This window comes from Centropristis striata, chromosome 5, assembly GCF_030273125.1.
Source record: "Centropristis striata isolate RG_2023a ecotype Rhode Island chromosome 5, C.striata_1.0, whole genome shotgun sequence".
NCBI classification, from domain to species: domain Eukaryota; kingdom Metazoa; phylum Chordata; class Actinopteri; order Perciformes; family Serranidae; genus Centropristis; species Centropristis striata.
In genome coordinates this window covers 30,500,297-30,572,385 of record NC_081521.1, presented here as the reverse complement: position 1 = coordinate 30,572,385, position 72,089 = coordinate 30,500,297, and the positions used below count along the sequence as shown (strand labels likewise).

The window sequence follows — 72,089 nt, the reverse complement described above, 5'->3', positions numbered from 1 at the left end:
ACAGGTCAAAACATAATTTAATATTAATACTGAAAGAGACACAGTTTGCAACTAGAAGGAAAAGAAATCCAAAGAAGTCATTACAGGGACAGCATACAACTGTATCCTGACGAAAGGTTTGTAACGTTTATAACGTGAAACATGATCACTGTTTTAAACTCGTCAGTGATGTGAAACAGAGCTACTTGTTTGTTTTGTTGGTTTAGAAAACAAAACTACTTGGTGACTAATTCTGTATGTAACTACTGGCCGCAGATATGTGGATGATGTAGAATGTGGCTTATTTAAATCAGAAGTTAATTTACAAGATAATCTCTGGGTCAAACTCCAGGGTTTTTATGACCCACCCAAAACAGTCTATCTCAGTCTGTATAGGCTACAACTGTCACCTCACTTCCTCCTTTCCTCTCGTCGTAATTTCTACGACTACTAGAGGTGTTAAAAAAAAACGTCAATATGGATTGTAATAAGCCACACCTCTTGGCTCACAATTTTGTGGGTTTTCTACGAATTACAGTGCATTATTTTCCATTGGTATTGCTACAAACAGTGAGTGAACACAGCCTTACATGGAATACCTCTGATTCAAGCACTTTCGGGGCACTTTCAACATACCTAAACCAAATATTGAGAGACTCTTGAAGCCTTTGTCACCACATTTAAATTGTTATTATAAATGCAATACATCCAAAGCATTCAATGAGCACTGACATTTTGTTATATATATATATACATATATATAGCATATCTGTGTCTGTTCAAAGAATAAAATGGATCAAATGGACAAAATTATCAGATTATCCCTCAGGAATATTTACATAAGAAAAGTTAGGTTTAGGGTCTAATGCCAGGAAAAGACCAAATAAAATATGATTGTTTCATTTCAAATATTAAAGGATTGGTCTGAAAATATGAAACACGACTTGTGTTGAAAATAAAGCATTTTTCAAGGAGTACATTCAAACTTTAGTATATCCCTAACCTAGAAAACACTTTTGTTACTTCATATCAACCTTGATAAATGTCTGGACACAGTGAGGTAATAAAATTGTGTCAAAGGCATTTTGTCAAATCACTTTGAATATTCTTATGACAAAGTTGCTTGGACGTTTAAAACACTCAACTGAAAGTTATTACCATTACTTGTAAGTTATTAAGTACAAGCTGTTGCATTAATCAAGTCACATTTGAACATCATGAATGTGTCTGTATGAATTGCTACAGCACATAATACTTCATCGTCACAGGCAATATTAATTTCACTTGATAAATTAGCTAAGAGTGCTTCAGAGTTGATTGCACATTGTCTTGAAACAAAAAGTCGCAAGAGAAAAAGGTTAAAGTTTCCCTGGAAACCAACCACTGAAGGCAGACTGCATGTTCCACTTCTAATGGGACCATGAGTGCCAATGAATTGCATTTTTATTCATGGACGTGTACTTGCACAAGGATTGTAGAGCCTGTTCGGTATGCCTGTCATAGAGCTCCGACATTAAGGGATTAAACCATTACATTATTGAGTTTTCCCCCACAAATCCAGTGGCTAGCCATAATTTGAACGCACCTCAGACAATTTTACTCCCAACCCACTGCCTCTCCAGAAACTCTGTATTGAATCTAAATTTCCTTGTGGCTTCCTGTACCTCAAAAGTGCAAATACACAGAGCTAAAACACTCCCCAGTGATGCCCATTTAGTTGCAGACATCTTTCATTATTATAGTAATGCATTTACTCTTGTATAGAATATATGTTTGGAAATGCTTTGGCATTTATGAGTTTGAAACTGCCCCTGTCAAAGTAAAACATGGATATTGAGCTGGACCTGTGATTTCCATCTATGCAGTAGATGAGAGTGGAAGCTTATTAAGTCTTATGCACCAGTAATGGCAACTTCTCCCAGTGCAGGACATACAGCAGTGGTACTCAATTTAGGGTCCGTGGGCCAAATATGGCCCGTTATAGTGGCCCTCCAACCGTTATATAATTACCTCCGCCAAAGAAGTTATGTTCTTGGTTCAGTTTTTGTTACTGTCTGTCTATTAGCAGGAAAATGTAAAAAGTTCTGAATCATGGGGAATTTACACACTGTTCACACTTCTACCCTCATGCCGGAGGTATAGAAGTGTTAAATGCAGGTCCACCAGACTAAAGAACTCTTTCCTACTGCCATCAGGCTCCTAAACAACGCAAAGGAGATTATAATCATGGACTTCCTCATATAACTGAACCTGACTGTTTTAAGATTTTTTTGGGGGGGCATTTTTTTGCTTTATTGAAAGTGATAGAGTGAAAGGGGGTGATAGAGGGGAAGACATGCGGCAAAGGGAGCTCAGGCCGGATTCGAACCCGGCTCCGCCGCAGCAAGGACTCAGCCTACATGGTAAGCGCTCTACCAGTGTGAGCCACCGGGACGCCCCCACTGAACCTGACTGTTGAATTTACAGTTTGCACATGCAGAATTGCACTGCTTACATTTGCACTGTTTTATTATTATTATTTTTTATTATTGTTGCTTTTTTATTATCACATGCAGCCTTAAATTTTGTTAGTTATCTTATATTTTTTAGCTTTTACATTGGTTGGCATTCTGCTGACAGCAAAGAAATAATTTTATTTTACAGGGAAACATGTTTTCTACTGTGCATATGATAATAAACACTTTGAATCTTGAATCGCTGAAATTTTACCCATTAACATTGCAAGGTAGGACATTTGTGCTGCATTCATGTGGTGTCAGAATAATCATATCCCTATCATATTTCATGGCTCACCTGATCTGTTTCCTTTGCTCTTCGTTGCTAGAAAATACCGAAATCAGCTGTCAACGTGATGTTAAAATTGTCTGAGCAATAAAACCTTCATTGTAGCGTCTATGCTGTTTCCACATAGTCTGTGCACTCCAATACCCATACTACCATATTACCATTCTACTAAGTAGGCCAGAAAAACACATAATATTAAATGAGAGTCATTTTCCATCGAGCTTAGTGTTTCATTAGTCAAACTTTAAAATTACATTGAATTGAGAGACAAAACATTGATATTTTCAATAAAAATGGTTTCATTTGTGATCCATGGGACGTAATGATGCCTGTAATTAGGATTGTAATTTGGAAACTTATAAATTGACTAGCAGGTCGAAAAAATGTTGAAAGTGAACGCATCAGCAAAATGGTCACTGACCAAGTGTTTCATTTAGGTTTCAACATTGTAGGCCTTTGTTGCACAGAAAAAAATATTTCTGCTGTTTTGGCTATATGTTTAGGCCCTGGCTTTTGATTCAAGGAAATTTATTTTAAGAACAAACTTATTCAGAGATAAAGAGCACTGCCCCAAGTCCTGCACATCATACATCCACCATACTCCCTTTTTTTTTTTTTTTTTTTGCAGTAAATCATTTTCACCTCTTAAAAAAATAATATCTCCATGCAACAAATCAAGAAAACAATGATGTTTTTTCATAAAACATATTTTTCTGTACAAAATATATTTTTATAATTTCAGAGTGTTTTTTCATCAGTTCATCATGGGCAGGAACCTTCAAGTTTCTGTACAAAAACATGAGAGCAGAGCATTGGGAGGTTTACACCGCAGTTTTATGTTGCCTGAATGCAAATTTTCATAGTTTGTGTTTTGTTTTTTAATCACAGAGTGTAAATTATTTCTACTGAGAATCCAGGGAGCACATTATGTTTTGGTTATCTTGTAGCACTGCTTTAGATTATGGGAGATAAGAAAACATAATGAAAGAATGAAATCACAACAGACCAAGGAGCAGCAGGGTTGAATCTTGTTTTATGATAACCTTGCTTTTTCACTATCCAAGTCATGCCCTCATCTCTGTCACTGCTGAGACACTTCACCCGGCGTAAGCAGACAAAAGTGATTGTCTCACCTCAAAGTGAAAATCCAAGGTAATTTTAATACTGACAAAATAACAGGATTTCATCCAAACACAAACCTCCCCAAAGACCATACAGTATTTTAAATTCTACTGAATAATAACAGAAAGCTGTCTAGACACATATTGTGTGGGAGAGTGATGATGGGGTTGGTTGTAAACAATGTGCGAATGAACGATGATTAGGGCTGGACATAACCAAGCTGCCCTGTGAAACTCACAGACGTTTCATGGCATTTTATGCAAAACAGAGGATTTCATGCTAGAACCAAACTCTGATTATAATTGTAATAACCACAATAGCCCTGTGAGGCTTTCTCTCAACACACTAGACAGTTGGCAAGATAAACAAGAAGCAAATCTTTGTTATTCTTATCCATCCATGAGGCAAGAAATGTAAAGTGTGGCCCGAGGGAGACGCCAGAGAAGAGAAGGAGAGAGAAGGCCATATTGTTACCTAAATCAATATTAAATCCTTAGAAATTCCTCTGGTGACATGAAAGTGTTTAGAGATGCTGAAGGAATCTTTCTTATTTTGTTTTTATTTATTTATTTTTCTGGCCTTGGGGTGCTTCTACAGGGAAGGTTATAATGGGAAATTAGTTTTGCTTTTGTATGATTTGGGACGTCGTTGGCGTGTGAGTCATGTCACGATCACAGAGAATGACGAGAGAATCAAAATAAGGATGATAATATGAGACAGATGAATTCCACTAAATCCAGCAATCTGTGGAATTGGTGGACCGAGTGTGTTTTTGGCCATTCAGACATGAGATGAAGCGGTGCGATGAAAACTCACTATTTTAGTTGGAGTAGTGTGTTTGCACAGAGGATGCCACAGAAAAGTAGAAACAGACTAAACTTTTGGAGAAACGCAGCCTGACATCACACTGCAGTGGCCAATCACATAACAAATGAGAACAGTAAACATCCCTTCTCCTATTGGGGCCTTTGCTACAAGAAAGTGTAAAAAACTATGAGGATAGCAAATGAAACAGAAGCACTTAACCTAATCTTGCAGGCTTCCTGCAAAAAGCTCCAGCACACAGCACAATCTTTGTCTTTCCTTCTACAGCTGCTGTAAAATAAATGAAGCTGCCTTTAAGTCAAGTTCGAAATGTCCATATTATAAAGACACAATCATTGTGAAATATAAAGCCTACAAGTTACCAACATGACATCACATAAATGACCACATAGTTGCACAATCCTTTGGCAAATTGCAACACCAACAGAACTTGCATGATTTTGCTGTTGCCCTTAGCCTTTAGATATCTAGAATATTACATCAATCTCTGATCAAAGTTCAAGTGATGCATCCTCTGGGAAGCATGACCTGGAGATAGGATCATTAGTTTTAGTATTTTTACAACCGTAGCTCTTTCTTCGTGTTTACACCTTTCGTCTACATGCATACATGATCTAGAACACTGAAACTCAGTTTTTTGAAAACTCCAGCAAAGGCGGGGATCATGTAGAGAGGGAAACAGAGATTTTGTCTCTTAACATCAGTGTGCCTACCGTTATCTCCATTATGATCCTTAGGAAATGAGGCACTATTTCTGGTGGAGATGTCCAAAACAGTGCTGGTTCTCACCTTGGTAACCGACAGGACATTTAACATGTTTACACATAAATGTACAATTGTGTTTTAACATATATCTGTGTATGTGTGGAGAACAGGTCAGAATTGTTTACTTATCCATTAGGATTCACCCATACTGTGATATTTCTTTCAAATATCACCGTAATTTATCAAGTTCAAATTTGTGTTGGGTGTGACTCAGTTGGTAAACCATGTCCCATTATAAACAGGGTGGGCAGATTGAACTCTAGTGCATATAACTACATGTTGATGTGTCCAGGAGCAAGTCACTTCAACCAAACCTGCTCCTAGTGAGCTGTGGCTGGGCATAAGTATTTTAAATAGTAATATTTTAGCGAAAATGTGTATTTGGGAAGTACAGAGCATAAGCTTCGAAAAATGAAACTTTGATTGTTTTATATTGTTTTGCTTTTGTTAAACGCTGCCTCCTTTTACTTGAATTCATCAAGCTTTTTCCTTTGTTGGTTTCTTTGTCCCCAGTGGGAGCTGGGAAAGGAGCTGAGTAATTGTTATACAAATGGTCTGCTTGTGTATTTGAAGTATTCTTTTAAATAATTGTTAAAATCAAATTGTTGTTTTCCACTTTACCTGAAAGGAAATTTACAATTCAAGACAAATAATGCTTTATTGATCTAATCAGAGAGTGGCAGCTGCGAAAATCAGCTTATGATTCAAATAACTTCACTGGTGTATTTGTATCATTTCACAGTGCAGGAGCAACACAGACAAAATGTAAGGTATCGGCATAAGATAAACAATTGATGATGTATTTCTGCCCCTTCTGTGTAAAATCTGGTAATTGAATCTAAATAAATCCAACAATGCCAACAAATGATGAAAAAAATAAATTCACAAAAATCGAGTAAAGGTGGTCTGTTTGCTCTTCTCCTGAATATAGATTGAACGACAACAAAAGGCTTTTCAGCAGAACTATATTGTGGCTCAGGCTCATCCCGGGCTCTCTGGGGATGGTTGGGTCAGAGAAGGAAGCTGCAGCAGCAGCAGCCTGAAACTAAACTCCATCTATCACACTTAAAAAGCTGCCCACCTCCACCTAGCCAGCAATATGCCAGGAGATGTTGGGGGATTATAGAGGGATTTTGCAGCAAGATAAAGCTGTGAATAACCGTTGGCTTGTTTTTCATTAGGAGACGCTGGTATTGTTTAAGGTTAATTACTGACTTGGGGACATGGCTCAGAAGAACACAAGTCCCTGCATAGCCGTAGGCTATATTAAACAACTGATTCGTCCCGGACAAGGCACATTTTAAAGAGCAGCATCTTAAAGATAAAACAAAGGAAGCAGCGCTGAGGACAAAATAAATGGCATAAGTATGTGAATGGAGAAACACACAATACTTGATTCACTTAAACACAGTCACTGTGATGTGGTAAAATGAAGGTGCACCACTACTACCACATGTCCTTGCTAAAACTGGGACTCTAAAAATATAATTTGAAAACCCTTGAAGTGGAAAAACAGGTAAAAGAAGAAATTAAACTCTGTTCAGCATTTAAATTCCCCCTCCAGGCATGTTTACAGGTGCATAAAAATACTCTACAATGATTCATGTTTGGTTTAACATGGTTTTCCCACATAAAAAGTATGAAATAAAAAATAAAAAAACCTTTGAGAAGGGGCTGAAAACACATATATGGATTAGGGATAGGTCTTTGGAAGAAACAAGAAACATAATTAACAATAAATTAATCGCTATGTTTTTATACATACTCCAGTATGTATAAAAACATGCATACATGGGCAAAATAAAAGATATACATACAGTATTATGTAAAAGCTTTTTTTGATAATGGACGCATTTATTTTGAAACGACGAAAAGAGACTTCCTGTCGATCGTAAAACTAAGTCAAGTGAGATTATATTGTAAAGATAACGTCAAGGAGTTCAATTTTTTATGTTTTAGCCCCAAAAGAGGCATGAGGTTAGTTTTCACAGTAATCTTGTATATTTAAATGTGTTTTGTGCTTAAATAAGTTTTGGATCAAATTAAACTCAGTAATTCATGCTAGCAAGGTTTGATACAGTAAGCTAGTTTTGCTTAAATTAATACTTTAGTAGTTTTGGTGTGTTTTATAATTGTCATTGCAACTTTCAGTTTGCAAACTGTAGCTTTATTCAACTCAATTCTCAGCTCATTGGCTTATTCACATATGGCCACAGAACTGAACGATCGGTGTTTCAGTTCAGTGAATACTGATATGCAGTCATAGATAAAATTAAAATTAAAAAATACACCGATTATTAAAAATTACCCGTGACCGACCAAATTCTTAATGACCATTGATCAATCATCGAATAATTATTCCCATCCCTACTACGGATGCTAGTATGTTGATCGGTGAAAGAGCAGTGCGAGCCAGCTGCAGCGGTAATGTCGGCCTCTGATCTATTGCCTCTGGAAGAGGAAACACTGGTGCACCTCCAGCCGTAGAACAGTCAGTGTGGTTAGCATCTTTCAGCTTGTTTATGTTGTTTGTTCACCTTTAATTGGCAGTGGCTGACACTGCTTGCGAAACATATAAAATTATCTGCTATGATGTTACCATATATTTTCACTCTCTGTATGTTGAAGTTTCTGGTCTCCTTTAGAGCTTTTGAGTGACTTCTCAAAGTTATGACAAGCCTAATCAAGCTTGAAGAGAAGTGGACCGAAATGGGAAAGTGAAAACGCCACAGACATTTTAGGGGGCTTTAACTAAAGGAGGACACTTTTTTTTTTTAACTTAATTTCTTTTTGTTTCAAAATATCTGAGAAAATGTGTTGGCATGCAAGATTTAACAATGCATTGATAAATGTAAATGAGTCATATCAAGTTTCACAGAAATGATAACTGTGGAAACAAGACTGCTGTGATTGTCACAGTTTGAAGTTTAAAAAAAGGTGAGGTACAGCTATTTAATTTATTACTGCAGTGCATTGCTGTGTGCATCTTAGGTTTATTTAACAACTCCTTAAAACCATAAGAACATATAGTGGTTTGTTCCTCCCTAGTGGCAGGAGATCAACATGTCATCATACCTAAACATTACAGTCGCCTTTACAAACATGTTGTTAACATTGTGAAATGGTGGCAGTTTGGTTAGGTTTAGGTAACAAAACGACTCGCTTAAGCTTAAAAAAAATGTACATGATAGGTGTAACAGATGGATGTAAGTACTAGAAGTATGGTAGTTACGTAGCTTTTCATGGGTTACGCACAGAGGTTAAAACAAATAAGAACGCTGATTTTAAGTTTCACATGGGACATGAACATCGGCCTACTGGGTCAAAGTTGTGTGTATTTCTGATCCAACCACCACTCCCCCCAACCCTCCCCAAGTGGGCCTGTCCGTTCTTTATACTATTTATGTTTCATGATTACAAGGCCACAAGAGGGCGCTGCTAACTACAAATATACATATGGGGTGTTTAAAGCTACTGTACTGACACTTCTGAGACATCTCTTATTAGAAGTTTGAATCTTTTGTTGTCTCCATTTTGTTGTCTTTGGTGGCTCTGATGGTGGTAAGTGGCAATTGCATGTTGTTTTTTTATATGTTCAGCTTGTTCTCCCGTCAAAAACATCAATAGATCACGTGTACAGGCAGTGAAAAATGAGCAATATTGACGTATTTCACCGTCCGCTTAAGTTAAGTTGTTTACGTAAGATACATTAATCACGTTTTTTAACGTAACTTACGGTAGTCACGTGACCCTTGTAACTACTTCACTTCTGCCATTTACGTACATTTATTTACTGTTTAAACTGTCTTTTATAATGCCTTACCAGGAAGTTGTTTGCCCTAAACCTAGGTCAGCGTTTCACAACATAAATCCTCAGAAACTGCAACCTTTTTTACAACCGTGGACCGTATGTGTGTGCTATTTTTAGAATGTGCCTTTGTACCGCGAGTCGCAATACGTACCTAAGTGCCATAATTTGTAGTACTGACACACAATCTTCTGCCATTTATGTTGGAGAACTTGTTGATATGTTACTTAAGCTTGTTTTTGTAGTTCCATCACTTATAGCATTGCTATTTTCTATTGCTATGCTATTTGCTATATGCTATTTTTGCATAGTATACCATTACTCGCATACAGTAGTTAGCAGAGACCGGAAAAAACACAACGCCACTATTTATTCTCAAGTAAGCTAAAGCCTATCTTCTCTGCTTTCTTCACTTGTGATTTTCATAAAGCACTTTGCATTTTGAAATGCAGGTGCTTTCATCAGTGGGCCATATGCTATATAACCATTGTGTACAGATAATGAGTTAACAGACATTTACTTATATGAAAATCTTTGAGATTATCACTTTAACCTCAATCTAAAGTCAAGTTAACCTCTGGCTTTATTTCTGCTCTCAACTTTTGACTGATCCTGACATTCTCCACAGAAACTCTGTTAGTGAGCCATTTGACCATTCTTCCATTTTAATGTCATTATTATTCATGTGTTCCTTCTACCCATAAAGTTAAATATTGTCATTTTCATTACTCCTCCATAGCTGATGTTAATGCACGACAATCTGACGGAATGCCCTGTTTAATGTAGGTCTTAATTTTACACAGCCGTGCCGACAGAGAAGCAGAGTCTGTTATTGGCACTTTCAGTTATTTATTTTTCCGTGACCTGGTAGTGCTCAGCGTTCATTTAAAAGTAAACAGCATCTTGTTTGACTGAGAGGATTTTTTAATGGACTCTGCCAAACTGTATCCCAAAATTGGATTAGATGGAGAGAGGATTAAAGTGTAAAATGTTTCTATGCATCAAATCATTTTGCTCTGATATAACGAATTACAAATGCAGATCCCATAATGCACTATGCATAAAAGCACGACTCTTTTGTCTACTGACAAGGTGAAAGCACTATTTGAGAATGCAAATTGAACTCGGGAGTTCCAAATTGTGACTAAAAAAAGCAATTTACTCCATCAATTTACTGTATTTTAGAGAATATTATTAACCATTGCTGTTCGGGAGAGGCTCCAGTAACCAGGAGGAAAGAAAGCAAACCTGAATAAGGCGCCATCACCCCGGCATCCTGCTACTCGTCACAGCTGTACAGTCAAGTGACCTCTGATCCAGCCAATTTAAACACTGTACCCCAACCTCTGAGTCAAATTTTAATTAGTGAGACAGATGCAACAGCAACTGCTGCATCCTGTTGTCAGATGGTTTGGGTCATTGAGGCCGTGTGAGCTCACAGTTACCTTCATATTGAGAAATTCAATTAAGATGGTATCTCAAAATTCCTGCAGTTTTCTCTATAGTGTTAGTGGTCTGTAATCACTGGCTTCATTTTGCCAGTAGTGAAAAAAAAAGATTCAGATACTTTAATAACAAAATGTAAAGAATGCTCAACATGAGATAGCTCTAAATTCTTACTATACTATTCATTAGCAATACATCGGTATAGATAGATTAATCAGTGAACGATCCAACTGCATCAATGCAATGCCCTAACATCTGGACGAGCTCAGAAATAAAATAGTAAAATCATATTTTAGTTGTTTTTTGTGTGTGAGTTGATATAAATGTAACAGGTTGTGTTAAATGGGCATATTATATTTTCTCATATACAGTCATGGAAAAAATTATTAGACCATTGACCATTCTTGAATTTGTTGTTAATTTTAATGCCTGGTACAACTAAATGTACATTTGTTTGGAAAAATATAATGATAACAACAAAAATAGCTCATAAGGGTTTAACTTAAGAGCTGATATCTAGCCATTTTCCATGATTTTCTTGATAATAACCAAAATCATTATCAAGAAAACAAATGTACCTATTAGTTGTACAAGGCATTAAAATTAACAACCAATTGAAGAAAACAAGGGTGGTTTAATAATAATATTATATAATTTTTTCCATGACTGTATATCGATGGCCCCTGAATCGGACCGAAGTTGTACTGCGGCAGACTTTGTGATATTGACAAATATCATATCGTTGTCCAATGAATCGATCTAATATTGTGGCGTATGTAACATGTAAGTATCACAAACTTTTGTTTGCCACAGAGGTTATTTCAGAGGTTTATTTCAGCAAGAATCCAAAATCAAGTGGAAAAACCCCATTGGCTTTTTGGCAAAGGAGCCAGGGAGATGCTAAATTCTGGTTTGACCTTAAAATACATCATACCTGGAGCACTATACAAACAATCAATAAAATACTCACAAAAATAAAAGATGTTAAAATTTGATTTGGACACTGGGCCCCTCTATAACACTGACACATTGGATTGAAGGAATTATTTGAATATTTTGGGAAACAAGCTTACTTGATTTGCTGCAGAGAGTTTGATGAGAAGATTGATACCACTGTGTGTTCATTAACTATAAAGCAAGAGCTAGATGTTAAGTAGCTTAGCTTAGCATAAAGATAGGAATCACTACTGAATCCTTCAACCAGCACTTCTAAAGCTCTAATTAAATGACCAAAAGTCAAATTACATGCTGTGAACTGTGTGGGTTTTTTTTGGCCCCCGGGGGTCTTAGGTCTCAGGGCAGTTGTCTATATTACCCTGGTTGATTAATACATCCTTGTTAATATGGATGTGGTCTCTCAAACAAGTTACAAGACAAAATGAAGGCTCCACTCACTCAAAAGTGCTACATACCTACGTTAGAAAAATGCCAATACCTTAAAGTGAGGTAATACCTGAATAACATCCTTTTTCATCATCACATTTCTTAACATTGTTGGCAATATATGGATAATTCTCACAGCGCCCAGAAATTGCAGGAAGAAAAAAAATCTAGGTTGTCTTTCTTCAAAGACTTTGAAAACATCACGCTTAAAAACAGCCAGACAGACAGGCTCAGTGAAAGCAAATGAGGTTAACAGCCGCGCCAAACCTCTGCAGTGAGAACTGATTAGGGAAAACATTATTTTGATATTTCACACTGGCAGATACAAGTTAATGCATCTTTTTGCATGTTGTTACACCTGTCCTGCAATGGAACACAATGAGGCCGTTAAAACTTGTTCTGACATCCATTTGCAGAGTAATGAACACTTGTTTTGCACACTACAGCTTCTCTGTGGTGAATCAGTGATGTTTGAATGCATTTGCTCCAACCCCTGATTCTATGTTGGGGGAAAAAGAGGAGTTTCTGTTTCCAACAAAAATCGTTTCATTTCTCTCCAAACATGTAAACACTTATTAAAATATTCATTGATTTACACTGTGAAAACAATGCAAAGTCCAATCTGCCCCACAGAGAGTGAACCACACTGCTGGTTCTGAACGATGCAAAGAGGGATCACGCAGCGCCGTTTCACAGCTGAAAAGTGAAATATATATGTCACGATGAAGCAGGGTGGAATTCCCAGGATGACATCATTTCTAATACTTTCATAGAGCCTCTGTGGGCAGGAAAGACTGTAACCCATATCCTCAAATCAGGGCAATGTTGCAAAGCGCCAGGAATATCTTCTGTGGATTCATCTCAAGTGTTGAACTGCAACTGAAGCAAAGCTAATAATGTGAGACAAAGTCAACTGATTACAGATTTCCTGATCAGATGAAAAGATATTTTATAATTGTTAAATATCTTATATACTAGAGGTGGGAATCACCGGAGGCCCCAGGATACAATATATAGCGATTTAACTGTTTAAGTGCATTTTGTGTCCACAAAATTAAATTCGATCAAGAATTGTTTTGTCAAATAAGAGAAAATTGACAGTCTATTCATCTTACTTCAGTCTTTTTAATTCTACACAATGAGTCAAACCCACAGACTGACCAACAAAGTATTCAGTCAAACTGAACTTAACTGATAGCAAACATGTATGGACGATGCGACAGAGTCACATACCTGGGTTCCAGTATTTTTAGCATGTAGCTAAAAATAGCTAACTAACTTTGCAGCTTCATTTCGATAATTCCTTGACACAATATCCTCTCGCACAGGATGCTTAGATCTTCCAGTTTCATATGATACCAGACTAGTATCTTCAGTAGTTTCCTAAAAGTGAGCCCGTTACGGCCTCCGGAAAAAAACTGGCAAAAATATGGACGGGCGCCGGAACGCTAAATATCGATACTTCACTTGCCATGAATCGATATATAATATTGCCACGCAAAATATCGCAACACTTTACTGTATCGATTTTTCCCCCATGCACCTCTATCTTATACTCTAGGTATAATACAATTTCTGAAGATGTTTACTCCCCAGTTCAGTTCACGTTACATACTTTATGGATCCTCTATTCTTAAAATGCAAGAACAGACTCCTGCACGAGAGCTGTCTCTAAAGTTTGCTGCAACTTTTGTTAAGATTAACCAGTGCATCAATTATGCTGTTCTCTTATCCAATCTAGACATACATTTATACATAAGGTTCCTTATCACTGTCTTACCTGTGGGTGCTTTATGTTGATAAATGACTCGCATTATAAATCTTGTCATACACAATAACATCCGTACTACTCTGCATACACCTCCCTTTATACCAAACATGAGCAGTACAGCACTACAATGAGGTCTGAACAGGCCTTAAAATCAGCTGAGCTAACATAGAATTTACACGTAAGTGCACGATTTGTTATGATGTCGAGCGATTCTCTACCATCCATGAATCATTTGTTAATAACCACCAATATGTTTCGCCACACTGCTCGATTCAAGAGCATTCCCACTTGTGCAGGAAATACAATGGTTAATTTTTCTATATTAGGCATCCAGACAGGGTTATTTTACAACATGGAGGGATTACAGAATAGGCCTACTGGGCACAGGCAAAGAGACTCACAACAACTACACAGAGACACAAAATGGCCACAAAGAGGCATAAAACAACTAAAAAAGGGCAAAGCAACCACAGACAAAAAAACTAGAGAAGTACACTCAGCATTGAGAATCTCCAGCAAAGTCTTGATAATCTCAAACTCAAATCAAAAACACAACAGTGAATCTGGAAACGAAATATCGTTGCTTGTCTACCGCAGTACACAGAACACAGAGCTGGTGAGCAGTACCTGTTAATAAATAAATACTGTGGACTGTAACAATAAAAATATCTATACATATATATGTTTGTATGTATATATGTGTATATATATATATATATATATATATATATATACACATATATATATATACACATATATATAAATACACATATATATACAGTATATATATACACACATATATATATAGATAGATAGATATATATGTATAGATATAGATATATTTATTGTTACAGTCCATATATGTACACACATATACATATATGTGTGTACATATATGGACTGTAAAAATAAATATATCTATATCTATACATATGTATGTATATATGTACATATATACATATACACATATATATGTATATGTATATACATATGTGTGTTATTGTCTAACTTTAACACATAGCTGAAGTTATTTGTCTCTTCTAACAGAGATACAGTGCATACGGAAAGTATTCACAGCGCTTCACTTTTTCCACATTTCTTTATGTTACAGCCTTATTCCAAAATGGATTCAATTAATTTTTTCCCTAAAAATTCTACACAAAATACCCCATAATGACAACTTTAAAAAAGTTTTTTTTAAATGTTTGCAAATTTATTAGAAATAACGAACGAAAAAATAATATGTACATAAGTATTCACAGCCTTTGCTCAATACTTTGTTGTGGCACCTTTGGCAGCAATTACAGCCTCAAGTCTTTTGGAATATAAAGCCACAAGTTTGGCACACCTATCTTTGGCTAGTTTAGCCCATTCCTCCTTACAAAACCTCTCGAGCTCCATCAGGTTGGATGGGGAGCGTCGGTGCACAGCCATTTTCAGATCCTTCCACAGATGTTCAATGGGATTCAAGTCTGGGCTCTGGCTGGGCCATTCTAGGACATTCACAGAGTTGTCCTGAAGCCACTCCTTTGATATCTTGGCTGTGTGCTTGTGGTCGTTGTCCTGTTGAAAGATGAACCGTCGCCCCAGTCTGAGGTCAAGAGCGCTCTGGAGCAGGTTTTCTTCCAGGATGTCTCTGTACATTGCTGCATTCATCTTTCCCTCAATCCTGACTAGTCTCCCAGTTTCTGCCGCTGAAAAACATCCCCACAGCATGATGCTGCCACCACCATGCTTCACTGTAGGGATGGTGTTGGCCAGGTGATGAGCGGTGCCTGGTTTCCTCCAAACATAACGCTTGGCATTCACGCCAAAGAGTTCGATCTTTGTCTCATCAGACCAGAGAATTTTGTTTCTCATGGTCTGAGAGTCTTTCAGGTGCCTTTTGGCAAACTCCAGGCGGGCTGCCATGTGCCTTTTACTAAGGAGTGGCTTCCGTCTGGCCACTCTGCCATACAGGCCTGATTTGTGGAGTGCTGCAGCGATGGTCATCCTTCTGGAAGGTTCTCCTCTCTCCAGAGAGGAACGCTGGAGCTCTGTCAGAGTGACCATCGGGTTATTGGTCACCTCCCTAACTAAAGCCCTTCTCCCCCGATCACTCAGTTTAGGGGGACGACCAGCTCTAGGAAGAGTCCTGGTGGTTCCAAACTTCTTCCATTTACGGATGATGGAGGCCACAGTGCTCATTGGGACCTTTAAAGCAGCAGAAATTTTTCTGTACCCTTCCCCAGATCTGTGCCTCAAGACAATCCTGTCTCGGAGGTCTACAGACAATTCCTTCGACTTCATGCTTGTTTTGTGGTCTGACATGCACTGTTAACTGTGTGACCTTATATAGACAGGTGTGTGCCTTTCCAAATCATGTCCAATCAACTGAATTTACCACAGGTGGACTCCAATTAAGCTGTAGAAACATCTCAAGGATTATCAGTGAAAACAGAATGCACCTGAGCTCAATTTTGAGCTTGATCGCAAAGGCTGTGAATACTTATGTACAAGTGATTTCTTCGTTTTTTATTTTTAATAAATTTGCAAAAATCTCAAACAAACTTTTTTAAAGTTGTCTTTATGGGGTATTTTGTGTAGAATTTTGAGGGGAAAAAATGAATTGAATCCATTTTGGAATAAGGTTGTAACATAACAAAATGTGGAAAAAGTGAAGCGTTGTGAATACATTCCGTATGCACTGTATATGTTAACAAATTTGACACTTTGTTTAGCACGAAGTTGTTTGCTTGTCATCTCACAGATCTGACAAAGCATCAATTCAGACTTCTTGCACATCAGCATAATGTTGTAGTTATTTCAGCATCCTTTTAAACTGTTGCAATTGCAATTAAATCATGGTAAAAAAAAATAAAAAATAAAAAGTATTTTGGGCACAGACTGCTTAAGTAGCAACATATTGCTATTTATCCAGACTCCAGATGTTCCTGGAGAGGGCGATAAAATGTTGATATTATTAATCCAGAAATGATGCCGATGGGTTTTCTGACAACAGGTACAAAGCAGAAGCAGTGGTTAATTTGGCCACATGATGATGGAAAGTTATGGCAGTGTTGTTTACACTGACACGTCTTCTGCGAGTAACATGAATTAACCTACATGTGATCCTGCCTGTAACAGATGTTGACAGGGGTTGATGACTTGCGGCCCCTGCTGTAGAGGAGTGAGGAGTCACTAAATAGGTTTATCAAAAATCGTGAATCACTGAATTTGGGAATAAACAGTGATAGACCGTGAATTGAAGGTTGGCCCTCAACAGTGAACTTAAATATAGTTGGAGAAAATATATTTTAGTATAATCTTGACAGAAACAACCAGATTTAATGCAAATACAATTGAATATCTATGCTATTCCTCAGCACAATGCTTACTGCAGTGCCACGCCCCCAATTAGGCCACGCCCCCTATATGCACTGTGCATTCCTCAATCACATGTTCAATTAAACATTTACATGTTACATTTTACTTAATTTTTTGAATCGGTGGGGTCTACTTACAAAAAATACATACATACATACATACATACATCTGATAAAATCTGTTCGACAGCTGAAACACTGATGTGTCATGCAGCCGAAAGCACAATAACTAAATTCACCTGAGCTATCATCACACACACACACACACACACACACACACACACACACACACACACACACACGCACAGAACCAACACAATGAGTATCATTGTATGTTGTTCTTTCAGCTTTTTCAAGGCTCTGTTATTGACATGAATGACTAATTGCCTTTGACTATGCAGCACGAAATGCAAAGTTAATACCAGCGACTTCACACGGAGGCTCTGGCTTAGGGGCCCCTGGGCCCAGTGGGCACAGTCAGTCGCCCACCCACGTTAATGATGATCAATACCGCCTGCTTTTGTTTACCTCTGTGTCTAATCAACCCATTGTTTAGAAAATTACTACAAACTGCTGCATTAAATTGCAAATGTACCGAGCTGGGTTGTTACATTAGTCTGTTGGGGATCAAATCAGATGTCAAAGTCAGCACTATATTTGAGTCTCAACAGCTGTTGAATATCAGCACTGCTGGGAGAACATTTAAACAAACCTGCACACATGCAATGATTAATTTTGAAGATTACCAAAAACACAACCGGTATTACAAGCTTTCAATGCCGAGATAAGTTATCTACATGGCAGTTAAACTAGAGGCGAGTTGCAATGGTGCCTAATCCCATTACTGATGTGAATGGATACAGCAGCATTGAGTCAGGTAGAATAGCATGAACCAGAAACACAGTAAATCAAGTGGACATTTGAAAAAACAAGATATTTTAGATGTTTAATGCGACGTGATCCATTCCACATTCCTTTAAACTATAATTGCCAAGAAGCTTTAAGCTACATGACAGTTAAGGCTTTAATTAATCTGACTATCATGCCCTCAGTAAAATCAACACCATCAGAACTGTTATTCATAATTCTGACCTCTTTCCAAAATTTCTTTAGAAGTTTTACTTTGCAATGCTTTTTCTGGCAGGCAAATCAGCCCTCACAGTACTCTCATTTCATTTAATGAAGTCCAGATCATATTTAAATCTTGCACTGGCTCATTTTTAAGCCGACAAAAGAGCTCATGCTTAACTTTTCAGTCCTCAACCCACAGCATTATGGGCCTCTCATAGTGTTCATTCCAGCCAGGATTAATATTAAATACTTTGTTTTTACATTTAGAATTGGGTTCATTTGCCAGATCGTTCGCAGCAGGGTCATAGACATAAACCATGTATGCTGTGTCTTGCTATTAATATCTAGTTGAAATCGTTACCTTTAGTAGAGACAGTTAGGAAAGAACTGAACATTTACAAATCACAGCATGAAATAGATGGTCTGTAACTGTTATCCTGTAATGAATCTCCAACCACAGAAGTAAGAGCTTTTGATCTACAGACCCAGCAGGTTTTACTCTTCAAAATATACAAGCTTTTGCAACAATATTTAACTGGTAAGGTGGCATCATTCTCCTTACAAAAATGTATACTTTTAAACAAAGCATTACTGGCTGATGTCCCCATGATATAAACCTATGATATAAACACAGGTTGAATGATTGCCCACAATGAATGAGCCTTTATTCTATTTATTTCTAAGCAAAAAAACAAACAAAAAAGGCAGAAAAAATAAAAGAAGGAAGTGTTAGTCCTAATAACAACAACAGTGAAGGGGCGGCTCATGACTGGTTTACAAAGCTTCTGCCTGTTGGAACATTTCTTTGTTCACTTGCCCGATCTTCCAATAATAGTTGTATAGTTAACAGAGAATATTGAGTTGCATCTCTGCTTGCCCATGCCTACTGCTGAGTTTTTCAAATGTAATTTTTTGATTTTTTCAAGCACCACAAGTTATCTAGTTCCATTGAATCAGAGATAAAGCAGACATCTCTCCGGCTGACATCTCCAACATTGGGCAACTCACGCCAAAGCCAACTTGATTGATAAATAGCACTAGAGGCACAAGAAAAAATAAGTTGTTTTGATTTTGGTGTCCCTTTTAGGATGATTTAGTGGAAAGCTTCAGATTTATAAAAAAAAAAAACCATTGCAAGACGTTCACTTTGTTAGGATTCCATGTTGATATTAAAAACAATCAATTCCCTGTTGTTAATCTGAATGCCAACACATCAGTGATTACTCGATCAAACTCCAAAAATATTGAAGCTCTTCCAGTTGATTTGAAAAAGATCAACTCCTCGAATGTTTTTAAGTAAATAATTAGCTCAGTATTACATGATCTTGCTTTGATAACCAGGTTGAATACAAAATATGTCGCTCCTCATAAACCCATTCAGCCACAAGTGCCCTATAAAAGCCTGATGTGTGGGTGGTTAGATGACACTATCCAGATAGTTGTTTTGTTTCCAGCCGTTGAGCTCAGTCCAATGAAACCACTTCATCCATCAGGCTAGACTGCTGCTATATTATGTATTCCTCTGGATCTCTTTTTGATAGTATTCTCCTCTGAGCTGATCGAGTGGCCTAATTCAAAGAATTCAATTGACAATTCATTGGCAGGATGACATCAGCTTATTGGCACGCATCAAAGTTACATTTGCCAGTTGGAGTGTTGAAACTAAAAGTGAAGCAAGGAAAAAAAAACACAGCAGCACCTACTGAGGTGTTAATAAAGGAGCTTTTGTAGCTGCTAAAAGGTGAACAACACCCACAGACATCACATGTTTTAATGGAATTTACATCCACATGAATGAGGATTTATAATGATATTTGAATTCAGTAACACAGATGATTGTAGTATTACTGTTTACTGCTCAACTGAAATGCAGGTGCTATTTTCGTTCATGCATCAATTTGGACCGCCGTCAACCAACTAGGTGAAATTGATTAAAAAAAACAGACAACTCATTATTCGTCCTCATATTTACTCCTATAATTGTAATAAAGTAGGAAGGAGACATAAATACAAGAGCGATTACAGAAATCACAATATCACAGAAGAATGTCACCCTAAAGGACAACTAATGAAACCATTTTTTGTGTTTTTATTTGCTGTTGTTGGACCATAAATTGTAGCTAATTGGACGACAGTGGAGCTATGTCGGTGCAACACTAATATGACTGAAGGATCATTGGTTTAAATCTCTACTTGGGGAAAATCCTGCCAGAGTGAATGTGAAGCATTCATCCTTCTTCAGTAAATGCCATTAGAGTAAAGTGCAAGACACAGAACATTGGATTGGTCTGCAGGAGCGGCCCAGTGGTCATCAGCTCAGCGTATGGTGTGGGACTGGACCACCAAGGCTCTGGTGCCCTGTGGTATGTGTGCCTGAAAATAACACTCACTTATTGGGAGAAATGAAATATGACTCTCACACCTTGTTAGCAACAGCATTAAGAGTCTACTAGCAGGTCTGTGAGGTAGCACCAAGGCACTAAAGTGGTTTGAGCTATATGCTAACGTCAGCATGCTCACAATGTTGGTAACATGTTGTTGTCTTGCAGTTTGCTATTGTCTGCACCTTAGTATAACATGTCAGCATGTGAAGAGCTGTTAAGCAGAGCTGCAATGATTTAATCGACTACTTGATTAGTTGATGGACAGAAAAATAAATTAATTGATAATTATTGAGGTCATTTTAAAATACAAAAATGGCAGAACATGCTGTTTTCAGCCTCTCAAATATACAGATTTCCTGCTTTTCTATTTTTTAATCATACTAAACTGAATGTCTTTGGGTTTTGGGGTGGCAAATGAAAACATTTAAAGACATCACCTTGGAATGTGAGAGACTGGGATGGACATTAGAAACTATTTACTGACAATTTAGACCACACGACTTAATCGAAAAATCTAATATATATTAATATATATCTAAAATAATCTGCAGATTAATCAAAAATAAAAGCTATAGCTATAGCTATAGCTTGGTTATTAGGGAGAAGTTATAGTTTTGCAGGGATTTAGTCATAACTCAAAGTATTGGACCAGATAATGGTGCTGGATAAAAAGTCAGGTGATGACCAAAGTAATCAGTGTTTTCCTGTGGGGATCATGAATGTCAGAACCAAATGTCATGGCAATTCATCCAGTTGTTGAGACATTTCAGTAAAAATTAAAAATGTCAAACTCATGATGACGTTGCAGGAAAAGTCAGGGGATCACTAACATCATTAGGCTTAATCTTTAAGGGAACATGAATGCCTTTAAAAAATGTCATGCAATAGTTACTTTTCATGCAAGACAATATGTTCCCCTCATGGTTGCACTGGAGGAAAAATCAGGGGATCACCAAGTAGCAAGGGTTCATCATCTGGAGACCATGAATGCATGTATCAAATTCATTCCGTCCATGCAATCGTTATAACAACTTCAGAGTAAAAACGAAAAAATGTCAACCTCATCATGGTAACAATTATATAAAGTATATGAAGATGGACAACCTGTCTCCAATCTCTCCTACTGTACAAAAGTAAAGCCAAAATATCCTAAACACAGGCTCTGCCATCTTGCACTGGTAACCCCATTTGAAGTCTGCACTGTATTCATTTCCTGTTTGAGCCGCAGAATCGAGGTACAACCCGTACACCCACCAACTAACTGTGAGTCAATTACAGATGTCAATCAATATCTCAATCACTTACAGCATTAAATGAATAACAAAAACCAAACTTATCAGAAAAAACATAGGAATGTTTGCCAGTGAAAACATACAAACTGATTCACGTTTACATTGATGTATGGCCTATACTGCCGCTGGGTACCAAGGGGCAATTGAGATGTTTTGGATTCACTTTTGTGGCACTGTCATCCTGTCCATATTTACCTCTATAATAAATAAACAATAAAGGAAAAGACAGGAGATCACCAAAATCACTACTATTCATCATCTGAAGACCATGAATTTCTGTACCAAAATCTGTACATTTGGTTAAAAAAAAATTGGTAATAAAACCTAAAAATTTAAAACAAATTTATATGCACATTTTAAAGATTTGCATGAGAAAAGCTTGACGGAAACAGCAAAATTCAGAAAAACTTTATTAACAGCATTGCCCATGCCTACTGCATTAACAGTTTTTATGCTCAATTGTGGTGTTTTTTTTGTCTTTTTCAAAAAATAGTTAATGCACTAGACGGGAGATGGAAGCGCTTTTTGCAAATAACTTCTGACACAGCGAACATTTAATTCACGACTGATCTGTTAGCTGTTTCTGTTCTAACGATCAAGACGAGCTGACATGAAATAACAGTTGCCCAATTGAATCTAATCCCTGAAGACATATTTTCTCTCATGGGTGTCCGAAGTTATCCAATTAGCAACCTATTTTTAAATAATTTTTTCTCTCTTGCTTCTTTTCATCTCTTCTACTGTTTTCTTTCTTGTACACGCTCTTCTTCTATTGTTTACTGATGGATTAGCCCACAGTGCCTCTTTGTGATGAAAGTTTGTTTATGCAGCTTTGTTAATTCGATCTAAACCAGTTGATGGAAACATTCGTAATTTGCATTTTCTTTATTGCAACATTTCAAAATTTCACTACAAAATTCTATTCAACTTCAAAGGAAAAACGGCTACTGTTAATTTTCTGGGGATCTTGAGTATCTGTACAAAATTTCATGACAATCAATGCGATAGTTGTCGAGATATTTGAGTTTGGTGGACAGATGCATCAATATTGCCAATACTCTTGTGGGGGTAAAATGGTTGAACTGAACTTGTTCATTTTAAATGTAATACTTATATAAAATCCACATATGACTACTAATCAGAGGCAAATGTGTGGTAAGATTTAAGTTGTCTGTCACTTCTGGAGAATAGGTTTTTGTGCAATTCAAACTGTCACCCAACAGCTTGGATGTGTCATTTTCTTCAAGGTCTTTGCAACGTAACTGACATAAATTTAAGCTTTGGTAATGATATTCATTGAAATATTTGGAGGCATTCCACTGTCTTTCATATGGTAAGTTATTTGGTCTATTGTTCCGTGGTGGATATGGAAATGCTTTTCTAAAGTAATATTCTCTGCATATTAGGGGCCACTGATTAAAGTAGATAACTGATGGAAACTTACAAGTTGAGACTCCCACACATTTTAGGCATTCTAGACTTGCTGATACATGAGTGAAAGTTTTAATTTCCAATTCAGCAATTCATAAATGAAAGATAAACAAATCTTTAAATAAACCACTGGATGTTGGCTCTGGGACACCAATTTGTTTTCAAAGCACTTATAAGTCCTGATTGCTGCACTGATGCCACACACACTCACGCTCACAGAAGGATCGGTCCACACAAAGACTTGTCTTCATCATTCAGATGATTCATATGCTGCCGCAGTGGAATTGTGCCTTTATTGTCTTGGCTGATCAACTTGACAGACAGTAATGAAATGAATGACAGAAGATATCCCAGCATAGTGCTCAGCCTCCACACATAAATCTAGAATCCCTGTCCACAGGAAGTGAGGGAATAGAATTCATTATCAACAAATTAATTAGTCTTGAAAGTCTCACAAAAAAAAAAAATCAGGTCTATCTGCAAAGCAGCGTGGCCTTTTCGCTGCTGCCTAAATGATCCACGTCATTTGTTCACACAAGTGCATCGCTGCTGCCTCTCACAGCCCCTGACACATCTCTTCACTGCACTCAATCTTGCTTTGTGCTTTTTAGGCTTCTCTTCTTAACCCCCATGATACAGCTTACTTGACATTCTCTCATAATGTGTTGCACTGCAGCTGTCAAGGCTAAAGACCTCATATCCTGTCCCATCACTCAGACATTCAGTTGGGGTTTTAAAGCATAGCTGACAGAGGCATCCAGGTGGCCCAGTGGTCTAGGGCAGTGGTTCTCAAATAGGAGTGTCAGGAATCTCCAAATCCACCACTGGATTTGAATTTCAAGTTTAAGGTCATGATTCAATTAAATTAAAACGTTTTCTTTCCAGCGCTGAAGGCCGGATCATTGTTAGACTACCAACTCTTTATTAGGAAATTTCAACAGACCATTGGATTTTATCACTGTTATTTAAATTTTCTAGTTTTCTTTAAAAAGATGGAAAAGGTGAATATGGTTTTATCTAACAATAACTAAAAGAACAGCTTCATACAGTTTCTCAGGCACCATGAGGTCTGTTGGTCACATACAGTCATGGAAAAAAATATTGGACCATTGTTTTTTTCAATTTCTTGTTCATTTTAATGCCTGGTACAACTAAAGGTAAATGTATTTGGACAAATATAATGATAACAACAAAAAGCTCATACAAGTTTAATGTAAGAGCTGATATCTAGCCATTTTCCATGGTTTTCTTGATAATGATTTTAGTTATTATCAAGAAAATAATGGAAAATGGCTAGATACCAGCTCTTAAATTAATATATTTTGTTGTACTCATTATATTTGTCCAAATATATTTACCTTTAGTTGTACCAGGCATTAAAATGAACAAGAAATTGAAGAAAACAATGGTCTAATACTTTTTTCATGACTGTATATCAAGGGGAAGGCAAAATGTTCCACACTGGGAACTTCAGTGGAGCACAAATATTTTCTATTGTTCTGTTGTTTTACCAACATCTTCAGCTTCACCAGCCAGCATGACTGTGTCTGGAAAAATGCAGCTGCGGACTGGTAGTAAGCTACAGCGTCTTCTTTGAAGTGTTTTTTTTTGTCTTTGGATGCATGCAAGTTGGCCAGGCCAGCATCAGGTGGGGGATGGTCAGAAGAGAAATATAATCAAACAATTTTCAATTAAGAATTGAAATCCTCACACCGCTGTTCTCAACCTCACAGTTGAGAGTCACAACTGCCCAAAATACTAAGGTTGGTGTCTATCGCTGCGAAATTTTGAGGGATTATTGAGAATTCATGATTGATAGAACAAGCTTTATTGTGATGCCTCTATTGCGTTTTGTTTTCCTTTAGTATAACAGCTAGGACCAATGTGTTATTCAATATGCTCCAGGAGCTGTGAATCTTTTAAAGCTTGTGACTTTTTCTCTCCCCACTCACCCGCAGGAAAAGCATCTGTGTTCCAGGACCTCCTAATTTACAAATAAAGCACTGAATATAACACATAAAAGACTAAAGTCACACATTAATGTGAGAACCATTCCCCAGTCTCAACTATGTTATTCTATTTAATATGTTGTTTTATATTCTTTTCTCCACACAGTTCGTTGCACGACTGCTGAATTCATGAGATCACGCAAGAATCATGGGATCACAACATTGCAGACCCATCTCATTGGCCTTTGGGTAATGTTTGTATCCAAACAACCATCAACCTGACAGGTATTTTTTTGAAAGTGTCTGGCCTTTTCCAGACAGTTTCCCATGGCGGCTTCTCAGATGATTCTGTGTAACAAACCATCTGGCAGCTCCAGGTTACAACCATCTGGCAACCCCCAGAAATTATCTCACAACCTGCCGGGGGGCTCGACTCCCAGGTTGAGAACCTGGAGAACCTTAATCCATTTGTTTAATCTATAAAATGTTTTAGAAAATATTGGTAAATGGCCATCATAGGTTTCTAAATCTCAAAGTGGTTGAGTTAAATGTCCTGTGCAGCTGACCAATAGTCCAAAACCCGAAGATGTTCCATTTATAATGATTTCAAAAAACAGAAAAAGCAGAAACTCCTCACATTGGGGAAGCTGCAGCCTACTAACAGAATAGTTGATTAATCCGTTTGTGACAAATATCACATAATTAAAATATGACCGGGCATTTGTAGTGTCATCTCACTCGTTTTCGTGTTTCCTTTCAGCTATTCAATGAAGACGGAGATCCCTTGAAGACCAAGGTTTGAAAAGAAAAACTACACCTTCCTGCTGATGACAGGCAAACAAAAAGCTGTCTGCTGTATTTTATTTTGCAAATACAAGTATTAATGGTCACAGAATAAATTGCATGGCCTTTGACAGGTCGCAGGTTGCCTTGGGCTTTTGAGATTGCTCTCTGCTTGAAATGAACAAAAGATGGCTGAGACAGAACAGCTGTAAGTGATGAAGAATGGCTATAGCTGCTATGGATTTTTCAAACCGTCTGGGTTGACTCTCCTGACATTTAGGCTAACATACAGAGACAGTGAGCAAACACAATTTTTCACTGTAGCACCAGTGCAGAAAATGATGAAGTGTGCACAAACTCTTTGTGGAAGACACCGGCCACCGGCAAAACCTGCACTGACTGCTGGATCGCACTGTACTGAGACAGCAGAGGGGGGTGTGGCGTATCACACATGTATGTAATATGAATCATATTTGCACAGCATCCTCCAGGTTACTCCTCTGCATAATCCCTCAACATCTCATTCATGATTCTTCTCCAGGACACGATGCCAACATGTTTGACGTATTTCTATAAAATTTACAACGTGCAGCCATATCCAATAAACTAAAAGAGCTCATCTCATACAAGTTCAAGCTATTTGAGTTCACTGTGGAATTACTGGGGAGACAGAGACACCCTCTGGCCTGTTTCTGCTATTACTGCAGTCAGCCTCAGCATTCAAGAACTGGTGACTAAGACATATACGACCATTATTTTCATTTAAATTGACATTCTATATAACAATTGGGAAAATTAATGTTTAAGAAGGGCTCTAAAGAGTTCATTAAGTCCCTATTTGTGTCGTGTTTTTGTCTAATTATTTGACAGCTGTAATTGAAGGGAAACATTAATCACTGAATCATCAAATTCTGGCAGACTACATCCCACCTTATTTACCTTATTTAACAAATGAGTGATACTGGCAGCTTCAGCGGAAATGATACCAATTTAAAAACTGCCAAAGTGTTCGGAAAAGTTCACTTCAAACTGCACGGTTGATAAATATAAACATCTGTGTCATTAGAGAGGAAGCAGGGGAGCGAGAGGACAGATAGAAATGAACAGATAAAGAAAAAGAGAGAGCGAGAGAGAGGGGACGGAGAAGTAAACAAGGCCATCGGGGAAATAAGTCCAGTCATTTCCATGTGTGTTCCTCTGAGCCGGGGTTTAACAAGCTGTGCATAAAGACAAGTCTGTGTGGGTGGAGTTCCTCTTAATCATAGCTATGAATGTTCAGCAGGAAACCTACCGGGAGGAGAAACTTGTTAATTGAGATCTTGATCCTCCAGAGGTGTCTGCCATAACTTCAAGCTTTCCATTTCTTTTCTTTTTTTTTTCAGATATTTTATTAGCTCATGCAGGCCACACTTGAGGGCACAATATAATGAGGTTTGTGCATTGTTGTTATTTGTGTGAGCTACAGACCATCCAGCATATATAAGAGAATAATGTGGAAAAATGAGGCACGGATATTCAGACAGAAACATCCAGATTTCACCTGAATTATTTTAATTGTTAGAAGTACTTTACAGGAACTCATGCCATTATTTGAATTATGGGTTGATTTGCTGACTGGTTGCAACGGTAATTACACTATTAATATAAACACATTTTGATCAATCAGGAGCAAGATGTGAAAATGATTTGCATCTTTCAAGATTTGGACTCACCCAGTTTGATGGGCTAAACTTCACCTCTGTATATTGTTCCCGTCTTTCTCCTTGTGTCTTTTCTAGCCTTTGTACTGTTAAAATATATTTATGTGGATAATATCTAACAGTTTGTTTAGCCGTTTAATTTTATGGTTGGTTGTTAATTATTCATTTATGCAATGCTAACTTTTTCACAAATATTTGCCTTCTTTTGTTTGTTCTTTGATTGAAACTTTAGTTTTTCATTATAATTTTTGTAATTTGCCAACATAAACCCATGTTTTTTTAATCCCACCAGCACAATCCGTGTTACCTATGCATGTGTTACTGTGTTATAGTTGGTTTTTGCACAAATAAAAATACTAAACACAGTGGTGGAAGAAGTGTTTGAAGAAGACTTTAGTAAAATTAACAATAGTTCAAAAGTACTCAGTTAAAAGTAAAAGTCCTATATTCAAAATCTTACATTAGTGAAACTACATGTAACAGCATCTAAATATAAAGTTCCAATAGTAAAAGTAGTCATTATGCAGAATAGCCTGTTGTAAAATCATATATATTGTCATTACAATTATTTATGCATTCGTGTGAAAACCAGTTTAATGTTGCAGCTGCTAAAGGTGGAACTTCTTTAAATAATTCTATATAATGCCTGGTGGCCTAACCTAAAATAATATATAATGACCTATTTGCAAATCAAGATCATCCATAAAAAATAGAGCAGAAATAGAAATAGAACTAAGTTAATAGTAATTGACGGTCTAAAATAAATGCAGTGGAGTAAAAAGTCCAATATTTCCCTCAGAAACATTGTATAAAATAGCATAAACTGGAAATATTCAAGTATAAGCAAGCAAAATTGTACTTATATAGATAGGATCTTTATAAATCCCTCGGGAAGGTTCCCTCAGTAAATTTACTTACTAGTTACGTTCCATCAGTTACTATACAAATACATATTTTGTTAAGAACCAGAAGCCCTGATGATTGTAAATCTAATGTGTGAACAGGAAATGGTTCCCCTTACTTTTATTTCACAAGTTTACCATCAACGACGCCTTTGATGTGGCAGCTGCTCTGCTCATCGGTTGATCTGAGCCATGTGAGGATGTGTGAAGATTTTGTTAACTAGGTGAACAGTCAGTCACAATGAGAATTGTGTGGGAAAACCTTCGGAAAGTGCACTGCTGTTTTGTTTAGTTTAATAAAAGACTTTCTTCTGGCATCTTAGCATTTGTAACAGCCAGTTCATTCAAATACATGTGAGAGTAATGGTATGATTTTACATATTAAAGTCTAATTCAGTGGTGTCTGTCTGAGGCCCAAATAGGTGAAATCATTCAATATTTCCCAAAAAATGGACTGTTTAAGTAATTAAAACACTTGCATCTGTATTTATCCATTTATGTAATACTGTATACATACAATAATATGCAGGTACATTTTGCTGATGGCACTTTTGCATATTTACTCAAGATTATAAATGCAGAGCCTTTACTTAAGTAAAAAAATCCAAATATTTCTTCCACCACTTGTAATATCAGTGTTAAAAAGTGCTAAATTGATTGTAAAAAAAAAAAGAAAAAAAAGTGTGTGTAGAGCAGAATAACAGTATTTTAACACAATACTAGACTTTAACACAAAAAGTCTACAGTTGGTGTAGTTTTTATGTTTGGTTCACCTTTTCTAATGATCATACCTTCAATTACGTCTCAGTATTTCAAACTGTTCCCTTGATTGAATGGATGGACTTGTTTAAGATTAACTGGCTCAATATATTTCAGCGTTTTATTTTATATAGTTTGTAAAGACAAAAAACATGTAGATGTGTAACAGAGGGTACTACTTTAATGAATTTGACTTGACGTGGCAACAAACAGATATGAATGAAGGTACTTTTGAGGATTTCAGTTATTGGTGCAGAGGCCACACAACTTTGACTCTTTCCAACCTTCAGGGTGATCAAACACAAAGTGAGCTTACAAATATAACAAGTTCACAATGTGAAATTTCCAGAAGTTAAAAATTCTACACAGCTGTTTTTTTTTTCTTGTTCTTTACTTCAGTTTGATCAACAAAGTAAAAATACATGAGCATTAAATAGGGATCAATTAAAATTAGTCAGTGTTTTTTTTCTCCATATGTTTACTTTTTTTGTCACTGTGAATTTGTTTGCCAAAGCTGAATCATCCGGTGCAAACGAAAGCTACAAGCTACAAATCAAAGCTGCTCATGCCGAGTCCTACTTGATGTTTTGTTTGGCAAACGCTCTGTAGATCTGAGACGAGAGCTGCATGAAAAAGTCTGTGTTGGGGGCAGCTGTCAATGTCCATTTCACAGCTCAGCTTTCATCTGCCTCCAGGTTAATGTTGTTACCAAACTTGGCATAGAGCTGGACCTTCAGATCCCCCAATACTTGCAGTATCGCTGACACTCGTTCCTCAAGGCCTTTGACCTCCTGCTCCAGTGTTTCCTGATTACAGAACATAAACCCCAATTACACCACAACCACTACAATTTCACACAAGCATCAACAGACATTTTAATAAATAAATTACTCCCACTAATTGACTCAATAAAAACACTTTGAAAAGGCAGGAGGAGAATATGTGATGAGGAAAGAAAAAAAAAGTAAAATTACTATGTTTATAAATATGCACTAGATTAGAGTCAGTAGATATTATGAGATGAATAGTGAGCTGTTCAACATATTTGTCCTTCAAAGTGTGTAGCAGAGTGCTCCACATCAAACAGTACAGGCAGTGTGCTTTGTAGTGCGATGAAACAAACGGATACAGGGAGGAAAGTGGCAGAAGGGAGAGCAAGGTCTGATCTGAAGGTCAATGCCTGCCTCTCTCTGTGCTGATACTTCAAGGAGGATCTCAAGTGCATCTCAACTGCTTCAAACTATTTCTCTGTTCCAACGCTCTGGACCAACTTTCACTGCACATATACTGAAAGGTTTGGTTCAATATATTTCCCCCCCAAGTCTTAAGATTTTGTTCAGGAGTAAACACACATATATATATACTATATAGTCTTGTTGTTGCCACAGTTCATTATAAAATGCTAAAATAAGTTGCATTTATGACGGAAATATGAATGTACACACAGCTGCAAGTGTTTGGAACTGAACAAACCTATTTTCAATGGAATCCAAACTTAAGAATGGTTGACGACATCAACAAACCATTCAACGTTTTTTTTTTAAACTGCATGAATATTTTCTTGAGGCTCCACACAGAGCTTATTGTAATGTTTTTAATCATCAGCTACTCAATATTCAAAAACACAGTAATGAGCCCATCTTGGAGCTTGACAAAAATGTAAATAAATCCCATTTTTAAAAACAGGAAGCTCAGACATATCTCTGTTTCACTACAATAAAGTTTTACTTACTTTATTTTGACTAAGGCAGCAATTAGTGCAAAATAACATATATACGCAACTTAAAACACATAAAATGTAAAATAAACCACGTAGTATGGCTCTTTTTTTTTCAGTCCACCTGGTTAATAAAGAGTTTTATTTATATTTCAATTTAATATTATTTTAAAATTTAACATGTGTACATAAGACTGACATGACACTTCACATGAAAATGAAGCAAACTGATGACTATGATCAGACATTTTATTGTTTTAATCAACATAGGTATTTTTTTAAGAAAACTAAAAAATAGTTAACTGAATTATAGAGATGCTGTATTTATTATTATGTTGTTTTTTTAATTGATTCACTTTAACAGTCATTTTTAAAAGGCAAATTGAACACCAAATGACTTGCTAAATATTTAAAAATTCTCATCAATGGTACTTTTAACTTCATGGCTTTAGCTTAATGGGGGTGTTTTACTGATTGCATGTTTGAAGACCATGGGATTGTATTGACAAACCTACCTTTGCAGCCTCAAGCATCTCTTGTGTTTCTTCCTGCGTGTGACTGACAAAGACGTCGCCAATTTGATATGGGATCAATAGAGTGTCGTCGTCTAACATCATTAGGTCATCACTGGCATCCTGTAAGTTCTGCAGCGATTTCTGCAGGGAGACATTAACAGAACATTATAGAGTCTCAATTAGGGCTGTTAACAAATTAATATCTGTAATTTAGCATTTCCATTGCCCTTCAGACCACACTTAACTGTAACACATCCAAACAAATTAGGTTTCAGTGAAATCAGTAGCGTAGCTGGTAACTGCAAGTGTTGAATCAGCTTTAGTCATTTTAAGGGCTGCACTGTGGCTCTTAATAGTTGTACCATGTTTAATTAAAGAGGTGTAGTCTAAGTAGGTGTGAGGTGTGTTAATTATACTAAAAACGTCTCTCAGTACAACATTAACCCCACTAACTATAGCCTCCAGAATTAACATATTGAACAAAATAGTTAAATCCTCAAGAAAACAGGACTGCTGCATCAGACTGCATTCATTTTTACAAACTTGTAACTGAGGGCAGTACTACATTTTATGTCAATCAGTTAAGAAAAAGTGAGTCAAAGTAAGCATCAGGTAAAAACACAAGCACAATATCTCGTGTGAGATAAAAACAACACATGGGGCTTACTTTCTTTGCCTCGATTTCATTTTTCAGCTCCGTCATCCGATTCGTGTTCCTGGCAAATTTATTGATCTTCTGTTGGTCTTCAAAAGTGACATTCACATCTTCAACTGCCTGTAAACAAGAGGAATTAGTTAAAGCAGTGTTTAAAATCAATGGTGGGATGTAACTCAGTACATTTACTCAAGCACTGGACTCAAGTACAAATTTGAGGGAATTGTATTTTTAAATTTCTTTCTACTGCAAGTATTTGATCATTTTACTTTATAGTAATTTTGCAAATTTAGATTGATAATTCAAAATATAATCAAGAAATTATGTCTCATAACTTTGAAATGACAGGGGGTTATTCACAGGCAAGCAGTGGTTAAAGCGGTTCAAATTAGTCCCACCTGCAACATATTCTATATACTACTGGATACTTTCAGTTTTTGTCTCCAAATATGGGCACAGATTTTAATATTTTTACCATTTTTATAATTATCAGTCAGTGGGTTAATTTTCCATCTTATGTTATGTGTTCTATGTATTATATTCTCATTGTATTTACATCTGATGTTAACTATTGTTACAAAGTCTGTTTTATTTTCAATCTTATTTTACATTGCTTAAAGATACTTTATTTACCCTGAGGAAAATTCATGTATCCAGTAGCTTATACAGAACAGAACAATGCACATGAGAATATTCAGTCAAAGATAGAAAATAAAATACAGTAAAACACTGAAATAACTCCATAATATATGAGTTGGATATAGAATATGAGAAGAAAATAAATTATCTATAATAAGTACTGCAAGAATTATATTATCACAAAATGTCATTTTTAAATGTTAACTCTATAGCTACATCGTGTAAAAAATGTTTGTAATCTGTTACAATAAATGCACCGATAATTATAATTCAATAACATAACATTATTGTGAAATTATATATTATTCTGCAATTCTGCAAAGCGAATACTTTTATTTCTGGTATTATAAGCATACTTTTATGCTGATACTTTTGCACTTTCGGAAAAAAAAAAAATACAGCAGCTTTACTTGTGTAAAAGTACTTCCTCCACCATTCATTAAAACTCGACAGTGAAACCGAACACGGCTAACGGTGCTGGTTCACTTCCGTTCATATGAATGGTAAAATTAGCTCAAGTTAGCTAGCAAGCTATCGACAGCAGTTTGAGTGTTGTCCTGCCACCGTGACCAGTTATCACAGGCTTTTTTTACCCTGATATATTCATAATCATCACCATTAACACGCTGATAAAGGCACAGACTATCGGTTAAACTAAAGTAAACGTTGCTACTGTGTTAGCTCGTTAGCTAACGGTAGCTATGGCTACTGCCGTTGACTTGCGCTACACGAGGGCGTGACCAGGTTCTTTAAATATCGCTGGCTTCAGCAACTGTGGCTTTCCCCCCACTTACAGCTCCACTGTTTCTGTTTGAATGTTCAAATTAGGCTGCAATGAGGAGTCTCCAAAACAAACAACATTTTAATTTAATTTAATACTCACTACAGGTCCCTTCATAGTGGCTGCCATGTTGGCTTCCTCGGCTGTACAAAGGCGGCGGTGCGAGGCAGAACAACACAGCTTTACCGCCACCTAGCGGGGCGGGACCCCTGTAGTATGACAGCAAAAATGACAGTAAAATGCTTCATTTCGTCACACTGTTAAAATAATCGCCTAAGTCATTTTTTGTCAAAATTGTTTTTTTTTGTTTTTTTTTTGCCTAAATCATCTCCTCATCACGCCGACCACCTGTGGTAAAATCACCTTCATCCCTAAGTTGATCAGATCATGTGATTTCACCCCTTTAAGATAATGGCCTATGTCAAGTGTGTGACTTAAGTGGATTTATTATGCCTAAATTAAAATAAAATTTGACTTAGGCAATTAAAAAAATAATGCTCATGATACTTGTCATGTCATGTTTCTGAAAGGGTTGTGTGACTCTTATTTAGACACCTTCAAAATAAAGTGTAACCATATCTTGCTTAAGTCACAAAGGCATGTTCAAAAAATTGCCTTAAGTTACATAATTTGCACAGTGTTATTACTACGCCAATAGCCATCCTTTGTTGCATCCTTTTTGAGTCATATGATCAATAAATGTCATATGTTACACTTTTGGTGAAGTTTTTTGTGTTTCCTGCAAAACTTGAAAAAATGAGTGAGGCGATTATTTTAACAGGGTGACAATTTGGTCAGGTTTTTCTATTTTGCAGCATATTTTGGTGGTCACAACAGGCAGGTCACTTCCTAAAATATTTAGGGGTTTACATTGATGGTGAGTTTAGCTGGTAAGTAAGTGTTTTAAATAGAAAAATCCATCAATGCCTCAGTTTCCTTGGTGTCTGCAGGGATATTCCGCTCATTTTCCAGAGGTAGGACCAAGCCATTGTTTTGCAAGTCACGGGTAAGTTCATGTCTCTGCACTCAGGTCCATGCCCCAAATACTAAACTTTGAGTTTCAAGCCCTAAACAAGTCAATGATTTATTTACAAAAAATAACAAGCACTTTCTTAAATTTGTATTCATTTCTTAACCCATTGAAGCCTGGAAAGCGGATACGTCGTTTTGTAGTATTTGTATAAGCTCTCAAATACTTTTTAAATTTAATTTCTATCTGCTACAGAGGCTGAAAAATCTATTATTTAGTAGAAGCGTTGACACTTCTGTTGAATTTCCAGAAAAACTTCAGGTTTTAGGGGCTTATTTTAAAATCGCCCAGAGGTTTTACAGGAAGTTTTAGGCGTCAATGGGTTAAAAGAAATGTGGCTTAGTAGGCTACAGTTATTAACTTAATCATAAATAAGTAGTGCTTCATTCATAGCATAGCCTATAGCACGGATTGGAGGAAGATATTTTCAAGTCAAAAGGCTTAAGTCCAAATGATGTCACAAGTCACTAGTGGTAAAGTCCAAGTCAAGTTGTAAGTCTTTTTTTTCAATTACAGAGAATTTTGAGGAAAAAATGGTTAAAAATAAAAAAATAAATAAAAAAAACAGTAATAAAATAAAACAAATTCCTTTCATTTTATGAAAAACTGTTTCTAGTTTCAGTAGTTAACTGACATTAAAAATGACAAAAAGGTTATTTAATTACTTGAATCGCTTAGCAAATATAAATATAGTTGACAAAGAAGCTACTGCAAAATTAAAACCACGTAATACATGTAGTTTGCCACTGCTCCTTTAAGTTTAAGGGTCAAATATTCACTCTGGTTGAGACAGCAAGGAAGATTAATGGAATGTCCACACCCTTCACCCAAAGACATTTTTAAGCTGTCTACAGGGTTTTCTTCTGACCCTTCTCGTATGTTTAACTTTGAGTGTCTGCTAATGAATTATCATAGGAGGTACAGGGTCCCCTTGTGTCAACACAAATGTTTTAAACTTTAATTTATTCCTGTGTCAGTTAAACTGATCAGCACTCCTGAATGATAGACAGGGAGACACCCTGCTAGCCAATAACAGGTCTTCTGTTTGTTGGTCTTTTACAGATCATGTGTTGGCTTGTGTAAACATTCAAAGTGAGTTGTGATCTCTGTTTGCATGCAACTAATAAAGTGTGTATGTTTTAAGTTGGATTCCTTATATTTCTGTAGCTCTTAACAGAGTGAATGGCTTGTGATGAATTGGCTTGTTGTTTTATATCAGGCTGATATTTGTGGGGATGTTTCTTATTTAATTTATTTTATAGTGATGTCTGCACTTGGTGCAACAATTTTCATTTATCCAAGGCAATTTCCCCTTGATGGGAGACAACAAATCAACATTAACCATGTCCCTTTATGGTGCACCTGCTTCAAAAAAATAAAAAGGTGATATAATGCAGCATCAAGATAAGGTGCTTTATCGATTAAACATAAGTGAGAATTCAGCCAGTTTGGTTTATTTTTTATCATTTATTATCTAAAGAAATGCGCTTACAATATGTCAAACAAGTTATTTTATCAACCGGAACTGCAGTTCTGTAAATATTTCGACAGCAAACAGTACTGCACCCTACTTCAAATATTTACTGAATACATCTGCAAAGCTAGAGCACTATTAATCCAATTCAGACTGGCTGCAGAATTTGAATGGAGTGTTTTGTTCCACATCAAATATAGTTAGTGCTGCTGCATATTATTTGCAACTGGGTGATATCATAAGAACATAGCATTTTTACCAGATTTTTGCATGCTATTTCTTACCGCTAGTCTTTGAATGATTGGGCTTTTTGTAAGGGTTTTGCCACTTAAAAAACTAGTAGTTTGCCATGCATTGCTACATCATGAGAGTTTGCTTGAGGTCTCTCAGCTGCCGGCCTTTTCTATGAAGTCCAAAGTTCATAATCCGAACAGGGGAATCCAACTCCCACCTCAATGTGCAGGCTATAGGCTACAATTGAGACTTTGTGTTCATACATTCCAAGCCTTGTCATAAAAAAAGTCAATAAATACTGCACATTTGAAGGTTTTGTTTTTGCAGCTGTTTACGATTAAACACACCCAGACACTTTGTAGTTTGGCCGATTTGCATAAAGAGGCTTTTGTCAGCGTGATCACAGCACTTTTACTCACAAACAACACATAAAGATGAGAATAATGAAAGAAGGAAGGAATCAGTTGATGAACTGAAGTCAGTTTGTCTTTGATCCCTGAACGTGTCTCAGACAGGCCTGTTTGTATTGATGCATTGACAAGACATTTAAATATGACTGTGGAGGTCTTGAAGAACAGATGATTTCATTACAGAGCTCTTTGTATTTCTTGATTGGCTTTGATGATAAAGCAGATAATTCCTCTTTGCAACTCAAAAAGCTCAATTAAATAATATCAAAGAAATACAGTTGACACTTTAAGGCACATGAGTTTCATTATTGTTGTCAATTATCTAATATAATATAATATAATATAATAGTTTGTTTTTTTCCAGATTAAAAAAAAAAAAAAGATTAATTTTCCCTTGACTGCACAATGAAAATACATGGTTTATCAAAAAATATATTTTTTAATGCTGTAATGAAACAACTCAAATAATCTATTTATAGAGTAATTACCTTAAATGACAAAATGCTTAAATAAGCAATATTTTGTTTTGATAGTGTGGAAGTGTGCCAGGCCAATATCCTTAATATGCATCCTGTTACTTCACAGCTGCACCGCCTTATCATCGTGTGATTGATTAGAGTGTAACCACATTATGATCATGTCGGAGTATTTTCAGAGAATTCGCACAGAGATTACAATGAGCTAATCATGAGCCTTTACTAAAAAGAGCACCAGCACTCTGTCGGGCGGACAGTGAGCTTTTTAAAAGAGGAAATCCAATTGATTACTTAAAAAAAAAGGTCCCACCCAGTTTTTAAGCACACATAATAGGCTGTTAAAGACACTCTGTGTACAGTTGGGAAGGACCAGCTGGCCCATGTCTCTGACAGAGTGACAGCCTCTTTACATATTTTTTTCAAGAAGGACATCACTTGCCTGACTTGCAGAGGAGGAACAAGGTAAGATATTTCCATGACACTGCATGACACTTAAGATGATGCCTACTACTAACTACTGTTTAAAGTAAGTTTGCAGAGTATCGTTTCTTGTTTACGTAACAGGACAATATTTCAGGTTTTTCCTCTATTTGTTTCAGTTAATTCTGAGCTAAGGAGCCTGTGCCTGTAGGTCTTGACTGGGAAAAACATGGGGAACGAGAACTCCAAAAGCAAAGAGCTGAAGAAGGTAACATTTTATTAAAAGTTATACAAAAACCTGTAATGTTATATCTGTAGCTCCGCCGCCTCTGAATCAAGGGTATGCACATGGAATAGTAGATGTTAATTATAGTAGTGTTTTTGGTGAAATGTGACCCATTATGCTGACCTAAACTATATTTCTTTATTTTCTTTTAAAGAATGGGACAATTTCTGGGAAGCATGAGAATGGATCAGCGAATGGCATCTCTGCAAACATCAAAGCTGATGGAGTGGAGATTTCTCGTGAGTTAGATATTTAAATGTCAACTTTAAGTGTAATATAACAGAAATAAATACAGACACTCTTTCCTCTGAGTATAACAGAAGATTAGACTCATTTTGACTGTGTTTCTTCTGTTTAATTCTATGTTGCTTGGTGGGAAAATACTGTGCATCATTCGCTGACAGATAAAATCAGCTGATCTTTTCATGTCTATGCTGGATTAGTTCCTTGGACTTTTATAATACTCTGCAAACACAGTGACTCACAGCTGGACGGTGCCTTGAGTCTTCTAATGTAAACTATAGGCGTAGTCTCAGCCACTTACAAGAAGCCACTATTTGACCTGTCATGATGTGGTTAGTGTCTCTGCAGGATTCCCACTGGAGCCTGAGTTTGTCTAAGAGCTAATGTTGACCCTGCAGATAAGTTTAATGTCACTTTCTTGAATTGACTAGCCCATGTTTACTTCATGGATTGTTGCAGAGTGGAAATTATGCATGAGTTTAATGTTGCTATCAAGGAGCTTAACATTCAAATCAGCATTGATATTTAAAGACATGACAGCTTTGAACTTCTTTAATAAAGCAGATGCGCACTCACATGACTACAACATGGGCAATCCAGACATGAGAAGTTATTCAAACTCCAAATTAGATATATTTTGACATATAAAGAAGTCATTATTTATTCAATCTATAAATGTAAAACTTATAACTATAAATTGCATCTTAACACAACCATTTGAACTAACAGGTACAAACATGAAACCTCCCCAGTTGTTTACTTAATAATAATTAACTATTACATTAACATTATTATTGTTCTGAAATATGACCATGAGGCATTATGTTATCAAATATGTTCTAATTTTCAGAGATTTCCAGAAGAGAAATAAAGCTGAATAAAGCCACGTTCAAAATTCTTGTTTCATTTTGTTGACATATTGCAGTCAAAAGTTTTTACAGAGGGGATATTAGATGTCTCTTTTTAACACTTCATAAATTACAAAACAGCCATAAAAAAAACATTTTCACCATTTTATTAGGAATAAAATATCAGGCTATGAATGATAGATGAACAAAGCCCTCTGTAAAATCCTTCAGAATATATATAGGAATGAAACTGGGAAGTTTGGAGAAAACAGCCTAGGGTAAATAATACATATGACCACAAAACTTTTTATATAAAAATGTGCAAAATCTCAAATCCCAAAATTGACCAGTACGCAAAAAAAACATTGTTTCTGCCTGTAATGTCTCGCCTAGAAAACAGTTGTCAATCAGTTTGGTTATTACAGGTTCCAGTCTTATATTGCAAACCCTTTTGTTCACATTTTGATCATTAATTCTTCTTTTGTTTTGCAGTTAACAATGAGACCACAGTCCAACAAAATACCGAGCCCTTTTCTTTAAAGCTTGCCACAGACTCGACTGAACCTGACTTCACGATAATTGAATCGGACGGTACACTTGCTGATGCTCCAGTTGTTTCTGAAGTTATTGAAACCATCAAACAGGAGCTAACAGATCAAAAGGATGTAAGTCTTCCAACCACTGATCCACAGCCGGTGAGTGCATATTTCCGAGTTTATTTTTAAAAGATGATCTCCTATATAGTTCTTATTGTCAACAAATCCAATGAAAAGACAAAAACCAAAAATGTGTTGTTTATGTTGCCTGATATATCTGATTCCCCTGTGCGATAGAGCTCCAATCTTATATTTTATACATTTTAATATTTTACAAAATATACAAGTAACACTGTTGCACAAAATTATTTTGTTAAACTAAATTTCTTTATTTTGGGCTAAGTGCTGATAGGGAATTTAAGATTAATATAAGATGCATAGAAAAATTGACTATTGCATTGTTGTTTTTAGTCTGATAATTGGATTTGTTGACACAGTTTAAAGAAGCAGGCACCAGTACGAAAGCTAAGCAATGCACTGCTGTGGACTGGGGCAGTGGTTAAATGGATTTTAGCCACCTAATAAAATAATCAGTATCGGTTACACTATATTTCGAATGGTTTCACCACTTTATCTTTACCTCAGAAAGCCTTTTCCGATGAGGAATTTAAGCTGTATCTATCCATGCTATCTTCATAGCCACCCGACTAGAGTTATTTTACCTCACAGAACAAAGACGTTTCTGCTTTACCACTGCCTCGATTAGTTAGTCTGTTGGGGTTATTGGGTGTGTTTTAAAGGGTTAGTTTAGATTAATCAAAGTCACACAATGACACTAACTAACTAACTGATCGAGGCAGTGGTAGACCAGAAACATCTTTGTTCTGAAAGTTAAAATTACTGTTTTTGTCAAAGGAGGTTGTGGCTTTAAAGAGAGAATACATGGATATAATGACTTCAGGTTGCCATCAGTAAGGGATGTCTGCCGCCAAAATAAAACAGTAAAAATATATATTAAAAAATGTGTTTATTACATTGCTTAGCTTCCGTGCTGGTACCGCTGCCTGGTTCTTCAAACTGGGGGCATGCCAACTGACTGTGAATGCACTAATTGTTGATAAGAACCTTATACAACCCCACTTTAAAAAATCCAGTCCCTTTAATGCTTTCTAATACAAAATAATCTGCCTGCCAAATTTCCGAAAATCACTTTGATTTAGTCAGCTAACAAAATCACAAAACAATTGAATTACTGAGAGATATTTCTGATTTTTCTGCTGTCTCTGTCACAGTGTGATCAAGCACATGGCTGTCTTATGTGTGTCCCGGAAACAAAAAACTGTATTTTATCTAAACACACATGTTGATTTTTATAATAAAGGAGTCCAACGTATGTCGCGAGGAAGCTGCCACCGTGATCATTGATGTGCACCGGGAAGACTTTGAATATCTATATCCAAAAGCTGAAACATCCACGCAAACAGATAGAAAAATTGGATCACATATCTCAACGCAAACTGGTGAAGGGGATGATGTTAAAACCACCAATACTGAGAACCCAGTGGAAGAGGTAGTTATCTTGGAAGCAACAGCAAATGAAGAAGATCAGCTGAATGAGTCAAGCTTTGTCACTGCTGAGGAGGTTGTTGAAGAGAGTTCAATGGAAAACAGGCAGACAGTTGGGATCATCAATGAAGGAGTGGTCATGGAGAGCTTTGTGTATGAGAATATAATGTTCAGAGCGGAGCTGGTTGAAGTTACTGACATCAAAAACTATGATCCTGAAGAAGAGACTGTAAACGGACTTGAGGAAACTGTGCAAGAAATTGCTACAGAACCAGAATTTTACCCAAATGAATCCATTGTGGAAGATGTAATAGTTGCAGAGGAAAAAAACATTGAGGAGACTCTGCCATTGGATGTCTTTTCTGGTCTTCCCAAAGTGGTGGCAGATTGTGTTGAGGCGGTTTTCGCTACTGTTCCTCAATCTGCTAACTTTGCTGCTGTAAACACATCAAGGCCAAGTGCAGATGAAGACATTACCAAAGACAATGGTGAAGGAGCTGGAGAGATGTCATCTGATGTCGTGCTGATTGAAACCACTGAGCCCGAGTCTAACTCTGTCACTCCTGAGGCCCAGGAAGCAAATGGTGTTCCAACCCCAGACGAAGAGGCAGTGACTACTGTGATGGAAACAATCTTGGCGGTTGTTTGTGAGCTGCCAAATCCTAAACCTGCAATGACAGACATGCCTGTGGATGAACTTCCTGTTCCGCTTGTGACGATGCCTCTAGTTAATGTGGACTCTGCTGATGAAGAGATCACTGCCGATGCTGTTGCAGTTGAGGATGTTCAAGGAATACATGAACAACATAAAACAGATGATCAGCCTTCAGATAAATGTGATACTTGCCCTGAAGAAGAAATTATTATTGTGGAACCACCTGTCAATAACTTTATCATCACTGAGGAAGTTGCTGAAGATACTCTAAGCTTTCCTGACGATGAAGTCACGCCTGAGTATATTCTTGAAGACATGACTATGGATGAGAATGCGGAGGTCGGTGAAGATGTGATAGCTGATGCGGGACCAGAAAGACTTGAACTGACTCTTGTCCAAGACGATGGTGTTTTGATGCTGGACGCAGCAATTGATGTCCTCTCTCAAGCATTTGAATACAGGGCCATCACTTTTCAGGAGCTTGCATTGGACAATGGCATCCTCACAGAAGAAGAGATCATCACTGCAACAACCTTTGTGCCCCTTTCAGGAGATCAAGAACCTCCTCTTGTCATTCCAGAAGAGCCATTTGAAGTTGCTGAGGAGATGAATGAAGAGGCGATTGAGGCTTTGTCAAATGAATTTGATGCAATGCCAGAAAGAGTTGAGGAAGATACCACTGGAGGAGACGTCACCTGGGTTGCCAGCCCTGTAGTACCCTCGGAAGAAAATGACACGGCATTAGAAGATGAAGTTACAGAAGAGTTAATGCAAGAAACTGACCATTCCGGTGCTGTTTTATCTGCCGTTGGGGACAACTCTAAAGGGGCCTCTTCAGGTGAGGCTTTGTCAGAGTGCACTGAGGCTGTTCTTCAGACCATTGTAGAAGAAATCAGCACAGAAGATGTTGTTGTGGCTGACTGTACCCTTATGACTTCAAAGGAGGTAGCACCAGAGATCATCACACGGGGAGAGACTGAAGAGGAGACAGAGGATGAATCAAGTGTGAACTCAACAGATTCAACACCAGACTCACAAAGTGCTACGAATTCAGACATGGAAACATTAATTATTAGGTTGCAGTCTGCTTGCATATCAGTTGTTGATGAATCAGGAGAAGACACAGAAGTTTTGCCACAAGCTGAGAGCATTGAAACACTCCAACAAATCCCTGTGATCTCAGACGAACCTGTAGAGGAGAATAAAAGCCCAGTTGAGGAACCTGTGCCATTGACAGACGATACAGAGGAATCTGAGACTTGCATTTCAGTCCAACTTGTAGAGGAGAACGTCACCCCAGCTGAAGTGCCAACTGTTTCCAATCAGGTCATCTCTGAGGAGCCAGTGGTGGAGAGTGTGTGCCTTCTCGAGCAACAACCAAAAATCGGCATGCTGGTCTTCCATGAGACATTTGAAGAAGTTACAGAAGGCATAATGCAAGAAACTGACCATTCTGGTGCTGATTTAGCTGCCCTTGAGGAGAACTCTGAAGATACCTCTTCAGATGAGTGTGCTGAGGCTGTTCTTGAGAGCATCGTAGAAGAAATCCTTACAGAAGACATTGTTGCTGCTGAATGTACCCTTGTGAGTTCAGAGGAGGAAGCACCAGAGATCACCACACAGGATGAGACTGAAGAGGAGACAGAGGATGAATCAAGTGTGAACTCGAGGGATTCAACACCAGACTCACAAAGTGTTTCAAGAACAGATATGGAAGCATTAGTTTACAGGTTGCAATCTTTTTGTTTATTAGCTGTCGAAGAATCAGCATACGCGCTTGGTAGTTTAAGGCTAACTGCACGAGGATACGATATTACTGTTACTATTCACGTGGCCCCAAAGGAAGAGGAGTAGTAAAATGTTGATGGAATTGTCCATTTTTTTTGTTTCCAAATAAATATTGATCTAAATCTATATCATGTGTTTAATGTTAACATTTTCTAATAAAATGAAAACGGAAAACGTTTTATTCAATCATGATTTTGTTCATTATTTATTTGCACCCTTTTGACCTGTGTTTAGTGACAAATGATACCTGCTCTCAGCAATGGTGGTTCTAAAGGGGGCAGGGGAGAACCCCAACCCTCCTAACAAGACTGTCTTTTAGAGACTGTAGCAGGCTCAGTTTTAATGGTACATTGAAAATACATATTCTTTGATATGGTGTCCAGTGACATTAGAAGACCTAAGGAATCAATTGTTACCATTTTTTAAAAACGTGTCCTCAATGACCTGCTGTGACCTCTAGGAAAATCGGAGCCTCATGAAATTTTAATTTACTCTAGTTTTACTTTAACTAGAGACCAAGAGCATTCTGTGGTGTTTCTCAGGATCTTGGATCACAATGTGATTTTTGAGGGAATTATAAACTAAAAAATAAATATAAACTTTCTATAATTTTTTATCAATTCTCATGCTGTCAAAATTGGTTAAATTCTGTATCAAATTAGTGCAACAAATGGTACCAATCCAAAAAATGTAAGTGAAAAATAACTAAGCATGACAAGGGCCTTCATATTCTTCCACCATGCTATTCATAGCCCTTATAGACTCCAAACTTTCAAAATCTGAATGGGCTGAATTGGATCTGAAAGGGGTTCGCAATATGACATCCAGATCAGGCCAAACAGAAGGAAAATTGTTAACAAATTTACTAAAAATGATCTTAAAGTCCAAATTGGTCAGTTCTGTAAAAATTAAAGATACCCACCATCAAAACACAGCAAGGTATTTGAGTTTCCTGGCATTTCTCAGGGCATAACTCTCGCACATTGTTGAATATCAATGAGTGAGGGGTGGGACACACACATTAATAAAAGGCTGATTGTTGACAATGCCCCGAGTAGGCAGAGGCATGGTTGGAATTGTGCTCCCATCTCAATGCTGCGATTAAGACACTCACTGCTTGCATTATCAGCTGCGCTCCTCTAACATAATTCTCAAAGGCTAATTCTTTGTGATGGTCCATAGGAGACAGCTAACGTAAAGCAAGAATCAGAATCATTAACGGAGCCAGAGAGCGTGACTCCAGACCCGGGTCCAGAGGAAGAAAAAGCTCCTGAAACTGACAACGGAAACAGTGAACCTGTGGAAAACCAAGCTGACGGTGACCCAGAGAAGCCAACAGTTATGAACTTCTTCAAAACACTAGTAAGTGACACAAATTAAGAAATTTAGTGTGTGTATCTGCACTTGATATTGCTAATTGCTTTTAAAATTAGACTGCTTTGGGAAAATAAATTGAAGAATTGCTGTAATGAAAAGCAAAAAAACAAATCAACTTTTGTTATGTCTGATTATTACTGAAGACAAACAGATGCTCAAACAACAAAAATGAAAATGTGTGTTCTAATTTTTATTTAAAGCCTCACATTTGGTAAGACATTTGGTCATTTGTCTGACAGAGAGGGATCAATGATAATAAACCCAACAGTGAAGATTTTTCAATTTGATTTGTGACTTCTTATTTTTGAAGTATGTAAAAAGGGAGTTTTATGGCACTCTAGGTATCCATAACAAAATCTGCCACGATGACAGCGCCTGATGGAAAACCTACAACAAGCAGCTATTGTATTTCCTCTTCATCATGCTGTCTTTTGGATTCATGCCGTTTTAAAGAGTTACCATTGCCCTAGCCCCATGCTAATCAAGTCTCTGAACATGCGGGAATGTGGTGGCCTATTGTTCAACCCATAGTGTGAGCTCACAAGGGAGGCCTGTGCAGTTGGAAGTTGAGATTTGTGAAGATAGAGCGAGGGCAGGCCTACGCCATCTCCGGAGCACAATGGCTGTCACAATGACAGCGCATGTACTGTATGTGCTCTGTCAGGAACCTCAGTGCGCCTCAGTTAGCGTATCATAAAGGCCTATGTCTGCATTCATGAAAGGCTTCTGTTTTATCTAAATAATTATTTTTCTGTTCCTCTTACATCAGCTATATACACTGACTTTGTTTTCCACTGCAGCTTCATCTCAGCTATATGCAATAACATTATGAATAAACATTAAACGTTTTAAGGATATGCATTTTTGCTTTTCTTATTATTTTCTGTCTGGCATGGATAAAAATGATTGAAAATTTATTTTTTTTCTTTTCTTGTTGCACAGGTGACTCCCAAAGTAACCAAAAAGGAAACAGCTACTCCTGATGCCACAAAAGACCAGGTGAACAGATATTTATGAAGCATTACAGCTCATATCAAAACATTTCAATTGTTCAATCAACCATGACATTCCACCGTATGTTATATTTTTGGATGGATTTGTTTGTTTTTCAGCAGGATTACAGGAAAAGAACTAGTCCGATTTTCATGAAACTTGGTAGAAGGGTGTAGGATTGGTCAAGGAACAACACATTTTGAATGTATCTCAATCAAGGGGCAAATACACAAATTATTTTTCACTTTTGTTAAAATTTTAAGATAGGGCATTTTCACCTTGGCCAAGGTCAAGGCCATGCCCTATCTCACAATAGAGTTCAGTCGCCAGCAAAAAATGTTGACATTGTACAGTTCTGTAAACAACAGATACGATTCTACAACTTAATCTTACAAAACCAATATGATTTTTAAAAACCGTGTAGGTCCACCTCAAGGTGAGGTGGATTGGACCAACCAACCCAGGACTTTAAACTGGGTGACTGATGTTTCGCGTCCCAGGTCCAATTGTTAGAAGTTATGTCTGGAATTATTGTTTATAATTCGGACCCTGTTGTTTTAAGTGGTTTTGGTGCCTAACTAAAGTGTTTTTAAAGTGTCCAAAAAGCAGTGGTCATCCTGTGTCGCAATGAGAATGTCAGATGTCCAAACATTCATATTTAACAAATTTGTGGTTAAAAATGTTGAGAGTTGCCTGTGGTTTGCAGAACTATGCAATGTGACTGGGTTATGGCAATATCCATTTTCATTTCATGCTTATTTTAGTTTACAGAGCTGTATCAGTAAACTCAGTAATGTTAGCGGCTGATTGATTATTTGACTAGTTCATTATAAAGTAAATGGATTATGTATTGTACAGAGGGGTCACCTTCTTTTCAGGTTGCTAGCTGGCATTCATTACTGTCCATTTCTCTTTCAGTTTGTATTTACAATATCCCTGATTCTAAAAGAGAACATTTAATACATAAAGATCCAATTAGTTCTCACAGGACATGTTCGCATGCTTTTGCTGATCATTGTTTGCTTCAGTTCAACTTTATTTCTCTAACTGCTTCCTTTTTCTGTTGCCAAATAGTCCCAGAAGGAGACCCAACCAGCAGCAACAACCACTGTGAGCACATTGCCAATAAAGTGTTTTAATTTGTTTTTATTTCACAAGAGAAATGTACAAGAGTTGGGCTCAGTTAACTTTCAGAAATTCTCTTCTTTTTTTTTGCTAATGTTGCATTCTACATACTGATACTAATAGTTAACGTATTTTCTAAAGTACATTAGTCTGCTTTGCATTTATCATAGCATACCTTTCATAAAAATTTGCATCTTGAAATGTATTTGCAGGTAAATGTGACTGTATGTGGACATCCATTACTTTGACACCTGCTCTCCCTTGCATAGGTTGCACAGGTATCTGAGCCGCCTGCAGCACCCAAAGGAATGTCTATCCCACCACCACCTCCTCCAGAGCCACCCAAAATGGAAATAAAGGGAGAGCCAGCTGCCAAACCCTCACCAAAGGCAGAACCAAAAGCTGCTGCAAAGGAACCTGAGTCCTCAAAAGGAAAATCAGCCAAAGCTGCTCTGAGCAGCTTCTTCCGTCCAAAGGTAAATAAACAGCTAACTGGACATTTCAGTATCAATATTTTAAGGTATGCTGATTAATGTAGACTTTCAGTGAGTGTATGTTCCACAGTGAACTCAAATTATAATCGTGTGAAATGTACTGTATGTGAATTTGAGGTACTGCTAGGTGTCAAGGCATTCAAAGGCAAGGGTGCTTCAGCATGTGGAGGCAATGCCCCAGCCAAGTCTGCAGCAGTGGTACGGTAGATTATCATATTCTCACACTGACCGTGGCTCATCCTGCTACTAACTGAACAAGAGCTGGCTTGTCTTGAGGTGGCAGAAACTGAACAATTTGTTGTTTTCAAGCTGGAAGATTCAGCAATTGTGTAGGGAAGAATGTATCCTGCTTTGAACCTCATTCAAGAGAATCAGGTTTTTGTTGCACTTTTGTTGCACAAAAAAGTGACTTGTCAGGGAGCTATTTCTAATAATAGTAATAGTGTCAAAATTGTCAAATGGTTTATCTGGAAAAAAGCTTCATATTAGCAACACTGTTTCTACCATAGACCACGTTTCCATGATACATATTAGCATATTCCCAAGGAAATGGTATTAATTATTAAAGTTTGACTTTTTGGGGAAAAAAACATATTTTTACTTGCTTTCTTACTTGCCTGGAGTTAGATGAGAAGATCAATACCACTCTCGTCTGTAATCTAAGTCTGAAGCTACGCTAGACAATTATCTTAGCTAAGCATAAAGACTAGAAACAGGGCAACTGCTAGCCTGAATCCTAGATTATTGTAGGAGTTCAAACTCATATTTTTCACTTGTCATGCTGAATCAAAGTTCAAATAACTGTCTATGTTTTGATGCCTGCCATAGGCCTACGCTAGCTACATTCTTCTACGTTCAGTGACTATATTAAAAAAAGTTACAGCTTTAAGCTTAAATTTCGTATGGATTAAACAAATAATATTTGGTTAAATTAACCCTTCGCTAGTCCTGCCCCTCAAATGCAGACTGGCCAGTCATAGCGTAACATCGGCCAGCTCAGACCAACATCTATACAGCTTTTTTTTCCATAGATTCTTATACAATTGTGGCAGTTTTTCTTTACCTTCAGGCTGGTTTTGTGGATTTCGAGCTAGCCATAGTTAAACAGCGTTTAAGTGTGATTCTCTGAATGATGCATTGGAGGGAAATAATATTCCTTCAGGGAGTGCAGTTAGTGACAGTGTGGTCTTCATACTAGCTCTAACAGCTTGACGATGAAGCAGTGGCTAACAATAAAGTGGTGGAAGTTTAGCGAAGGGTCAGTTAGTGACCTTATACAGTTGTTGGTAGGTATATTCACAAACTTTCGACATTGCCAGCAGGCTAGCTCTTTCCCTCAGCTTCTAGTCTTTATGCTAAGCTAAGCTAACTGCCCCTTGGCCTGAGCTCCATACTTAGCTCAGACACATGAGGTTGGTTTGAACTCACCTAACCCTTGACCCTTGAAAGCACATAAATGTTTGCCAAAATGTTTAATTATTCCTTTAACCATTTCATATTAGTCAGCATTCATCGCCATGCTAACATATTAAGCATTTCATTAATAAAGCATTTTCTCTGTTTTGGGGGCCATTTCCTGTCTGTGTTGTTGGCTTTTACTAACAATAAGAATCCCTTCACTGTCCTGCAGCCAATCAAGGATGCACCACCACAGCCAGCAATCGAAGTAGAGGTACAACCAGTTGTAGAAGTACAGGTAAACTACTGTAGACAGCATGCTCAGTCTGTAATGTATTCTAAAATGTCTTATTTTGAACAAGCTGTGTTCATAACAGACATGCCCTATACAGAAGACTACAGCACTTTCACATGTCCACATTAATCTGCATCTCTTCAGAATAAAAAAGTAGTTTTATTCTGCAGGAGACACCAGTGGAAGAGCCAGAGCCAGTTGTAGAGGTCCAGGTAAATCAAAAGAGAATCTTTTTTTCAGGGAGGGGAGCAATCTTCTGATCACATCACCATGTTCTAATCTGTAAAGACTTTTTTTTTCATATGTTCTTAATCCATTTGATTCTGCTCAGAGTGAAAATAATGTTGAACCTCCTGAGACAACAGACGGGGTGGCACTGCCAGTTGTAGAAGTTCAGGTAAATCAAAGGAGAGTTCTCAATCATGGGGTTTTTTAGGTAGTGGAATAATCTTCCTCATTATATCACATCACCGTGTTTTAAGTTGCATAGATTTTTATTTCACATGTTCTTATTAATTTGCATCTGCTCAGAGTGAAAGTAATGTTGAAGCCCCTGAGACAGCAGAGGAGGTGGCACAGCCAGTTGTAGAAGAGCAGGTAAATGAGCAGGAAGTGCTCTGGAATATTAATTTTTAATTTTCCTCACTCTACAGGCACCTCTGACATGATGTTGTACCAGATGTATTGAACCAAAAATAATCTTTCACTCATTCCAGTTAACATGTGAAATTTGGCATTTGCAGTCAAAGATTTTTTTATCCACTGATTGATTAATTTGTTAAAAGACCTTACCAAATTGTATTACCTATTTTTTGAATGTGGTAAATTTCCATCATGACAGAGGAGTCAGTCTATGATTTATTGCTTTTCATACAGCATCTCAAATTATGGGAAAACAAATAATTTCTCCTTCCCTTCAGACAGTGGAAGAGGTACTGCAGCCAGAAGTAGAAGCTGAGGTAACAAAGAGGAGTTCAACGTATTTTACGCTTATTTGCTTTCTTGCCAAGAGTTAGCAGAGAATATAACTCTCAACTGTGTATGAGGCAACAGACGGCTGGTTAGCTTACCTTAGCTTAGCATAAAGGCTGGAAACAGAGGGAAACAGCTAGCCTGACTCAGTCTGAGGGTAACAAAATCTGATTATAAACAACTCTAAAGATGACATACATAAAGGCCAACAGAAAGATAAGCATAACAACAACAAGATAAGACACTTGGACATAGCTGTGCTAGTTGTTTCCCCCTGTTTCTATTCCTTATGCTCAGATAAGCTAACCGTCTCCTGCATCCTGTTACAAGTATGAAAATTGTATTTATCTTCTAATCTCTTGGCAAGAAATCAAAAAAGCTTATTTTCTGATGTGTCAAACTTTTTTTCCAGGGAGAAATTTTCAGTGGAGACATTCAATTTTCTGTCTTTTATTGTCTTTTTCCTCTTTCTGACAATAACATTTACTTTTGTGCATGATGTTGTGGGCTTCTTCATTCTTACAGGGGCTGGTTGTTATCAGGGTTTTTTGCCTAATTTCTGCCTGGACTTTTCCCCCTTTTACTTCTTCTTTCAACGTCACAGGTGGCAGCTCCTGCCCTCACTTTTTAAGCTTCAGTCATGGTCATACCTTTAATTCGTAAATACCTCATGACATGTATTTTCCTCTCTGATAAAAGAAGGTGGATCCCTCAAAAGCTGGAACCCTCGAGGCTGCTGCAAAGCAAGAACCGCCACCGCCTGTTCAGGAAGAGAAGAAACCAGCCACAAAAGCATCCTTCTTGTCTCTCTTCAAGCCTAAAGTAAGGACGTATTCACTTAAGCCTTATCAAAATATCTGAAAATCTTGTAAGTATGAATTGTGGCAGAATTAATAAACAGAAAGTAACAAATTCATGTGAATTTGAGGTACTGTTAGACCACATGACCACAAAAGTCCAGGCAGCCTCCACAAGTGGAGTTCGGCTCCTCAGGAGAACAACTGGAGTGGTAAATACAGTGAAATAGACGCATTATTAATCAGTAATTTCATCAGTTACATGTGGTATTAAAACCTGCGCTTAAAACAACTTTCATGGCAGAAGTGTTATTTCCATTTGTTATTATATTTGAAAATCATACCATCATTGCTCATAATGTTGCCGTCACTAAGACACACTGGATCCTAACAGCTGGTCTATTGTAATGTCGCTTCAAATGTAACACCTGATGTCATGTCAAAGTCCATCTGCGCTTAATGTGTGGAGCACATCAGATATTGTCATGCAGTGATACAGAAGGCTGCTCCAGGACTGGAATTATTCACTTTTTCATTACGCACCACAACACTTTCAGGCTGCAGAACCAAAGAAGGAGACCCCTGCACCAGCTGCAGCAGCAGAGACAGCCAAAGCCAAGGAGGAACCCAAAGCAGCAGCCAAGGCATCAGATGCACCCGTAGATAACAAACTGGCCTCAGTGGCCTCCCAAGCTGGAGATGATGCAGCCAACGTGCCCAAAAAACTGGAGAAGAGGAACTCCATCAATCTGCTCTTTAAAATTCTGGTAAAAGGATTCCCCTTGACTTTTCAGACTATTCCTGCACAATGCAGTATATTGTAGCTTAATCTCCACTAGATGGCAGCAACAAATCATAAACTAACTACAAGTGAGGGCCATATTTCACAGTGAAGTGCACAGCATGTGATTGTTTTCATAACTTACAGTTCAAAATGTAATCATGGGACACATATTCTATGCAGTGTTGCAAGCAATGCAGTTTAATAAAAAGACAAAAGTGAGAAAATAAGAGGATACTGTTTGAAAAACACACCAATATTAGATTTTTTTCCTCACAACAATTTAAGCCCTCTTGTGTCTCTTGTGTCAAATCCAAATAAATATATAATGGGTTAAACAAAATATTAGTACAGTAGATAGTGTAATGAAAAAACATTTACAATTTTTCCCTTTTAATTTCAGGGTCAGAAACGTAACTCGACAGATGCCGGGGTCCAGACAGAGCCAGTGGTTGTTGCTCCTGCAGCTGAGAAGGCCAAATGAAACCAGAACCAACAGTGACGTTCCCCTGTACAGAACCCCTTTTCTCTTTCTCGCTCTTACATGCTCTTTACTATCTCTCTTTGTCTTATCCCCCTTTCAACTCTTATGGAATTACTTTAACTACATTTTTTTTGTTTTTGTTACTGTTTAGAAGTTACAATATGGAAGGGAAAGTGACTGGAAGGATAAAAGCAAGTTGGGAGAAAGACAAACAGTGGGCAGGTTGCTAAACAAGTGGTTATTTGAAATGGTCAAAGGCGAGGTTGTTAAGATATATATATATTTTGGTCATATAAATGTCTTGACAAGTATAGCAATTTGAGTGTGAAACATTTTCTACAGACATTAAATATGACCTCTCTCTGTTCTTGTGCGCTAACATACTGGGCTTATGCAATTTCCATGCTTTACTTTCAGCATTTAGTTTGTCAAAAACACATAAAAGTTATATTTTTACAGTTCATACCGGAAAAATCCAGCAGTTGTGGGAATGCAGAGGTTAATATGAAATGAAAAAGGTACTTAAAATCGACATATATGTAAAATAGAGCTGATAAGAGGAGCATATTCATATGATAAACTGCACTTACAGATTTTTTTTTTTTAAATATAGACCAGAGGTTTTCAAAGTGGGAGGTGGGCCTCCCCAGGGGCGGCTCCAAACAGTTTTCAGAGAGGTTCTTTTAATATAAATGAAAAAAAAATACATTAGTTTTCAAAAGAAGATCACATAGAGTAACCTAGATGTATGTGATTTGGTTAAAAAGATGTAGTAGTTTTTTGAAAAAACTAGGACAGACCTTTTTATGCATTTGGTTTAGTCTGAAGTTATGTCAAACAGCTATATTAAGCAACCTTGGCTTAATTGTTGAGTGTCTGTGGGATCACATAACATAATCATCCCCACAGATATCCAGAGCAAAACTAAGTACCAGGTGGGGGCCTTTTTCTAGGCTTTGTCTGAGGGGAGGCCCAGAGTCTGAGACTTTGAAAACCCCTGATGTAAGCTTATATGTAGACTTAAGCACACCAGTCGTATCCTAACAGTGGGCCATATGGGAAAATCACAATCTTTACTGTTCTGTGGGGACCTGATTGTAAGTGTTCATGTTAACAAATGCATCTGAGGTGGCAAAATGGTGTCATTGTGCAAAAGTGTCCTTGTGGTACGTTTTGCAGTAGTCATAAATCACAGTCGATTAGCTTTTAATTTGATTGCAGCACTTTGTGTCATGTGATTTAATAGAAGTCTTATGGTGTAAGTCATTTGTGTTTGGCACGTGTGCAATTAATATCATGCTTTTGGTTGCCTATATGTATGTATGTGTGTATGTGTAACTTCAGCTATCTTGTAGACAATAAATATGTTTACCATTTGTTTGTTCTTCATGAGTGTTATTTATAACAGACAAACCTAATCAAGATTAACTGGGTGTTGCAACAACTGCCAAACATGTGGCTCAGCAAGTTTAAACTATAAATTTCATTCTTCACAATACATACAAGTTAAAGCACTGAACTCGTGAGGCAATAAGGCGTGACATCTCTCTATGTTGGGTGTAGAGGCAAATACTATGAGCATTACTCATCTATGTGTTTATTTGCACGGCTGACAGACAAGTGACAGTTATCTGACAGACATGGTTGCCGAAAAAGAAAACTGACCGCGGGCCATCATTTGTAACCGTGACAGACAGAGAGATGGCTGCTGGACATCACTACTGAATGCTAATTTACATTTCCTAGAGTCCATGAGACACCTTAGAGATAAAAGATGTAAAACAAGATCTAAGGAATAGTATATTTCAGGTGAAGGAAGCCCTCAAATCTTCTGTTACCATTTATGATGTAATTTCTATGATGGATAGCACAGTGTTCAGTCTTTGGAAGGATGTGTTTTAGATAGTAATGTCTGAGACCCACCATTCACCCACCATTAAGTGATGAGTCGCGGCCCCTGAAGGCATAACTCATGCTGCTCCTTTGTTATCAATGAGACACACGCTTCTTGCATTACCCTCTATAATAGTTGTGATCATTTTAAATTGTGCATCAAAGTAATTGCCATGGCACTTAAGGAGAAAAAGTGAGGTATTACTTGCACAGTATAAGACATGTGGTCCATTGTCTGTCCTTTCCCCTGAGGATTGTTTCAAATTAAGATGAATGTGTGACATTTTTGCCAACAGTATCACTGGTGTGTGTGTGTGTGTGTGTGTGTGTGTGTGTGTGTGTGTGAAGAGCTCATTACTAAACATAAAATCATCACTTATTAAAATTATCTTAAAATGAAAAACTTTATTGCAAAACTTCCTGATGTCTTCACTTTCTTATGCTGTTATTAAGAAATTCACTCAGTCTTTTATGCACCTGGGTGGCAGAAAATGGTGCAGAGTAAGATAACAGCTGCATGTCCCTACACGCCAGAGTTGTGAGTGTTCAAAGGGAAGTCTTTTTTGTGCAATCATGAATAGCAATCATATTTCATGAGGGCTGTTAAATCCCTTCACAGCCAGAAATGAACTGGGTGGTTTATTATTTAAACAGAAACAGTTAGGTATGGATTTAACAGTGCATAAAGATTGTACACACTGCACAAGATCTGCTTGACCGCCATGTTGCTGCAGTTCATACCAGGACAATGCATGTGGCTGTGTGAATGCAGCAAGCTCAGAGGGGGTGGAACAAGGGAACAGTGGGCAGGGAGGCCTGACAGGAGGCCTGCTGTCAGCACTAATGTGCATCACGGCACTGCTCGCAACTAACAGGTCTGTTAGGGTGAAACAATCCCCTGGACCAGTCATGAGAAGACAGTAATCACAGATTCTGATCTGATGACAAATTAGGGATCTAGCATCTGCAGGGCAGTCACTTCAACCAAGGGTGAATCAGCAGATCCTGCAGACACAACTTGTGTGAGTGTGTGTGTGTGTGTGTGTGTGTGTGTGTGTGTGTGTGTGTTAAGGAGGCATTCTAATGCAGATGCTCTGAAGTGACTTTTAGGGTTGGTGTTTGTGGGTCTTTTCAGGGGAATGTTACATCCTGCTGGAGGGACAAAAGGTGTCGTTTAGTAGTTGTAGTTTGATAGACCACAAATGCAATAAATTACTTTTTGATGACTTTCAAAACACTGAAAAGTTTCTAATATTTGATTTTGTGTGTTGAAACATTTGCTTGGTGTTTAAGTCAGGAATGTGAATATGTTTTAAACTCAACTGAAATATGGTCAGCTGTGTGCTAACTCTAAAAACATATTGTAAATTATACAATTTTGCAGGCAAATGTTTAGATCAAATGCTTCCATTTCCTGGTTTGTAATGGTCTGGTTCTTTAAAAGTATGTCGCAAGTAAGCAGAAACACGGCAAGTAGCACTGGGGAGATATAAGTTGGATAAAATTCAATAAAAAGATTGCAACTGGTGCCCAAAACAACTTATCATGTACTGTACCGTACAGAAACAGGATGACAATGATAAATATTCATCAAAATGGATTTTTTGAGCTAAAAACATTCTTGATTAACATGGATTCATCACTCCTGAACACAAACGTTTTTTTTTATGTTAACTATAGACTCACTTATATCAGAATGGCATGATGAGATATCTGTGCCGTAACTGCAGGGTCTTTAGACTGATTTTGTTGAAGAAAAATGTTATTTTTAATGTCCTGTCCTGTCTACAGAGCAAATCTGTCTGAACTGTGAGAATTTAACATGACTATGTTCCACGGCAGTGTAGTTTATATTAAACAGTAGATTCAAAGATAATCATTATACTAGTGTGTTAGTTTGCCCTGGTTTTGATGATAGGAGAAACATATGACTGGGGATGGAAATCGAGAACCAGTTTGTCCAATCTGTGGAAATTAAATACCTCCAAAATTATCAAACACTTCTATCAATGCTTTTTCTGACAGATGCAAAACAATGACGTCAAACTCATAAACTCTGTTGGAAACTTGCAACAAGGAGGAGTCTTGATTGAGAGATAAAGTAAGGCTGGAACACCAGCAATATGCTGAAACATCTTCCTATAAAATATGAGCTTGAATTCAGGCGAAAGAGTGCCACTACTTTCTTTACTTACTACTTTGCTTTAAGATTTAATGCACACTGAGAGTAAATATCCAAAGGTAAATTATAACATAGGTAGGGTTAGTAGATTTTTTCATTGACTAATAAAGCCTAAATGAAAATAAATGCTGTACAAATAATTTAATCTACACTGTGTTCAGACAAAGAGATAATAAAACAATTGCATTGATGCTAAAAAACACTGTGTAGGCCCACTTTTTCAAGAAAATTGATCAGAAATCCATAAAGGAATCAATAAAAACTCAGACCAATTAACGGAATTGATAATGGCATTGGTATCAATAAAATCTGTTCCCTATATATTATCTTAATTATAGTATGAGATTAATTCCAAGCAGTGGTAATCAACATAGGCATCCAAAAGTTTACTAAAACAATAATGGCTACATGTCTATTGATTATTTGCAATAATTGGCTCATTGTGCAACAGTTTCTTCTTTGTTGTATTTTCACAATATTTATTTCATTTTGTATGTGAGTAACTATGTCCATATGGGTCATTGTGGAATAAAGAGAAGTCTAAAAGTCAAAAAAGGTTACACAGACGGCAGTGCACCCGTGATGGAACAAAGAGCCCTAACCTTTTCCTCTATTTCCTCAAAAACATTTGTGCAGAACTCAGGGAAAGAATGCTTTTGGTGACTGATAAAATTTCTCTGATGATCAACAACACAACAGCTGGTTGCACTGAATAAACATTACCGGCTATGGGGTGAGAAAGGAGATTATATATTATCAGTGTCTCTCAGGAGCGACACCAGGATTATGAAAGAAGCCAGGCTGTGAATCTGGAGGAGAACAATGCAGTCAGCTGCTCCTGACACGTCAAGACAAAAAGAAGCCACCGCAGCCTTTCCCCATTCGCTGATCCAGTTCCTATCAGGCTGCCTGTCTACTGCATGCATAATTATTCATTCAAGCATTCACTTTCTCAAAGATGCCACTTTATCTTTAATTAAAATGTACTGCTTTTGGTTTGAATGCATACATGTATGTTTGTTTTTTTTCTGTCGGAAAGATACAATCTGAGACAATGAGTTTGCAGGATTGTAGAAGAGAAATTACATTAGCATAAAGTCAAACAATAGGACAAAGTTAATTAAATCAGTTAAAAGTAAACAATGTCCCCCCACTTGTTGTTGTCATTACCACTACAGAAAATGAATGCTAATTAAATAACTGCAATATAATTTATGATGAAATTACCATCCAGTTAAAGAATATCTGTCTGGTTAAACACAAACTACCACCATCTCCACATAGAGGGCTTTTTTTATGATGGGCTATAACATCTCATGGCAATTTCATCATCCTGAGGCATCATACTGCTTCTCCAGATTGATAGCCTTTCACAGAGCCTTTGTGGCCACAGAACAATAGGAAATGAGCGGGAGGCCTCGATGTGTCACATGTGGTGCCTTTGATTAACATACTAGACTTGTTTGTGTAACAGGATCTCGGGGTGAGGAAAGAATACCAAAAACTGAATCAGAGTATTGCAGGGGGGTACAAAAATGTTTTATTTTAGGTTGACACATGGAGGTGATTGAGTCTGTCTCATGCCATACAGGATGTCTTATTTTGAACTGAGAACATGTGGCCTGTTTAACCCCAGATTTGACCCCAGATTAAAAAAACATTAAAGACATTGAACTATATGTTCAACATTAGCTCCTGTGTCTATAATTAAATAGGCATATAGGCTTTTTATTGGTATCTGGCACATACACAATAATCACATTCATTTCTACATTCAGCTTACTAAACCTGCAGATCCACTTGCTCTCACTACATAAAAAACACTGCATTGGTGTAACCTGTTTGGTTGCACGATGGATTTAAAAAAAACTTTTAATAAATACAGGCGAACGCTATAATAGCCGACACAAGAGGTTGGATAAGGAAGCAGCACAGCTCAAAGTAAAGAGATAGTTTTGTTCAGAGTTTCTTTGCTGGGAGTGGTTACTGATAACGTTTTTCTTTCAGACATTGCTGCCACTCTGGGGGGAGGACATGTCTCAATAATGAATATACACTGAGGGCTTCTGAATATCCTCATTGATTGTACAATGTATGGCTTTAAGCTAGCATCAATGCCTGCTGTCTCTTTGGCAGGGTGGAGGAGGGGCTGTTATTTAACTTCACATCAGCCAGTGGGTGTTACTGTAGGTGACACTCTATATCTCATATAAATCAGTGTGTTCTTTTTTATTTTGTGCACAACTGAATAGTGACTTTGTATGTCATAATTTATTTCAAGCATTAGGATGATTATAATGTGGTTTTATAAGGTTTGTCCTGCCCTATTATAATAGGGTATAGAGAACCTCTGCCTCTCTTTAAGATCAAACATTTACATTATTTAGACTTTATCAGATGGTATGTTTAGGTGATTGAATATAAAACTAGCCTGCTTGGAGCTATTTTTGTTAATATAAATGGGAAGAAACAGACATTTCTCATGACTCAACCAACCTGCTTCTGCAAAAAAAAAAAAAAAAAAAACTCATGTAACTGTGAAAGTTTGAGGCACCCCTCCCCCACCCATCTCCACATGGTAGCTGGTGCATGACGCGTGAGCGAGGAAGAAAAGGAGGCTATTTACTTTAGGTAGGTTTGCAATCTTGCACCATTACATATGAAACGGTGTTGTTATGTAGCCTGTGGCTTTAATCACCATAGAAACTCACTCTCTTACACCTTACATATATTAAAGCAGGATCTCAAAGCGTAATCATACAGGTTAGCCAAAAGTTAGCATACTAAACATAGTGAAATAAATAAATTAAAAAAAAAAAAAAAAAAAAAAAGACTGTATAGTTGTAACAGGTGATTTAAATAATGATAAAAATCCAATCAAATCAACTTTATTTATATAGCACAATTTTAGCAAACACTAGGTTTCCAAAGTGCTGCACAAATAATAAAGAGATAACACAATACAAAGAGATGTAGAAAACAATAGAACAGTAAAATGCAATAAGATAAAATATATTAAAAATAGGATAAAAACAAATAAAATGTACTGCCTACACAAAATAAAATATGCATGTATACAAATAAAAACAAACAAACAAAATCATAAAATCAACACTACGTGATGTTAAAAGCCAACGAAAAGAGGTGGGTTTTAAAAAGAGACTTAAAATGAGACAGTGAGGAAATTTCAAACTGTCAATCTGTAAAAGCAACTGATTTAAAATAAATGTAGAAAAATAAACAAGTTAGTGACATAAATGTATGTATTGCATATTTTTGTTTGGTCGTGTTTAACGTTATGTGTACTAATCCTTTTATTCGCGACCACGTGACCAACCCAATGGGTTTTTTGGGGTTGCCGTGCACGCGCTCCATCTTCCCCCTTGAGAATCGTTGGAGAGAGAGCGGGAGCGCGCGTCAGAATTCAACAGCTGCACAGTGAGGACTCGCCAAGTAGAACAAATATGATTTCAAACAATTGAATAGGTGAGCTGTCCACCAGCAGAAAAACGCGTTTGAGTGAGTGAGTGTGTGAAATGAAGAAGGAACTCACACCAAACTGCTCCAGTCGCTTGTAGTATCAGTGTCATTATTAATCCGGAAATTCTCACTTGGAAGGTATTGTTTGGTGAGTTTCTACAGTTTGGTCGAGCAACAGAAAAGTGTTAAGTTTTTGCTAAAGTTGGTGTCGATGGAATGCGAGTTCACGGTTTTAACGTTAAGCGACTTTTAACGTTAAGTTTGGAAAAGTGGCGTTTAAACAAAATCAATATAGCAAACACCGTAAGTACACAAGGTATGGTTATAATGTGGATTTGAGCCAATCTGTTGTCGTGAAGTTAACTTTCGGTAAACGTGTTTTGTATCTAGTTGAGGTGAATGTTGTCTTAAATGAAGCTTCTTATGATTTAAAGCAATCAGTTAACGTCAGCGACATCATTGATATCGATCTGTATCGCTTGAAAAGTGGTAACTAAATTCCTCGTGCTCTGCTTATTATGCACACATAGAAATGTAATAGCCACTTCGTTTAACTGTCTGCCATGGACTTCGGTGAAGTTAACTTAGACTGTGACACTAGTAAACGATCGTGAATGGCCTTTAACTGGGGGTTGTGCTTTACTTGAATAACAAGGTGGCTAACGTTAAAGCTGCCTCACACAAAGCATGCGTGTGCTTTAAAAAAACCCTCCCTGGGTCATTATCGACAGTTACATGTGCTCACCTGGTTTAAGTCAAAAGTTCAACAGAGGTAAGCAAAAAATAGTTAAACTGGCGTCGAATTTTTTATTATTTAGGACAATATGGGTGATTAATTGGAAAATTACTAGCAACTTATAGTCAATTACATTACCTGTCTGGCTGTAACATGGATAAATAGATCGATAGACAGGTTTATTGTTACTATACAGCAGACTTCTTGTGTTTTTTCTCTTGTCAAAGTCTTATTTCATTTTTATCTTTTGAGCTGTGAACTTGCTGGTCCAGTCACTCCACCCTTGTGCCAAACCAAGAGTGTGATTTGAGTTCCTGTTCTGTACTTTTCTTCTTTTCTCTATCTATCTATCTATCTATCTATCTATCTATCTATCTATCAGTCTATCTATCTATATATATATATATATATATATATATATATATATATCAGTTCAGTATACACATTGAATTAAATTCAATATAAGCAGTTCATTATACACACACAGGTCTTATGACAAAACTCCAAGGTTGTAGTCCCAGTGGTTACAATACAAAAAAACAAAAACCAGAAAACCAAAAAAACTTAACGCCTGAAGTGTGTCATTTAAATGTGTCATGAGTGAGTCAACAAGGCATTTTAGGATTGTCAGCTAGTATAACATGAACATGTTTTTGTACTTTAGTTGGCTGACTGTTGCTCAATACTGTTTAGTGCCAATCAGCCTACATCCATAACATTTTCTAACACTTAATTTTGGGTGTGATCAAGAAACAAGATAGTTGTAAAATAAGATGTTAAACTTTGTGTGTGTGTCCCTTTACTGTAAACTGTGCCATTTGTATAGTGACTATTATAGTTTATTCTGAAACGATGAAGCTTACAAATTAATATTTTTCACAAAAACATTTACATACACTATGGGCATGCATATACCTTAATATTAACAATATTAAGTTAGTATGACATCAAGTATTCCAAATTCTTCATTATATATCAAATTAAAAAATATACAGAATATATATACATACTTAGAATTAGGAAAAATAATGATTTTGAGCAAGGAAAACATTGTCTTTATGTTTTATCAATGGGCTGTACAGAGAGGAAATGAGTTGTCTGTGCAGTTGATTGCTAAAAAGATACATTTCCTGTTTCAGTTTGAGGGAAGGCCATTCTCTCTCCGATGTATTTAAAACTGATTTTATCTCAAATTAGGTAACAGCTTTCTGATCTTTTTTTATATTCAGCACAGTTTAAGACACTTTTTCTTTTCTTTCCAGGTTCCTAATAATCCGGACAGTGTGTACAGTGCACCACCTTAAGAGGACAATGCCGACTCATTCGTTGCAACCGTTTGTGGAAAGCCCTGATGGACTTGCCCAAGATATCCTTATTAGTAACAATGCAAGCATCCCAGGGCCTGTCTCTAGCATGACGCCACACACCACCTACTCAGAAAAAGCTGTGTCGCAATCTGGAGGAAGTGTATCTTGCATGTTCTGTGATCAGGCTTTCACTCATCAGGATGAGCTAGGACCCCATGTATTAACCCAGCACCCCACCACTTTCTTTGAACCAGCAGTGCTTAGAATTGAAGCAGAGTTCAGGATCCCAGGAGAGAGACCCAGGCCCAAACCAGGCAGCCTACCTATTGAGGAAGAAGAGGAGGTTCACAGCTGTATTGTGTGTGGTCAGGTGTCACAAGATGCTAGTGAGCTGGAGGCACACATGAGGAAGCATAAGGACTACTTTACCTACTGCTGTAATGTCTGTGGACGGCGGTTTAGAGAGCCATGGTTCCTCAAGAACCACATGAAGATGCATGTAAAACCAGGAGCAAAGAGCAAGACCCAGCAAGACCTTGAAATCCCCATCACAGTCAATGGTATCGTCCAAGAGTCTGTTCCTGAACCTGTAGTCACTGTTTACAAAATGTGCATGGTTTGTGGCTTTTTCTTCCCCGACCACGACAGTTTGGCTGAACACAGCAAAGTACACAACAGAGAGGTGGAGCCTGACAAAGGTAAAGACGAGGAGAAAATGGATGGCACTACTGAATCCCTTGACAAACAGGAAACATTTCTTCACAGTCTAAACCTTATGCCTCGCTCTTCAGGAAATAGTTTGCAGCATGAAAGATCATCAAAATGGATTCCCCAGCTGGATCCCTTCAACACATACCAGGCCTGGCAACTTGCTACAAAGGGCAAGATAGCAGTCGGTCCTAATAATATTAAAGATATTGGCCAGGAAGCCAGCACAGACAACGAAGAATGTGGCTCCGATAAGGAGGAGCTGAATAATATTTGGTCTGAAGGCCAAGGAGACAAAGCTACAAAAGAGGTCCTTGGGAGAGAGCTCAGGTCTCAGCAGCAGGCTGCAGCGCCGCAGCGGAGGTCTCTGATGCAAAAAGATAAGCACAAAGAAAGGCCAACCACTTGTGAGGAATGTCAGAGAACCTTCAGGACATACCATCAGTTAGTTCTCCATTCCAGAGTCCACAAGCGCGAGAGAGGTGGTGAAGAGAGTCCAACTTCCTCTGTTGATGGGAAGTCGAGGACAGGTTCAGTTGATCCTGCAGATGATGGCTGTGAGGAGGGCTTTGAGGAAGCAGCACTGGCAGAAAACCTGGGTCCAGGTAAATTTAAGGCTACACGCCCATGCTTCTCTCTTTCCTTTGCCTTAATTGTGAGTTAGGAATTGTTTTTCATACAGTTGTTTTTCACAAAGAGTGCTCTGTTACCGAGTGCTCCCTCTGCTGATTAGAGGGATGATAATGCATGCCTTTTTGTTATTTTATTGTTCCCTATTCCTTTCAATGTATTTCTGTATTTGTTTCTGTTTTTCAAAGGTGAAGAGGCTTTTGATCGATCAAAAGTCAGATCAAAAGGATGCAGTTACTGTGGCAAATCATTCCGATCAAGCTATTACCTCACAGTTCATCTGAGGACTCACACAGGTATATTCAACACATTTGGCTTGAGTGATTCATTTGTGAATATGAGACTGTAAATATGAACTCAGCCGTATACAGCAGACCCAGTTATACTAACTTATGTTTGAAACTATGTTTAAAATTAAAGTAACTACAAGGACCTTTCATTTTGTGATTGTTTTGGCACACCATGTGGGCTATTGGCAGAATGCTTAGCGGTGAGGTTAAGTATCTATTTATGGCTATGTCAGATAAATAACTGATATGTCGGTGGTGAAACAAACAAACTTAGTTTTAGCCACCAAGGCAAATGCATATATACATTTCAAACTGTCTCATACTTTTTTTATTAATAAAATATTACAAACCTGTCTAAGAGGAAAAGAGCCAATTCAGGATCAGTTTTGAATCCTTTAAAGTCTCATAATTCATCTATCTGTTGAATGAGCGACCAAGGTTGACTTGTGTTTTCCATGTGTCCCTTTTTAGCTTTCTTCTGTCAGTTATTTTGTTTTTGTCATTGCTGATCTTCCCCCTGTATCAGCCTTGACCACAAAATATGACATAAAAATATAATTCTCTAGAAAGAAATCCCTTCCTGTTTCCTTTTAACTTGCTAGCATATTACTCACTGCCTTGGAAAAAGTAAGCATGGGCTGTTCCACTAACTTGTTTTGTCGCAATTTGATTTCACAGGGAATCAAATCCAGTAATGGGCATTAACAATAACTTTACAGAAATAGCCAATATTCTTGCTCATGGTCTCGTTTGCCTCTGTGGGCCATGTAGAGGCATCAGTTCAAACTGAGACTGTTTGATAACCTGTCTAAAACACTTGTTGTAGTTGTTTTTAAACTGTTTGTCTGTTTGTTTCAGGTGAAAAACCATTCAAGTGTGCTTACTGTGATTATGCTGCAGCTCAGAAGACTTCACTAAAATATCACCTGGATCGACGTCACAAGGACAAACCTTACGTGGACATCCCTAGCAGACCCGTGCCTTTTGTGCCCTCTCCCAACGATAAAAAAGATGGAAATGACAATGAAAACACTGCTTTGAACAAATCCAAACTCTGGGTTCCTGGAGCCAGATTGTGCACCAATGGAACGCCAGAGGACAGATTTGATAGCATAGGTAGCAAGCTTGGCAAACCACTCGCCCAGATCAATGCTGAGTATGAAAAATTAATTGCTAAGTCTGCTTACTCCCCGACTGATGATGTGGTCATAAAATGCCCCGTACCTGTTAACCTGAAGATGGAAAGGAAGGAGATAAAAGACGAGAACTCTGAGGCCCCATTAAATCTCTCCTTAAAAGTGTCTATCTCCATCCCTGCCAGTGCCGAACCCAGAAATGCATTAATTCCGATTGCCTGTTCGTTTTGTGCATATAAAACCATGTACCCAGAGGTTCTGATGATGCACAAAAAGCTCACTCATAAAGACAAGTCAGACAGCACAAAAAAGAATGGATTCGGCAGTGGGAAACAAAAACGTTTCACAGGTTGCCCCCCTGCGCTTGATGGGAAAGATGTCGCGCCCCTTCCTACGATTGACCGGCGCCACCCTCGTCGAACCAAGTCCCCACCCCCTCAACCAACAAAACCACAAGAAAAGACCCCTATTAACCCACCTCCCGCTCCCAAGCGATCCCCTGTCCATGATGTCGTCCAGGAGACGCAGCGTCACACACAAAATATTGACACACATCCCAGTCAGGAATCTTCCAGGTATACAGAGCTCATGAGGAAATCCAACACAGGCAGCTTGTATGCCATGGAGCGACCACCCCCCCCGGAGAGAGTGGGAATTGGTGAGAGGAGTTACCCAGCGAGAAACGGTGTCATTTGGCACTCTGATGCTGCCAGGCTGTGCCTGTCGAGCCGATTTGGGAGCCTCCCCCAGATGGATTTCGGTGAACCCTCCAGCAAGAGATTAAAGTATGGGGTACCAACGGGCAGGGAAGCTGATGTCGGCGAGAAGCCTGGCTTTAGAGTACCAACAGGGAACGTGTCCAACAGGGTGCTTGTTTCAGGGAGAAGTGTGAATAGCACATCACAGATATCTAGTCCATCCACAGTTTCTGAGAGTTTGGGTTCTTTGAAGACGACATCTTCAGCTATTGGAGGAGGCTTGGACACTGAGTGGGGCATGATGAACCTCCTGCGCTCCTACACACCCAATGACCTGGCATCGCTCTATCACAGCACAGCAGCCAACCCCAGCCATGGAGGACTGGGCAACCCAAGAGCAGGTATGTATTAGGTTAGCTGGTTCAGGAGAAGTGCATACAATAGTGCAGTGTTTTTTTAAATTCAAACTAGGCTCCTTTATATCTGCATATCCCAGCAGTTTGTAGAGTTAACATGAAAGATTTTTTCTCAGGGGGCAGAACTGTGCTGTACCAACACTTACCTACTCTGCCCAACCTTCAGAGGAGAGACCCCTCAGGCCCTTTCCCTAATCAACGCTATGGGACCACTGACAAAAGTACCTAAAGTGGCACTGAGGTAAAAGGTTGGAAGATATTTTTGAAGTACATACAATAAGAACTTCCTTTTTTTCTGAGTTTCAAACCCTGACCAGAATAATTTACCTGGTACTTGATATAAATGAATCAAGTCATATTTGAAAATATAAAGTATATTTTTTCTTCTCTCCAGATTTGAACTGTACTGCTCCCTTATTTTGATGAACTTCTTCAAAAAAATTGTGTCTAGGCTTCCCTAATTTCATATTTTTTTCAATAGATGAAAATTGTGTTGCATAGACATTTCCTGGCTGAGGCCTTTAGTATACATTTGTTTTTTCATGAAAAAGTGCAGATCATATCAATTTGAAGGTGCTATTCCACCTGGGTGCACTGTGGTATTTGTTTCCATTCAAAACCGTCGCTTAATGTATATTTGACCCAAACTTATGTTCAGATATCTGTAAGTGTCTATGACATAACAGTAAACTTTGTATGTGGGATAACATAAATATATCTGTAAGCTTTCAGTACATAAAATGATATAAAGTAAAAACCAGAAAGTAATTTGTGTGGAAAATTGCTGCTCTGTTCACTTCCTGTTTATGTCCAGGCGGTAATTAAGCACTGTTCTATTTTTTTTTTCTCTTTCCAAGGCACTGAAGGGTGGGGCTTTTCTGTTTTATAACTTGACGGCTTCGGCCCAGTGGTTTACAAACAGGCCACTGTTACTAGTCCTGTGTATGTTGAAGTGGTCTACCTCATGTTGTGCTCTCGACACTGTTATTTTTGTAAAGCTGCTGTAGCTATCATGTCAGCAGAGCCTCTGTACCGAGCTGCATATCGACCAGAGACAGATGTTTTGAGTTGTAGTATAACTAGATGGACATGTGTTTTCCAGACGTCACAGTGTTTGTCAGGCACCACATAAAACACAAACTCATCTCATGGTGATACAGAGCAGCTACTGCTGAGGCTATATCGACCTGTGGCACATGATTAACTGTAACACAATGTGGCTTGTGGAGTTCTTTAATATACTTGGTATTTACAGGCCCAGTTTTAAACACAGAACAGATTTCTTGGTTATTATTTGTCAAATGGCTATTATCTACTTGAGTGGTGCCTCAAATCAATAACCTGTGAGATGGATCAAATTTCACGAGTTCTGTATGAGTTTCAAATGGTCATGCTGTATAATTTGGACTGCACATTTATTCACTATTGAGGCTATGCAGAGTCTTCAAAAGTGTTATTTTGTTTCAAGTGGCAGCAGTCAGTCCCAGCTGGTCAACGAGTGATTTTTTTAAGATCTTGTATGACTGTGATGTTTTGAAAAAAAAAATACAGAAGCAGCTATGTTAATTAATGGCATGGTTAATTACACACTGTGAACAAAAAGTCTCAGGTTACGAGCTATTAGTCTGTAGTCTATTTTGTAATTTAGTATTTTTGCCACTTTGAAGGGCTTGGGTTAAGTTATTCCTTTTTTTGTTTGGTATTCACATTACTTGTATACTTGTATACTTCATGTAAAAATGAAAATATTGTTTGAGATTTGTATGACACATTTCAATAATAAAGTGAGGCGAAAAGCTGTGTTTATATTTGTTACTCCACTCATGGACCCCTACAATCTTCAAATAATCGATTAACTGTCACTAAATGAGTCACCTAACTTTTTTGATAATCAAGTAATTGGTTTGAGTAGTTATTTTTAATGAAACAATTAATTCTCTGACTCTAGCATCTTAAATTTCTTTATGACAAGGGTTCTGAATCCTGGGGTCCGGGCCCCCTTTTGGGGGGTGGCAGAGATCACAGGGGGTGTGCAAAACCTTGTCTGCTTTAAGGTTATGAGGTTATCCAAATAATATTTGTGTATGTTAAAATATTAGGTCTTTTTTTCAGTCCACACACCTATGGCCTCTGAATCTTTGTAAGGAGGTCAGATGTGTGTATAAGACACCTCTGTTAGGTTATGCTTATGTTGAGTAACGTTAATAATAACGATATCAGCAGAATTAACACTTCTGCAGTGAAGAGAGAAAATGGGGAGGTCATGTTGCCACTCAAAGAGCACTCCAATGTCTACTTCTTGATAAGAGACATTTTTCAGAAAAACAAAACAAGGCATTTGAGGGCATCATTTTAGGTTTGGGGTAAATGCTAATCAACTTTTTCCTGAAGTTTTATATGACAACCAATTGATTTATTGAAAATATTTGACAATGAAATGAATTGATTTCAGCCCTACTCCCAGTTGTAAGTCACACATACCTCTAACTGATATACTAATACTCAAATGTCAAACAACATCTCTACATGGACAGTTATTAAAGAGTAAGCCTAAGAGAGATGGGGGATGAAAGTGCCTTTATCTTGCTCCAAGAGGACAACCTGCAATGACAGCTTTAATTACAGATTGCAGGCTAATCTGGCTCTGCATCTGATTAAGATATATTTAGTATTAGATTGTTTCACCCATCCAATCATCCACCTTTTTTGGCTTTTCTTTTAAGGTTTCAGTAATATCAGTGGACTGTGCATGCTATTGCAGTAGCGTGATTACCATTTCATAGTAAAACTCCTCCAGTATAATCAGTCCCTGGGGTGCATGTATCAGTCGCTCCATTATAACACAAATCCTTTGTACAAAGAAATGTTTTAGTTATAGGCTTTGGCATGAAAATGTGCAATGTATGGATTAACTCAAGAGAAAGAATAAAGAATATGTGGCACATGCTCCCCTTTTCCCATCATTGAGCTACATTTAGCACTAGAGGGCAGTATTTACAAAGTGTAGATTTGAGCCTTGTCAGATTCTGGTTTCAAAGTCTTACATGTTCAGTCTGAAAAGCAGACTTATGTTGTGCAGTTTGTTGTGATAAGTGTGGCTAGTTGAGAATTAAAATTTAATTATAAAACTATAATGCAAATACTGGAATGTTTATTAGCCTTAATACAGAAAAGACAACATGTCTGTCTTCATTTTACAAACCTCTCCACATATAAAATATTATTATACTGCTCTATTTTCTTTGAAACTTACATACTTAGTAAGTATGCAGACCTGGTGGCCACACCCTAATTGGTGATGTCACACAGGTGTCATCAGCTGTCAAAGACAACACCTGTGATCCTTGAAAGAATTAAATCTCTTGAGAAAAGTTTGGTAATAGCTTCTACATCTAAAAGACATGAGCACACTATTGTTGATTTTCCACATATCTTTAGACAGAGAGGACTGACAAAACCTATAACGGCTGTGCATTCTGTAAACAACAAATTGCAACGGACAATCTTCAGCACATTGAACACTTTAAACTTTGATTCCCCCCCTCCTTCCATCCTTTTTGAGTAGACCACATCTGTTTGCTGTCTGTTCCCCTGGGCCAGCACTGTGTAATCTATTGCATTAGCTCACATTAGTGCATATCGCCCATGGGCCTTGGTAATCACAAACGCAAAATGAGCATTTCACTTAGCATCACCCTCATATTCCCCCACACTATGGCAAACTTAGTGCAAAGGCATGGCAGAGAAGGCAAGTCGACAACAGCTTATGACATGCATCCCGTTACTCTCGATCCCCGTGTCCAGACTGCTGCGAGGGCTTTCATGTCAAAAGTCCCTTTAATAGGCACAGATACACTTTGAATTTTCACTCTGTTTACTCATTTTTTTCTATGTTTTTTCCATTCATTTGGGGGCCTCAAGAAAAATTAAAATGTGTGCATTTCTTCCAGAAATGTGGCCTGACCTTTACCTATCTTTATTCCTTGGAGATGAATGGCACCGCCGACCTTCCTTTCATTAAGCTGCTGCTCATTGCTGGGCTTAAAGAAATCTATAATCATTTTTGAATTGATACAGTAATGTGTTAGAAGAAAAAAAATAGACGAGACGAGCAATTTCTTCTCTACAAGTTACAAAAAGCAAATTTTTTATTGATCTAATTAGAATTATATAGAATATTTATTAGCTCACATTTAAATCTTTTATTCCCCAATACCATGCCTCATTGCCAATTATGCACAGAGATATGGACAAGGACAACAAAAGTAAATACCTATGTTTCATGCAAATTCACTTGGGATTTTTTTTTTCTCAAAACGCTTTGGCATAAAACACCTGAGGTCTTCACAGCTCCTTATCAAGTTTCTTCATCACATTAGGTTTTGTGTGATAAGGATTCACACAGCAGCCATTTTATTGCACAACTCAATACACAAATGGCATTTTATGCTTGCATTACCATCCATTCATCTGTTCAGTGTGTTTGGTTTTAGAAGAGGTTGTGGACAGATTCATCTGTGGCTCTGTTTAGCAATTCTTTCTCTCCAGTAGTGTGACTATCAAATCTCCCACCTCCCTCCCTCCTTGTAAAGTAAACTTCATGTTTTTCTCCTTCCCCTTAAGTGCTCTCTCCTCTTATTTTCAGTCCTTTCATCACTCATAATTGTTGCCTCCAGATTGTCAACTTGCATGAATTAGCAATTGGGCCAACAAAGCGGATACGGTCAATTGTTGAATATCCTGTCAGAATTTGAGGCAGAAAGTCTGCTCTGGCTGTGATTGCTCATCATCGTCACCCCATTCCTCTGAGGAAGAGGAGCAATGTAATGGTTCCCACAAAAACAGCCCCTGGCCCGAGGAAAGGGATTTGGGTGTCTGGAGACAACAGGGGCCATATGGAGCGGGCTGAGATAGCAAGGCACATGTACAGAATAATGGATGACGTGTCATGTTTCATGTTGCCGAGAAGCCATCAAGAGACTTGGTTTGGGGAAATCAAAAGGCTCACATACAGCAAAAGAGACTGTTGGACCATTTAGCATTTTTTTGTTTATTTTTATGTTGGGAGAGTGCTTTACATATAGCCTTAAAGAATGTGTTGCTCTACTTTCACTGCCTTTGGTCTGTTGAGGTTATTTTTAAGGAAATAGCAATTATTCTGATAGTATATTATACATACATAGGCCCATAATGTGATATTATAGCAGAAAGCTTTAACAGTATAACAACCTGTAAAAAGGGGTAAAAAGGGCTGCTTTTGTTATCGTCTATCTATATCGCAAAAAAGAGGTGGAAAATTCAAGCCTGTAAGCTGGCGACCTCTAGCGTAAGTAATTATGACGGGAGGAAGTGAGGTGACCTGGTGTAAAGAGCAACAAGTCCGCGTAGACAAATGGGTCCAACAAGCAGGATTTATACCCAAGAGACTGATCTTGTCCTGTATGAAACACAAAGTCAACATCGACATATTTTAACTTTGATATGTACTTTAAGTTACCTACTAAACATAGTTAATTTAACCTAAACCAGGATCTTTTCCCAAACCTAACCAAGTATCTTTGTTTCAGTTCCCAACATTACATCTACGTCAACTACATCACCAACATATCTGCATCCAGTAGTCAAGCACAGAAGTAGTTGTTTTTTTTTTAACTCCAACTCTTTTCTTTTTCCCTAACCTTAACCAAGTAGTTTTGTTGCCTAAATATAACAGTTTTCCCTGGTCTGGAGCATTATCATGATAGTGATAACAACCACTAACAGCCATTCAGGGCCGGTTATTCCTACAGGCCACCAAGGCGGCTGCCTAGGGCGCCAAATTGGCAGGGGGCGCCACAAGCATACATCTTTGTTTTAACAACATTCATTAACGAAACATTTTTTAAAAAGCATGGGCAATTTAAATTTCATTTTTATGTTTATTTTTATTGCATTTGTATGTCTACATTTTATTTATTTTCAGTATTTGCCATTCTTAATTTGATGAAGATCTGTGTTTTCTTATTTATTTATTCGTATTTTCAATTCAGTTGTTGTTGGTAAAGTTCCAAAGTTTCTAAAAATAAAAATGTTCTGAGACCATTACCTTGCTTGTAGTTCATGTAT

The 72,089-nt window shown here is 37.6% G+C and overlaps 3 protein-coding genes across 9 annotated transcripts; 2 read left to right on the top strand and 1 right to left on the bottom strand.

Moving 5' to 3' along the window:
- Positions 1 to 29,682: 29,682 nt before the first annotated feature.
- On the bottom strand, positions 29,683 to 34,067 carry pfdn4 (prefoldin subunit 4). Its single transcript, XM_059334114.1, has 4 exons — positions 33,929 to 34,067; positions 32,419 to 32,526; positions 31,752 to 31,892; positions 29,683 to 30,325 (listed from the first exon to the last, which is right to left on the bottom strand). Exons 1-4 carry the CDS (start codon positions 33,953 to 33,955, stop codon positions 30,194 to 30,196), a joined length of 408 nt encoding a protein of 135 aa, XP_059190097.1. The 5' UTR covers positions 33,956 to 34,067; the 3' UTR covers positions 29,683 to 30,193.
- A 10,790-nt stretch (positions 34,068 to 44,857) lies between these two features.
- Positions 44,858 to 53,884, top strand: bcas1 (brain enriched myelin associated protein 1). 6 transcript variants are annotated; one of them, XM_059334008.1, is made up of 9 exons: positions 44,858 to 45,154; positions 46,112 to 46,168; positions 47,237 to 47,272; positions 47,557 to 47,763; positions 47,899 to 47,979; positions 51,146 to 51,268; positions 51,375 to 51,455; positions 51,801 to 52,010; positions 52,428 to 53,884. In XM_059334008.1, the coding sequence occupies exons 1-9, from the start codon at positions 45,134 to 45,136 to the stop codon at positions 52,506 to 52,508; spliced, it is 897 nt and encodes a 298-aa protein (XP_059189991.1). In that variant the 5' UTR covers positions 44,858 to 45,133; the 3' UTR covers positions 52,509 to 53,884. The 6 variants fall into 6 exon arrangements, with proteins under 6 accessions (XP_059189991.1, XP_059189992.1, XP_059189993.1 ...); XM_059334009.1 differs by lacking the exon at positions 47,237 to 47,272; XM_059334010.1 differs by lacking the exon at positions 47,899 to 47,979.
- Positions 53,885 to 59,727: 5,843 nt separating this feature from the next.
- Positions 59,728 to 67,768, top strand: znf217 (zinc finger protein 217). 2 transcript variants are annotated; one of them, XM_059334057.1, is made up of 6 exons: positions 59,728 to 60,211; positions 62,062 to 63,419; positions 63,633 to 63,740; positions 64,593 to 65,969; positions 66,101 to 66,225; positions 66,379 to 67,768. In XM_059334057.1, exons 2-5 carry the CDS (start codon positions 62,111 to 62,113, stop codon positions 66,211 to 66,213), a joined length of 2,907 nt encoding a protein of 968 aa, XP_059190040.1. In that variant the 5' UTR covers positions 59,728 to 60,211; positions 62,062 to 62,110; the 3' UTR covers positions 66,214 to 66,225; positions 66,379 to 67,768. The 2 variants fall into 2 exon arrangements, with proteins under 2 accessions (XP_059190040.1, XP_059190039.1); XM_059334056.1 differs by having other exon boundaries at positions 59,732 to 60,069; positions 66,101 to 67,768.
- The last annotated feature ends 4,321 nt before the right edge of the window (positions 67,769 to 72,089 follow it).

What these genes read in the sequence shown, in the direction of transcription:
- pfdn4 (XM_059334114.1), bottom strand. Translation starts at nt 33,955, where the DNA reads ATGGCAGCCACTATGAAGGGACCTGTA. An exon ending in ATGAAATCGAGGCAAAGAAA is followed by an intron (nt 31,893 to 32,418) that starts GTAAGCCCCATG and finishes GTCTCCCTGCAG; the next exon opens with AAATCGCTGCAGAACTTACA. An exon ending in AGATGCTTGAGGCTGCAAAG is followed by an intron (nt 30,326 to 31,751) that starts GTAGGTTTGTCA and finishes TTCTGTAATCAG; the next exon opens with GAAACACTGGAGCAGGAGGT.
- bcas1 (XM_059334008.1), top strand. Translation starts at nt 45,134, where the DNA reads ATGAACTTCTTCAAAACACTA. An exon ending in GCAGCTTCTTCCGTCCAAAG is followed by an intron (nt 47,764 to 47,898) that starts GTAAATAAACAG and finishes TGTGAATTTGAG; the next exon opens with GTACTGCTAGGTGTCAAGGC. An exon ending in ATCTGCTCTTTAAAATTCTG is followed by an intron (nt 52,011 to 52,427) that starts GTAAAAGGATTC and finishes TTTTAATTTCAG; the next exon opens with GGTCAGAAACGTAACTCGAC.
- znf217 (XM_059334057.1), top strand. Translation starts at nt 62,111, where the DNA reads ATGCCGACTCATTCGTTGCAACCGTTTGTGGAAAGCCCTGATGGACTT. An exon ending in GGCAGAAAACCTGGGTCCAG is followed by an intron (nt 63,420 to 63,632) that starts GTAAATTTAAGG and finishes TGTTTTTCAAAG; the next exon opens with GTGAAGAGGCTTTTGATCGA. An exon ending in ACTGGGCAACCCAAGAGCAG is followed by an intron (nt 65,970 to 66,100) that starts GTATGTATTAGG and finishes ATTTTTTCTCAG; the next exon opens with GGGGCAGAACTGTGCTGTAC.